This window comes from Equus asinus, chromosome 17 (assembly GCF_041296235.1).
Source record: "Equus asinus isolate D_3611 breed Donkey chromosome 17, EquAss-T2T_v2, whole genome shotgun sequence".
Classification (NCBI taxonomy): domain Eukaryota; kingdom Metazoa; phylum Chordata; class Mammalia; order Perissodactyla; family Equidae; genus Equus; species Equus asinus.
The window spans coordinates 21,048,395-21,120,483 of NC_091806.1; the positions used below are offsets into that span (position 1 = coordinate 21,048,395).

General features: G+C 37.6%; 2 protein-coding genes and 1 pseudogene across 6 annotated transcripts; 2 read left to right on the forward strand and 1 right to left on the reverse strand.

The window, feature by feature from the left end:
• The first annotated feature begins 15,165 nt into the window (after positions 1 to 15,165).
• Positions 15,166 to 52,757, forward strand: LOC123284627 (olfactory receptor 5L1-like). Of its 5 annotated transcripts, none has more exons than XM_070487749.1 (2): positions 15,166 to 15,252; positions 50,345 to 52,757. In XM_070487749.1, the coding sequence occupies exon 2, from the start codon at positions 50,426 to 50,428 to the stop codon at positions 51,359 to 51,361; it is 936 nt and encodes a 311-aa protein (XP_070343850.1). In that variant the 5' UTR covers positions 15,166 to 15,252; positions 50,345 to 50,425; the 3' UTR covers positions 51,362 to 52,757. The 5 variants fall into 5 exon arrangements, with proteins under 5 accessions (XP_070343850.1, XP_070343847.1, XP_070343849.1 ...); XM_070487746.1 differs by lacking the exon at positions 15,166 to 15,252 and adding an exon at positions 29,102 to 30,520; XM_070487748.1 differs by lacking the exon at positions 15,166 to 15,252 and adding an exon at positions 31,352 to 31,489.
• LOC123284100 (olfactory receptor 5D18-like) lies at positions 15,170 to 46,317 on the forward strand (annotated as a pseudogene).
• A 10,022-nt stretch (positions 52,758 to 62,779) lies between the features above and the next one.
• On the reverse strand, positions 62,780 to 64,291 carry LOC123277839 (ral guanine nucleotide dissociation stimulator-like). Its single transcript, XM_044749822.2, has 2 exons — positions 64,090 to 64,291; positions 62,780 to 63,561 (listed from the first exon to the last, which is right to left on the reverse strand). Exons 1-2 carry the CDS (start codon positions 64,259 to 64,261, stop codon positions 63,320 to 63,322), a joined length of 414 nt encoding a protein of 137 aa, XP_044605757.2. The 5' UTR covers positions 64,262 to 64,291; the 3' UTR covers positions 62,780 to 63,319.
• Positions 64,292 to 72,089: the final 7,798 nt, after the last annotated feature.

The following is a 72,089-nucleotide window of genomic DNA, read 5'->3' on the forward strand; positions in this document are numbered from 1 at the left end:
ACTGTAGGGGAACTAGGTGAGCAGTGTACTCAACCAAATAGTGGTTATCTTCGCATTCTAAGACCACTCAGTTCAACACAGAAATCCAGGTATCTGAACTGGAGTTAAGTCTGGGAGCCTCCTGGAGGGTTTACCAACCAGGACGGCCTAGAGTTGCCCTTTGGAGAAAGAAAAGAGCATCATATCCAGGAATGGTTAGGGTAGAATTCTGAATTTTTAAGTTGGTCTCCATAACTCCTCTCATTTTCATTCTGATCATTCCCTGGGAAGCAGCTGTGAGGGGGAGCTTCCCTAAGAATATGTGTGGAACAGGAGTAAGTGAGGGAGGCAATTACAGCCTTTTTAAAGTTGATTTATGAGGAGAATTCTAATGCTCAACAATACCAGTTGTCTGGATGATAGGGAGCATAGGAGGTCCATTGACTGCTTTGACTATCATTCCTTTTTGAGTGTTTTTTATGGTAAGAGGTACACCAGTGTCAGATTACAAGTGGTCTGGAATGGTTGAAAATATGAAGCATATTAGTTCTAAGGGCCAGAGTTGCCTGATCAGACTGGAACAGCACGAGTGTCACTTGAAAAAGTGTCAACAACACTGAAGTACCACTGATAGTCCTAAGAAGGATTGGGGCAGGAGGGGGCTGTTCAAAGGTTTGATATAGTCAGTCTGCCAGGAGTGGGCAGCCACACCCCATGCAATGTGGCCTCCTTCACCATGAGAGAAACAGGTCAACTTTTGGCAGGAGTCACATGGCTGACATGCAGTGGTAGCTTCTATGTTAGAAACAGAGAGTCCCTTAAATGGTACTTAGTATATGATTGTGGACATGTTGCTGTGGTGGATGTGATGATAGATTGAAGCAATGGTGGCGATCTGGGTAGTGCAAGCTCGAAAGTCATCTCATTAGAGAACAGGCACCGCTGTATATCCATCACAATGGCTAAAATTAAAAAGACTGGCAATACCAAGTGTTGAGCATGTAGAGCAACTGGAACTGTCATAGACTGTTGGTAGGAATGAATAATGGCATAACCACTTTGGGAAACTGGGAATTTCTAATGAATTTCAACACATACTGTGCTAGGACTTAGCATTTCCACTCCTAGGTGTGGACCCTTGAGAAAGGAGTGTAGAGTAGCTTTATTCATAATAACTAAAAACTGAGCGACCAAATATAAGAACAGAATAGTAAACAATGGGTGGTATATTCACACAATGGAATAGTAAGCAATATAATGGAAAACATTTTCCTGGTACTGGCAAAAATGTGGAGGAATCCTCAAAGCAAAATGCTGAGTGAAAGAAACTTGACATAAAAGAGTAACTGCTGTGTGATTCCGTTTACGTGATGTTTAAGGACAGGCAGAACTAATTTATGGTGATAGAAGTCAGGATGGTGATTATTGAGGGATGGAGAAGCCGGCACTGTTGGCTGAAAAAGGGCATGAGAGGCTTTGCTGGAATAATGGAAATTTTCTATATTTTCATCTGTGGTGGTCACATGGGTGTATACATATCTAGAAAAATTTCACTGAACTGTCCATTTAAGATTTCTATATCTTATTATATGTAAATTATCCCTAAAGTACTCCTACCAAGAAAAAAAGAATATTTAGCTATGTTGATTAATAATCAATATAAAAAGATTATATTTCTATGCATAAGAAAGAATGAGAAAGTGAAATTTTAAAAGCTACCATTTAAAACACATAAAACTATTAAAGACCAGGAATAAATCTAATAAGAAATGTGCAGATACTCCAAGAAAATTGTTAAATATCATTGAGACACATTAGTGAATATGTAATGATTGGAAATATAGTCTATTTCACAAATTGGAGGACCGAACGTTGTAAAACTGATCAGTTCTCCTTAAATTGACTTAGAGTTTAGTGTGATCTAATCAAAATACCAATAGGTTTTTTTTTTCTTTTAAGACTGGCACCTGTGCCAACATCTGTTGCCAATCTTTTTTTCCTTCCCCCAAAACCTCTAGTGCATGGTTGTATATTCTAGTTGTGGCATGTGGGACACCGTCTCAGCATGGCCTGATGAGTGGTGCCGTGTCCTTGCCCAGGATCCGAACTGGCGAAACCCTGGGCTGCTAAAGTGGAGCGCGGGAACTTAACCGCTCAGCCCCAGGCCAGGTCCCGCAATAGGTTTTTTTGAAGGCAGTCAACAAGATGATTCCCTCCACTCTCTTTCTCTCCTTCTCTCCCTCACTTCCTGCTTTTTTCTTTTCTTTTTGGATGATCTATACAGCTTAAATGATAATACTTGTTTTCCAGTGAGTATGCTGCTTCCCCAAAATGGACTTAGATAATCTAAAGTGGAATGTTTTCAAGATTACTGCTATAATTCGGTTTAAATAACAGTACAAAACAAAGTAAAACAAGCAAACCCTCCCCCCCCCCCCAATCACTGCAATAAAATTTCACTGGGAAGGTGAACATTTACCCTAAGTTCTCTGAACATTCAGTATGGGAGAAAAAGAGACACAAAACATTTTGTCGTCTTTTTCTATTGCTGAATGCCATGGTCATGACCAGTGTTGGGAAGATAAGAAAGCAGGTGATGTGTAGGGGGTTTGGTTTTTGATTGTGGCTTTTGGGGTTGCCTCTCTGGGCATTTTGTTATGAGCTGTTTCTGAGCTCTCTGAGATTTGCATTGTTTTTTGTTTTTCCTTTTTTTCTCTCTCTCTCCTGGCAGCTTTAATGCCTAGAATATAGTTATTGCATACTCTTTACTAGTTTAAAGCCTGGCTGGTATCACTGGCTTTAGTGTGGTGAGTCCAGGGTAGGGACCCTTATGTAGAAATTGGCGTTATAGAAAGTTTATGTTCATTAAACCAGTACTGGACTATAGAAGGGGTCAAGGGCTTGGGAATAGAGTAATATTTAGCTGGAGATGGGCTTTAGCTAAAAAATAAGAGAGGTATAGCATCATCTAACATCTTAATCATCCATTTACTTTAAACACTCGTTTAGCCCCTATATTTATCATGTAAGCTCTAGCGAAGAAACAGATGTGTGTTTCTACCCTCCACATGCTAATGGGAGAGACTGAGTAATTAATAAATATTTTTGGTGCAGTGTAATAGATGTGTTTGTAAAGTCCTTCATGATCCTGGAGGAGGCGGTAGGAGGAAACCCACTGAAGCATGTTGTAAGTCCCTGGTGATACAAAACTGAATGAGTTGTAAGCTCTAAATCAAGGAGATCACAAAGTCATGGCATTCTTTCATCCACTGTCTTTTAGTACCATAATTTCACCATATGGTGTGGCTAAGGAATTTATAATAAACCTATTTCTTGAACACCTATACTTTTGTGATAATGAATGATATTTACCATATGACAGAATTGAGTTATATGAATAATTATATGTACACATATACACACAAAATATAATTTAGGAAATGGATATTCTTTTATTTTTGTATCTTAGGTAACTTTGAGCAGCAATGAGCATGTATCTCTTGAGTCCTAATCAAACAGTTATTACAGTTTGTACCTAATTTTACCTCTGTAAAAAAGGGTACATAGGAATGCTGGGGAGATGGTATCTTCAATTTATATCCTTGACCTTCTTTCCCTTCCCACTTGCTTTGAGGAATAGTATAACAAACAGTACAGGCAAGCTACTTGGTCCTAGGAAGGACATTTGAGGCCATACATTCTCCCAGTCCTACGGGGAGAGATTAGGCAAGGGAACCAAAAAGTTGACGTAAGTTAGCTCATTCCATTAATGTAATGTTTAACGTACAAATTTGTGTGTAAACATACAAATCAAGAGGTGTATTTTCTGTGTAGGAGGGGGCAGAAAAGGAGGGTGAGGGAATTGATTGCATCAAAACATTAAAAAAAACCTTCCTGGATTTTAGTAATCTTAACCAGATCTAGAATAAGAAGAATATCATTATCTCAGGGCAGTCTGGATTGTAGATTTGGGTTGGGTCGTTGACATTTGTGGGCAATATGAGACCTAGTTTAAGTCAATCTGGTCTTGAGGCTGAATTTCCTTTTGTTATTACTTCGTGTGACTCATATATGCATTTTAATTTTTGCAGATTGGGTGTATTTTGTAGAAATTAGGTATTCTCATGTTTTTTATAACAAATGTCTATGTGACCCATTGCCTGGTCGTTATGATGGATGTGATCTGGTCTGTTGACATTATTAAGGGTTCATTTCTTAGTGGTATTTTATTATAATAGTAGGTTAAAAATATGTAATGGTAGAGGTTTATCCACCAGGAGATTCAGGATTGAGTGTAGTTTTCCTAGACTTTTGACCAGTTTATACTTTTAGAGTATGTTGTAGAATCCTCCTTTTAAATGGTGATTGTACATGCCCACAGGTGCTGGTCAATTGCCGGATGCCTCTTCTCTCTCTTGTGTATGACCTCTGGCACTAATTCTTCTTTCCTGTTTGTGGTATTGTTGCTTCTTCCCCCAGAACTCATTGCTTGTTTTTGTTCATTCATCTTGAATTGCCAAGATACAAATAAGATCCCTTTATTTAAACTTCTAAATGTACATGTGCATTCCAAAAGGAACAAAACTTTCAAATGAAAACACTCCCGTTTGTGAAAGTCAATAAGAAATTAAATATACCTTTCTATATACAGCAGTCTTTGTGTTACATATACGTTTTGCATACTGTTAACTTTTCTCTTTTGAGCATAACCTAGTTGCTTTGTACATAATCCACTGTATTATTGCTATTGTTTTGTATTATCCTGAACTGTGCAGTTGAACAGTAGGAAGCCTCTCAAGTTGGCTCTGACTTTTTATCTTCCCTTAGGTTCTTGAAAACTTGCTTTCTGGCCACAGTGGGATGTTCTAGATAAATTCTGATTTTCTTCTGACCCAATTTATCTACCTAAATACCTTCCAAGAAATTCTGGTATACTTTAGTAGTAAATAGTTTAAGAGAAAAAGCCCAGGGGTGGAGGGCGCATGTGAGAGTTAGTTTTGGGGCAGAGAATACTGCTGCTAATGATGGATCACACTTAAAAGTGACAGAGGTGTAACCTGTTTATTTTTAAGTATATAAGGTTACTTTGACCTTTACATTTTAACAACTGTTGTTGTTACTTACTTTCTTTTAGTATGTGGTTTCGTTGTGTCCCAAAGAAAGACTTTATTCTATTTTCACATAAGTTATTTTAAGTAATGATGATTTGGAGTCCTATTACATTGTGTCTAATGTCATGTTGCAAATACTGCAGTGAGAGCTAATACAACAATTCACTTTTTCCCCATCATTAAGAAACATAGCTATATTATTTTGACATTGATCTAGTCGGGCAAAATCTTGAGCATAAAGATGATGTAGCACGAATGAGATTATCTCAGGAAGCCAAAAAATTGGAAAAACTCATTCTTGCTGAGGTTTTTGTAATTAACATAAAATGGGTTAAGACACCTGAATATTACTTAAGGCTTATTTAGAACACTAAGTAACACATGTCTTGAGCAGGCAGTTTTCCAGCATGTAATTTCTTGCTTAAGAGCAAGAAAAACGTCATTGAGCAAAGTAGCATTACTCTTGCTGCGTTTAGATATATTTAAGATATTCTGTAGGCTGAGTTTATTTTCAGGAGGTTAGCCTTTTATTATTCTGACGTGTAGATATTTGTTTCACTAGATTTTTCGCTAGGCAAACTTTTGGGTGAAGAAGTGAACACTAAGTATTCTCTGCCTTTATTTAACTGTCATAGAGTCATAGATATCTAGAACTGAAAAGAATCCCAGAGTTTACGTTATTTAACATTTTTTATAGGCAAGGAAATTAATGGTCAGAGGAGTAAAAGTGTAGTTTGTCCAGTTTTTGATGTTTTCTTGATGACTCAAAGTAATTGTTATAAAAACGAGTCATTATGTTATATTTTAAATATATACTTTAATAAAGTGATTACTCAGAAAACTTGTCTAGGTGCTATATTCCTGGTACTAAACTTGTAATTGGTTGACATAATTTAACATACTTTCTATATTATGTAACATTGTCTTTTTGTGTTTGAAATTTCATTTTTCTGAGGAAAACTGCATGTCTCTTGATCTGTTGGCATTGCCGCTGCTATATTCTTAAAGAAAGCTAACCTCTACTTGAGTAAAGTTGGCATTAAATATTACTTCCTCAAATACGTTATCCAGAGCTTAAGTAATTAAAATAGTTAGTTTGTGATATGCTATTTCCTACGGTACGGCACTAGATTAATACTTTATTTTTTTTTTCATCATTTTCTCCCCATGGCTTAAGAGTTCTTGAAGCCAGCATAGCGGAAAATAAAGCCTGTTTGAAGAGGACACCTACGGAGGTTTGGAGGGATTCTCGAAACCCTTACGATAGAAAAAGGCAGGACAAAGCTCCTGTTGGACTAAAGAATGTGGGTAATACTTGCTGGTTTAGTGCTGTTATTCAGGTAAGGGTCTTTTTGCAGATCTGATTTGGTGGGCACGATAGCAATAGAAACTGGCTTGGGGTTGTGTTTCTTTTAAGTTGTATACTTGAAACATAACTGCAGGCTAAGTTTTAATATGCCTTTCTATCTAATAAACTAGTTTGGGGATTGCAGTATTCCCCACCCCACTCTGTTCCTTCTCCCGGTATGGAGTTTTAACACTAGAGTACTATCTGTGCTTTATTTGAAATTATTTTGAATTAATTTCTCCTCCTTCCCGGCTAAGAATTGTTGTCAGAATGTAAAGAAAATATTTTTGTATGTCTTGCAAATTAAGGGAAGGATGTAACCAAGATGTGAAATTAGAACTGCTTTTTTTGTGATTAGATTTATTTGTATATAATGGAAAGTGTTATTCATAGAATTATAGTCATTTAAATACTATTTTTAATACAAGGAAGCATTTCGTTTGAGGAGGGTATAGATTGGCAGATAATTCTCAATGTATAGGTGAAAATGATGTAAAGAATAAATATTGATGAATCAAGAATAACACATGTTCCTTCTAACTTGGGAAGCCCTTAATGGAATGTTTTTTGAGCCCCTTATTCTAAAATGAAAAATCTTTGTATGCATAGATATCTGTCCTCTTCTCAATTTTAACTAATTTTCTTTTCTTTTTTTTCTTACTCTTTTATGTGATGACTATTGTCATAATTCTTTACCATTCTCAGTTAGACATTAATAAGGTTATTAGATTGCAAAACCTTAACAATCTCCTTAATCTATGAATAATAACCCTTTAGGAAAATTAATATTTATGTTTATTTTGCTAATACAGTAGAATTGTAGCTTATTAATTAGTGTTCCTGATGAGTACTTTTTAAATCATTAGATGTAGGGGCCGGCCCAGTGGCACAATGGTTAAGTGCGCATGTTCTGCTTCTCGGCGGCCCAGGCTTCGCCGGTTTGGATCCCGAGTGCAGACATGGCACCACTTGGCAAAAGCCATGCTGTGGTAGGCGTCCCACATGTAAAGTAGAAGAAGATGGGCATGGATGTCAGCCTTCCTCAGCAAAAAGAGAAGGATTGGCAGTAGTTAGCTCAGGGCTAACCTTCCTCAAAATCAATCAATCAATCAATCAATCAATAATAAAATCATTGGATGTCTGTGCCACTTCTTTTTATATTAAAAGTATCTCTTCATTTGTAGCTTTCCAAACCTGTATGTATGACAGTGTAAATTTTCATGTGATATTAAAGCAGCTAACTTGGTTATGTAGTTCATTTTCTATAAGGTTAATTGTGTTCTGTAGGATATTAATTTGTAATTTTACCATTTTTTCCACTTCAGTGTAATAAATTTCAACCTTTTCCCCCACTTTTTTTGCTTCTGGCACATGATACCGTGCAATTTGAATTCCTTTAGCTTTCTGGATTTATGCCTCACTCTTCAATATACTATGGTAAACACTAGTTAGCATGTAGTATGTATGTATATTTCTTTTCCAAGCTATTGAAATATTAAGGAATACCTGGATTAACCTAAATCTGTAATAATAGCTTTGTTCCTAGGCTTGATTGCACATTAATTATTCACTTACATCCCAACAATATCTAACATTTTCTTTGCTATCTTAGAGTCTCTTCGATCTTCCTGATAGGCTATCTTGCTTTACTTTACTTGCACTATTAGTAAGGGGTTTTACATTTCACTGTCCAATCTAAATTTTATAATTTAGACATCATTTTAAAATATGAAGCTCACTATGAAGGCTGTGATCTGAGTGTTCATGAATATGCTTCGCTGCCTCTATTTGGACAAGTGGATGCTATCTCTGCACTATTATGGCCAATAAGTGAGGCTCATTGATTAGACGCTTCTCTTAGAAAACTTTAAGAAGAAAGAAAGTACTTGGAAATAATCAATATTTGTTTGTTAGAAGAGGAGTTCTTTATTTTTCCACAGCGTATTGTAAGAGGCCTGTTTGAAATGATAACTAAATTACTATTAATAGGTATGGGGATCATAACTTATCATTTTCATAGGTTAAACTCCTCTCATATCTTAATTCAAATTTGAATCAGTTGTTTATCTATTTCTATCTTAAGTGTTATTTGCTGACCTTAGATTTTGCTTTACATTTCAAATTTTTGGTGTTTTTTTGGTAGAGAGCAGAATGAACTAGAAAAATCGCTTGTTTTCAAAATTTGAAGTAATTTTACTAATTTTTAAGTTTTATCTTAGATGAGTGGCTACTTAACTGGTAGCATGGCTTTACCACACTCCTAACATAGGCAAGTATAAGGTTTTCGGAATTACTTATTTTTTCTTTTGGAGAGATTTAGACACCTAGGAGAAGTAACCTCTAACCTTAAAAAATTTGAGTTATAGTGAATTATTAAGATATTGACTTGGGGATTTGGAAAAAAATGTTAAGCGTCAAATTTTGGAAAATTGTGGACGGGAAAAAATTTGTCTGAAGATCACTTCGTGGTTTTTTTTTTTTCCTTACTATAATTATTCTATTTTAAGTAGTTTTTTATTTTCATCTCTAGTAATAAAAACTTTTTGTTTTTTCATTTTCTGACATTATTGCTTAATTCCATAGACATAATCTGAGCTATAACAGTTTATCATCATAATTGGAACTTCTCACTTATGAAAGAAAAGTTGGGCAGGAAGTCTGTATTAGTGTTGGAAGTGTTTTATTATATTTTCCAAAGTGAGTTGGAGCTTGTTCAAACTGTGACGTAAATGTACTATAAAGTTTCAATTACAAAATTTCTCAGGGATGGAATTTACTTAGTTGGCAGGACTTGCAGGAAGCAACTGGGATTCTTTTCCTTCTAAGTATATCTACCAATTATAGAAGGTTACTGAGATTATAAACTGCTAACTTTGGAGTAGGTAGTGGGAGTAGGCTACAAAAGGTAGAGCTTTATTGTACTTGTTCTTTTAGCTATTGGGACCGATAATTTGGGAGAAAAGTGGTAGAGTATCAGAAAGGGATTATAAGAGGCAAAGAGAAGATTTTACAGAGAATAGCTTAAATAGTCTTTTGGATGCTAGCAATATTAGCCTGACTGTCTTTAGATTGAGCATCGACCCCTTACCTAGTCAGGACTGTTTTAATCCTGTTCAAATGAATTTTTATGTAAAAAGTACTAAGTGGGGCTACTTTCTCCACTAGGGTATCCGTGAATGAGGTAGTTGTTTAGAGGTATGTATTCTCCTCTCTCTCTAGTTTGGAGTGTAATCCGTAGATTCTCAGGATGATCCTTAGCACCTTTCCTATTTGGATGCTTCTGAGATGCTCAGAAGTAAGGTGCTCATGCTTCTCAGTTTGCCTGGTACAGTCCAGTTTATTCCTCTTGTAGATCCACTAGTGCCTATTAATTAGTCATAAAGCCCTCTTTCATCCTTGGATAATGAAGGATATGGTCACCCTACTCATAAATCATGTAACTACAGGTTGACTAAAATACAAGCATCCTGAGGGCAGAGAACATATCTTCTAGGTTATTGTTCTATACCAGTATACAGCACAGTGTCTGACACATTGGAGGAGCCTTTTAAGTAATTATTGAATGAGTGAGTGAATGAACCAAAAAGGACCATATATTATTTATGGTGGAATTGAAGACTTTAATTGCTTCTATCACCCTAATGCTGTATGGGATTGAAAAGATGTGGCAAGTTTTCAGAAAATCTCAGGATATCATTTAACATGTTTATTCACATTACTTGCTCTTATCTCTTTAATCTTCATCAAAGAACGTAAGTACATAGTTCAAACAGAAAACCAAAACCCCATAGCAATAAAAGGCTTACAGGGAAAACAACAGTAATCAGCCTCAATCCTCCCTATCTCATACTCCTTAAAGGCAACTACAGCCACTTCCAGCTGTTTCTCCTATCTCATTTTTCTAAATGACATGCCTTCCTGCTGAGAAGAATGAGGATTTAGCTCTTTCATTTCAGCTACCTAGAATTGCCTTTCCTTTCATCTCCCAACATAACTTATATTACAAGTTAAAAATAGTCAGTAGTGTTGATGTTTTCTGTGACTTTACATATTACACTGATTTACTACGACTACCCCTTTGAAATCTTTTGTTTTCCTGGAATTGTCAATTGCCATTATTTTTCCTTTCTGTTTTCTATATACTTGTTCTTAAAACTTTCTATATGCTCCAACATCTCTGTTATGGTCTTATCAATAATATGTTTTATTTGCTCGAACATATTAGATCCATTTTTAGGGGGGTTGGGGGAGTACTTTCCCACAGAAGATTGCCCTGCCTCAAATCCAGACTGGATTGTGATTCTTTTTGTTTTAAGCACTGTTGCTGGCTTTCCAGAAGCAGGTCTAGAGAAAGGGGATCCGGGAAGGGTCGATTGGGGCTCAGTTGGCGAGTTTTTACTTAATCCTCCTGTGTGTAGCCCAGAATCTCATGCCCTCTCCTACCATGGCACACACTGCGACTGATTTTCCTGAACCTCAGTCACTTAAGTTCAGTTATATCCAAAGACTAAACTTTCTGTATCCCACGCACGGAGGGAGTAGTTGTCTGATCTTCTGGGTCTGGGAAGGACAGAGGGACTTAATTGCTCTGTATCCAGACTTTCATCTTGTAATCAGACCATCTACGTTTAGTCCCTACCTTACCTTGAAACTTACATGGTACCATTTCATTTTTTTTTAAATCTACCAAGGAGAATTTATCTTGCTTCTCCTTGGTATCCTCCATTACAGACAGTTGATACCTTCCTTTGCTCTCTTGTCATTATTCTTTTTGTTTTCCACAAATTGTTTGAATTCTCATCTCTCATAGCTCTCTGCTGTTAGCAGGAGTTTAGCCAAAGTCCATTTCGGCAAGTGCTCTTCAGAATTCACATTTTAGCTTTAGACTGAATGAAAGGATACTTGTTTTCAGTGTGCATCAATCATAAACACAATTTAGGCAGTAGTGATATTTACCCTTTCCCACCCCTTTTGGAGGAATATGTTGACCACTACTATTATGACTGTGATTTAGAGTACAGAGTGTTTTGGACTTAAAAAAGTTAATCTCTATGATTTGTGTGATGGTCACAAGTTCTACTTCGGGTGATAAGTTGTTAGGTTGTTCTAGACCAGCTTCTTGATCATATTTTCCTGGACTGCAAAACAAAACAAAACGAAAACAAAAACAGCTTTTTGAAGACATCACATAACCCTAAAGCAGTGAGTAATTTTGAGGCTAAGCTTTGAGAAAACAAGAGGTTCAGAGAGTAAGCTTCACATTTTGGGCTGATTTTATTCTCGAGGCAATTCCAGAAATAGTTCTGAATGGCTGGGAAACTAAGCAAAGTTTTGCACAGATTTAGAGCCCTAGTAAACACCTCAGACTTTCAGTTAGAATTATAAAGGGCTGGAACCTAGGATTAACTGAGACCCGAAAATAAAGCGTGCTTTATGGTTTCTGAATTCCACCTTCATCTCAGAATTGATTGGATGAAATTTGTCTTGGATTGCAAATGGCCTCACTCTTGCTTTCTGCCAGAAGCAAATGTAAATTCTTTTGGAAGATAATATCATCATTGAATTTTCTCCAGTTCGTCGTGTATAATGTCTAGCACTCACATCAGCTGTAATCAGTCATATCAGCAAATAAGATGTGTCTAAAAATTAATAGAAAATAATGGGCAATAGAAATATGCCTACAGGAAAACCTGAAAATTGAATTGATATAATAACTATTAATATGCTCAAGGAATTAAAAACCAGAATGAGGATTTTTTTCTTGATTTTTTTTTTTTATTTTATTGAGGTCTAACTGGCTTTTAACATTGTGTAAATTTCCGGTTTTCCATTATTATATTTCAGTTTTTGTATAGATTGCATTGTGCTCACCACCAATAGTCTAGTTTTTATCCATCACCATTCACATGTGCCCCTTTAACCCATTTTGCCTGCCCCCTATCCGCTTTTCCTCTGGTAACTGCTAATCTGTTCTCCTTATCTATGTGTGTGTTTGTTTCAGATTGAGAATTTTGATAGAAAACTAAAAACTATTAAAAAATAGGTATTTTAGAACTGAAAAATATAACAAAGTCACAAAATCAATGGATGAATTATAGCAGCATATTAGAAACAGCTGAAGAGAGAATTAGCTAGACAGTTGGTCTGAAGAACATTTTCAGATTAAAGCCATGAAATGCAGATAAGAGCATATAAGAGATTTTGAACATGGTGAATAGTACTAACATAGTGTATGTGTGGTTCAAGGGAGAGTAAAAAGAGAATAGGGCAAAAGTAATATTTGAAGAAATGACTGAGAGTGTTCAAAACCTAATGAAAGAGATTGAGCTACAGATTCAGGAAGGAATAGGAATCAAGTAGTATGGACATAAAGAATACTGTGACAAGGCATATCATAATAAAACGGAAAAAACTATAGACAAAGAGAAAATCCTAAAAGTAGCCAGTTGGAAAAGGTATATATCACCTCTATGAAGGAGCAAAAATAAATCTAACAGCTGACTTCTCAACAGAAATGCGATCTTTAAAGTGCTGGAAATACTAACTGGCCATATAGAATTCTAGAACTAGCAAAAATATTACAAAAATGAAGTAAAAACAATTTTCATTTTAGCAGATGGTGAAATAATTCACCACCAGCAGACCTACACCAGATGAAATTCTACTGGGTGTTCAGGAAGCAGGAAAATGTTCTCCAGCGGGAACTCAGAGCACAGAAATAGGACTGGGATTCTCCTAATTTGTCCATATTCTCTTTCCAATTTAAATTCCTCATAAGAACAGCCCATACTTTGCCCCCCTTACTTATATCTCATTTCTTCAGTACTTATTACTGCTGTTCTTCTCCCATTCTACTGAAAAGATGGTTTTCTAATTGACAACTCCAAGGGTTGTTTTTCCTGCCCTTACTTTACTGGAATGTGGCAACCTTTGAGAGTAATGCTCATCTTGTCCTTCTTAAAATTTGCCGGTATTCTTTGATGTGCTTCAGAATCTTCTGTGGTACTTTGTGTCTTTGTTGACACAGGTTCCTTTTAAAGCTCCACTGTTATTCTGATACACAGCTATATGTGAAAGCCCTTGGTTTCTCTACTCCTTTTTCTTCTGTGATCTCATACTCTCCATTTCCCTTACTATTCTTATTTTGTCTTTCTCATCGTTCCTCTGGCTTTTAAATGATTCTTTTTCCCTAGGATTCTGAGCTTGGTCTACTATTATTGTATTCACATTTTTTCTGATTTATAACGTCTATACTCATTGTTTTAACTTGTAATCACAAGATTGTGATCAGGGCAGAGACTTAATATATTTTATTCTCTTTTGCCTGTCTTCCTTGTGTCTGGCCATGTAGTGAGTGCTCCATAAATATTTGCTAAATGAATAAATAAATGAATTATCTCATGTTCATGTTGTTGCATTAAGAAATACTTCCAGATCGCAAGATAACCAAAATATTTTCCTACAGTTCCTGTTATCAGCTTTATGGTTTTACCTTTCATATTTAGGCCTTTAATCCACATCTATATCTATATATCTATATCTGACTCTTTTTCTTGTATATACTAGGCCAATTTTCCAAACACCCACCTACTAAACAAAACTTTGTTTTTATTTGTAGTGCCACCTTTATCTATGTGTTAGTCAAGTTGGCTAACCCATCTTTACTAAGATTTAATACATCATTGCCTCCTGTCCAGTGATTTTCAAACTTTATCAACTGTGATTCTCAGAAAGGAAGACAGTCTACGTTGTAAAACACTTTACATGTACACATGTATATAAAATCTATACAAGAAAAATTTTACAAACAGTATCCTGTGGTGAATTTACAGTGTATGATATGTTCTGATGTTTTCCATTGCATTTTACTTCATGTTTTAAACATGTTCATCGTGATAACATTAATGGATTATAAGTTATAGTTTAAAAAACAGCTCCAGGAAACCTTCCCACGGACGTCTTTCATATGCTCTCGTTATGCTCTGTATGATCTGAATTAGAGTATCTTGGAATCATATTTCTATTGCTATAATTATATGTGTGTCTCCTTCTAGGTTGTGTGTCTCCTTGAGCACAGAGATAATATGTAATTTCTTTGCTCTGCTATCACTGAGCATCTGATTTATTTATTTATAAATAAATTTGTTTATTTTAAATGAATTAGAATTATTTATAAAATAAATTATTTATCATTATATTATAACAGATAATATAATAAATAATATAATATATTATAATAAATAATATAATATATTATAATATAATATACAATAAATTTATTATTAAATAAATTTAAATTATTATAAGTTTATTTGTGCTATATCCTTGTAGAATTGATACGTCTAGATAACTCACAGTGAACATAACGTGTCTGAAAAGTTGTAGACTTTACATTTGTTTATCTTCTATTTTGAGGAAACTGTTAAGCACGTAGTAATATAAAGAAAGCTTTAGTAATAAAATATGGTGTGGGGTTTTATTTTTGCATTGTCCATGTATACTTTTCTGCTTTGTAACACAATAAATATTGTTAATGATCAAGAATAGTATGTTAAGGTATAAGAAATTTGACTTTTTCTTGGGGAGAAAATAGTCTTATGCTAATTGCATCTGTTCTGTGTATAAGCAGTATAATTGTCAAAAACAAATCTCTAAGACCCGTCATATTTTTATGGTTTTGTTAATAGAATTTTCCCTTAGTTATCTTAAATTGTTGTTCTTTTTCAGTCATTATTCAATCTTTTGGACTTTAGAAGATTAGTCCTGAATTATAAGCCTCCATCACATGCTCAAGATTTACCCCGAAACCAAAAGGTAAAATACAAAAAGATTTTTAAGCAGAGCATGTATGATATGGTCTTCCTGTATTATCTGTGCTTGTTTTAGGAGCACTTGCCCCGTCAAGTGTGAAACAGTGTCAAACTTGAAGGTCAACCCATTAATCTCACTTTAGTAATTGCTTTTTTCCTTCCTTTTGAGTTGTCAAATTTCGGTAAACTTTATAGCTTACAATTTACAGTTCAAGGTCTTTCCTCAATTGTCTGCTGAAAACTTGTGTAGAAATCAAAAAGTTTTTCTATTGTTTCTGTAGATAAGCCCTTGAGAAGATTAGTTTTGCACTGGCTGTCTTTGCAGTACAAATGTATAACTTATATTTTGTAAGTTAATGTTGTTAGGCAATATAATGTGAGAGCTCAGACACAGGGCCAGATTGTCTAGGTTCTGGCTGTGAACCTAGAGCCAGTTACGTGATCTGTCTTTGTTCAGTTTGCTTATCTGAAAAGTGTAAGTAACAACAGTAGTTATTTTATAGAGTTACTGTGAGAATCAGATGAGATAAAACACATAAAGGGCATAGAAGGGCCTGGTACATAGTAAGTACCAGATGTCAACTCTTGTCTGTTATTATATCATTTATATTAGCTTTTAAAAAGATAAGACTTGATTTGCATGCAGAAATTCATACTTAGTGGAAAAAAATTGCTTATGGAGACAGTATGCTTGAGTATAGGGCTTTTCTGGTCTTGTCATTAAAGAATTTGTAGCCCTGTAGGGAACTAGTCTCAAAGATATAGAAGTTAAAATTTTAGGTTTCAGTAAAGTCTTGAACTTTGTGTGACCTATTGTTAGTAGTAATGATACATTATTAAACTATAGTTTTCTTTTAGTGTATAATTTTGAAAACTTTTACTGTAAACATAGGAAACATTTATAATACAAGCCAGTGGGAATATAATTTGATTTATAACTAGCTTTTTAAGCTATAATCGTTGGGCTATAAAATGTCAGGCTGATAAACAAGCCGTTTTTAAAAGGGAACTCAGATCACCTGACAACCCCTCATACCTCCAGAGAAATTAAGAAAAACTCCTTCAATCATTACAGTTTGTACATGAAACTTTTTGAACCTATTGCTTCCTGTTATTGCAGTTTGTTATTATTGGTGGTTCTTTCTTCTGATGTCTCAGTTGAATTATATTTATAATTTATGTGACATTATTTAGAATTATTACTTCTGGTTAGGTATTCATATGTATATTGACCTTTTTTGTATGTTCCGGGATTTTAGGGCTTTACAGAGTTTTAATTTCTCAGTTGTAGCAGATTTTTGGCAAACTGAATCCTCAGTATATATAAAGGATAATATCTCACTTGCAAGTGGGATTTTTGTAGGACTGCAAGATTGGTTTAGTGTTTAGAGTTCAGTGTAATTCACCGTTTTAACACACTGAAGAAAAAAAACCATATGATTATCTCAGTAGATGAAGAAAAAAGGATTTGACAAAAGCTAGCATCTATTCATGACAAAATCTCTCAGAAGCTAGGAATAGCAAGAAACTTTCTTATCCTGATAAAAGCTCATTTATGAGAAATGTACAACTTATATAATATTTAATGTTGGAAAGGCTGAATGCTTTTCTCCAAAGGTCAGGAGCAAGCAAGGATGTCGGCCCTCACTACTTCTATTAAGCATTAGACTGGAGTTCTCAACCAGTTTTATACAGCAAGAAAAAGAAGTAACATGCATGTTGGAAAGGAAGACAGAAAGCTGTCTTCTTATGTATATGACTTGACTGTCTATCTACAACATCCTAAGTACTCTCCACCTACAAAAAGATGCTAGAACCAAGAAATGAATTCAGCAATGTTATATGATACAAGGCAAACACACAAAGATCAGTTGTATTTCTAAATACCAGCCGCACACAATTGGAAATTTAAATTAAAAAAATACTTATATACAATAGCATATAATATGGAATATTAGGGCTAAAGTGGACAAAAGATATATATGAAAACAGCAAGATATTGTTGAGAGAGGTTAAAGAAATAAAGTGATATATTATGTTCATGGATCAGGGGATTCAATATTGTTAAGATATGAATTGTCCTCAATTCAATCTATAGATTCAGTGCAATCCCAGTCATAATCACAGCAGGCTTTTTTATCGGAATTGACAAACTGATTCTAAAATTTATATCGAAAATCAAAGGATATAGAATAGCCATAGCAATTTAAAAAAGAAAGACAATGTTGGAAGAATTCATTCTCAGGCTACAGTGATCAAGACACTCTGTTATTGGTGAAAAGATAGTCATATAGCTCAATAGAACAGAATAGAGAGTCCTGAAATAGACCTACATGTACAGGGTGAATTGATTTGAGTCAAAGTTGCCAAAACAATTCAATGGGCAAAGGGAAAATCTTTTAAACTAATGGTGTCATAGGCAGAAAAATAATTCTCAACTCTTACAGGACACTATAGGAAAAGAAATTCATAATAGGGTATAAACCCAAAAGGAAGAAAACCATAGGAATTCTTGAAGAAAACACAGGAGAAAATTTTAGTGTCCTGGGTTAAGAAAAGATTTCTTAAGTAGGACAATAAGAAGGCACAAATCATAAAAGAAAAAAGTGATAAAATGGACTTCATCAAAATTAAAAACTTTAAATCTTTGAAAAATTCATACAAAATGAAAAGACAAGCCACAGACTGGGAGAAAATATTCTCAAAACATGTATTGGATAGAGAGTGGGCGGAGCAAAATGGCGGGGTGAGCTGACCTGGGATTCTCTCCCCTCCAAAATACAACAAAAGATTGGAAGAACTGAATTTCAGAGAATAAACATAATGCCAGCTCGTTAGAGACCTACAATACCAAGAAGGCGGAGATCATAAACCTAGCTTTAAACCTTCGGAGGAGCTGGAATGGTGGGAGAGAACATCGCTCCCTCCCCTAGAGTCTGCGATCACTGCGGCGCGGGTCGGGAAGGAGCGGGGGAGGGGCCGCGTGACCAGGGGATCATCCAGGACTCCTGCCGCTGATTCAGTGGAGACCCGCTGATGGGGGGGAAGCTTCCGTCCTTGGGGACCCTATAAATCAAGGGCCTTGGGAGACCAGAGAACAGAACTGATGTGAACCCAGACCAGCGCGTGTGAGTAACAGCCACTCCCCCCCAGCAAAGCCAGTGGGCGCAGCCATCTTGCCCCAAGGCAGAGAGCCAACGCCACTCTCGACCCCCATCTAGTGGCGACAGGCTGTAACTGCAACTGAATTCTACCACCATGAGAAAAAACCGCTCCTCTACCATCCAGCAATTTATAAAAGCCCCAGACCAGAAGGAAAACAATAAAAACACAGAATTAAGTCCTGAGGACTTGGAATTAGGTAAACTAAGTGATAATGAATTCAGAGCAGCTATAATCAAAAAACTCAATGAGGTAGCGAGAAAGATAGAGACACAAGCCGAGTTCTGGAGTTACTTCACAAAAGAGATTGAAATCATAAAGAAGAATCAAACAGAATTACTTGAAATGAAAAACACACTGGACCAGATAAAACAGAATACGGATTCCCTGAATGCCTGTGTAGGCAACCTAGAGGAGCAAATCAGCATAATCGAGGACAGACAGGCTGAATGGCGCCAGACAGAGGAAGAAAGAGAACTAAGAATTTAAAAAAATGAGGAAAATCTCTGAGAGATAATGGATTCAATGAGGAGTAAGAACATAAGGATCATAGGAATTCCCAAGAATATGGAAAAGGAAAATGGAGCAGAAAGTGTGCTTAACGAAATTATAGAAGAGAACTTCCCAAATCTAGGGATCAACGGAGAAATGTGTGTAGAGGAGGGTTTTAGATCTCCTAGATTTGTCCATGTAAAAAGACCCACCACAAGGCACATAATAGTAAAGTTGGCACATAGGAATGATACGGAAAGAATACTCAGGGAAGTAAGGAAAAAAAAGAGAATAACCTATAAAGGAGCCCCTATCAGACTGTCAGCCGATTTCTCTACAGAAACCCTACAAGCTAGGAGAGAATGGAGTGATATATTCAAAGCTTTAAAGGATAAAAACCTTCAGCCAAGAATACTCTATCCAGCAAGAATTTCCTTCAGATATGAGGGAGAAATTAAATCTTTTCCAGACAAACAAAAGTTAAGGGAATTTGTAACTAAAAGCCCTCCATTACAAGAAATCCTCAAGAAGGCTCTCATACTTGAAAAAAGGAAAAAGGGAGAAAGGGGACACAAGCCACAGACTAGGGAGACCGATGGATAGAACCAAAACAGGATAGCAAATATTCAACTATAGCATTAGGGTAAAAATAAGAAAACTACCAAAACAAGGACGATCTTAGCACTCTAACTACCAATTAATAAGACGAGTTGGAATAAAAAATGAAAATAATTATTTAGGAGGGGAAGAGCAAAGGGTCTAAATCAGTATTGGTCGAGTAAGTAAGAGACCAGCAGAGAATAGACTATATTATACACGAGATTCTAAGTACAAACTTCAAGGTAGACACTAAAATAAAGTACAGAACAGAGTCACAAATCATAGATGAGGAAAAATCTAAGAAACCCAGCATAAGAAATTGCAGTATTAAATGGATAGTCTAAAGCACACAGTAAAAGAAACACAGGAAAACAAGATAATGAGCGACAGATTGACAGCATTAAGTCCACATGCATCAGTAATCACTCTCAATGTGAATGGATTGAACTCTCCAATAAAAAGACACAGAGTGGCAAAATGGATTAAAGAACAAGATCCAACAATTTGTTGCCTCCAGGAAACACACCTCAGCCCCAAGGACAAACACAGACTCAGGGTGAAGGGGTGGAGGACAATACTTCAAGCAAATAGCAAGGAGAAAAAGGCAGGAGTTGCAATTCTCATATCAGACCAAGTGGATTTCAAAATAAGACAGGTAAAGAGAGACACAGAGGGACAATATATAATGATCAAAGGGACACTTCATCAAGAAGAAATAACGCTTATAAATATCTATGCACCCAACACAGGAGCACCAAGATTCATAAAGCAACTATTAACAGACCTAAAGGAAGATGTTAAAAACAACACAATAATAGTAGGGGACCTCAACACCCCACTCACATCAATGGACAGATCATCCAGACAGAAAATCAACAAGGAAATAGTGGAGCTGAATGAAAAACTAAAACAATTGGACTTAATAGACATATATAGATCACTCCACCCTCAAGGAGCTGAATACACATTCTTCTCAAGTGCACATGGAACATTCTCTAGGATAGACCATATGTTGGGAAACAAGACAAGCCTCTACAAATTTAAAAAAATTGAAATAATAACAAGCATCTTCTCAGATCATAGTGCTATAAGGCTAGAAATTAATTACAAGAAAAAAGCTGAGAAAGGCACAAAGATGTGGAGACTAAACACACTACTGAACAAGCAATGGATCATTGAAGAAATTAAAGAAGAAATAAAAAATTACCTGGAAACAAATGAAAATGATAGCATGTCATACCAACTCATATGGGATACAGCAAAAGCTGTATTAATAGGAAAATTCATGGCAATACAGGCACATCTTAACAAACAAGAAAAATCCCAAATAAGCAACCTTAAAGCACACCTAACTGAACTAGAGAAAAAAGAACAAATGAAGCCCAAAGTCAGCAGAAGGAGAGAAATAATAAAAATCAGAGCAGAAATCAATACTGTTGAATTGAAAAAGGCAGCAGAAAGGATCAATGAGACAAAGAGCTGGTTTTTTGAGAAGATAAATAAAATTGACAAACCACTAGCCAGACTTACAAAGAAAAAAAGGGAGAAAGCTCAAATAAACAAAATCAGAAATGAGCCAGGAGAAGTAACAACAGACTCTGCAGAAATACAACAGATTATAAGAGAATACTACAAAAAACTATATGCCAACAGAATGGATAACCTAGAGGAAATGGATAAATTCTTGGACTCCTACAGTCTCCCAAAGCTCACTCAAGAAGAGGCAGACAATTTGAACAGACCAATCACAAGGAAAGAGATTGAAACAGCAATCAAAAACATCCCAAAGAATAAAACCCCAGCACCAGATGGCTTTCCTGGGGAATTCTACCAAACTTTCAGAGAGGATTTAATACCCATCCTTTTCAAGCTATTCCAAAAAATTAGGGAAGATGGAACACTTCCTAACACATTCTATGAGGCCAACATCACGCTGATCCCAAAACCTGACAAGGACACCACGAAAAAAGAGAACTACAGGCCAATATCACTGATGAACATAGATGCAAAAATTCTAAACAAAATTTTGGCAACCAGAATTCAGCAATTCATCAAAAGAATCATACATCAGGATCAGGTGGGATTCATACCAGGGACACAGGGATGGTTCAACATCCACAAATCAATCAACATGATACACCACATCAACAAACTGAGGAATAAAAACCACATGATCATCTCAATAGATGCAGAGAAGGCATTTGACAAGATCCAACAGCCATTTATGATAAAAACTCTGAACAAAATGGGCATAGAAGGAAACTACCTCAACATCGTAAAGGCCATATACGACAAACCCATAGCCAACATCGTACTCAATGGGCAAAAACTGAACGCCATCCCCCTGAAAACAGGAACGAGACAAGGATGCCCTCTATCACCACTCTTATTTAACATAGTACTGGAGGTCCTGGCCAGAGCAATCAGGCAAGAAAAAGGAATAAAAGGAATCCAAATAGGGAGGGAAGAAGTGAAACTCTCGCTGTTTGCAGACGACATGATCTTATATATAGAAAACCCCAAAGAATCCATTGGAAAACTGTTAGAAGTAATCAACAACTACAGCAAAGTTGCAGGGTATAAAATCAATTTGCATAAATGAGTAACATTTGTACACTCCAGTAATGAACCAACAGAAAAAGAACTCAAGAATACAATACCATTCACAATCGCAACAAAAAGAATAAAATACCTTGGGGTAAATTTAACTAAGGAAGTGAAGGACCTATATAATGAAAATTACAAGGCCTTTCTGAGAGAATTGGATGACGATGTAAGGAGATGGAAAGACATTCCATGTACGTGGATTGGAAGAATAAACATAGTTAAAATGTCCATTCTACCTAAAGCAATCTACAGATTCAACGCCATCCCAATCAGAATCCCAATGACATTCTTTACAGAATTAGAACAAAGAATCCTAAAATTCATATGGGGCAACAAAAGACCCCAAATTTCTAAAGCAGTCCTGAGAAAAAAGAACAAAACGGGGGAGGCGTCACAATCCCTGACTTCAAAACATACTACAAAGCTACAGTAATCAAAACAGCATGGTACTGGTACAAAAACAGGTGCATAGATCAATGGAACAGAATTGAAAGCCCGGAAATAAAACCACACATCTATGGACAGCTTATCTTTTTTTTTTTTTTTTAAAGATTTTATTTTTTCCTTTTTCTCCCCAAAGCCCCCCGGTGCATAGTTGTGTATTCTTCGTTGTGGGTTCCTCTAGTTGTGGCATGTGGGACGCTGCCTCAGCCTAGTCTGACGAGCAGTGCCATGTCCACGCCCAGGATTGGAACCGACGAAACACTGGGCCGCCTGCAGCGGAGCGCGCGAACTTAACCACTCGGCCACGGGGCCAGCCCCTGGACAGCTTATCTTTAACAAAGGAGCTGAGGGCATACAATGGAGAAAAGAAAGTCTTTTCAACAAATGGTACTGGGAAAACTGGAAAGCCACATGTAAAAGAATGAAAATTGACCATTCTTTTTCACCATTCACCAAAATAAACTCAAAATGGATCAAAGACCTAAAGGTGAGACCTGAAACCATAAGGCTTCTGGAAGAAAACGTAGGCAGTACACTCTTTGACATCAGTATTAAAAGGATCTTTTTGGACACCATGCCTTCTCAGAGAAGGGAAACAATAGAAAGAATAAACAAATGGGACTTCATCAGATTAAAGAGCCTCTTCAAGGCAAATGAAAACAGGATTGAAACAAAAAAACAACCCACTAACTGGGAAGAAATATTTGCAAGTCATATATCTGACAGAAGCTTAATATCCTTAATATATAAAGAACTATCGCAACTCAACCACAAAACATCAAACAACCCAATCAAAAAATGGGCTGGAAACATAAACAGACATTTCTCCAAAGAAGATATACTGATGGCCAATAGGCACATGAAAAGATGCTCATCATCGCTGATCATCAGGGAAATGCAAATCAAAACTACACTAAGATATCACCTTACACCCGTTAGAATGACAAAAATATCTAAAACTAATAGCAACAGATGTTGGACAGGTTGCAGAGAAAAAGGAACCCTCATACACTGCTGGTGGGAATGCAAACTGGTGCAGCCACTATTCAAATCAGTATGGAGATTCCTGAAAAAATTAAAAATAGAACTACCATACGATCCAGCCATCCCACTACTGGGTGTTTATCCAAAGAGCCTGAAGTCAGCAATCCCAAAAGTCCTATGCACCCCAGTGTTTATTGCAGCATTATTTACAATAGCCAAGACGTGGAAGCAACCTAAGTGCCCATCAACAGACGAATGGATAAAGAAGATGTGGTACATATATACAATGGAATACTACTCAGCTGTAAAACAGAACAAAATCATTCCATTTGCAATAACATGGATGTACCTTGAGGGAATTATGTTAAGTGAAATAAGCCAGCGAGAGAAGGATAATCTGTGTATGACTCCACTCATATGAGGAATTTAAAATTATGGACTATGAACAGTTTAGTGGATATCAGGGGAAAGGTGGGGTGGGGGGTGGGCACAAAGGGTGAAGTGGTGCTCCTACAACATGACTGACAAACATTAATGTACAATTGAAATTTCACAAGATTGTAACCTATCATTAACTCAATTAAAAAAAAAGGAAAAAAAAGATGCTTTGTATGGTTTTAATCTTTTTAAGTATACTGAGGCTTGTTCTGTGGCCTAACATTTGGTCTATCCTGGATAATGTTCCTTGTGCACTAGTTAAGAATGTGCATTCTGCTTTGGTTGGGTGGAATGTTTTATATATGTCTATCAGGCCTAGTTATTTTAAGTGTTGTTTAAGGTCTCTATTACACTATTGATCTTCTGTCTAGATGTTTTATACGTTATTGAGAGCGGTATATTGAATTCTCTAGATATTATTGTAGAACTCTCTCTGTCTGTCTTCAATTCTCTCAATTTTTCCTTCATATACTTTGAGACTGTTAAAAACAAGACAGGTCCAAAATGGAGTCAGTTATGCTAATTCCAACATTACCAAACCAAAACTTGACTTAATTATAGTTTTGGCTCTTCCAAAAGTGGAATCTGAAGTCGGTCAATCAGGAATTGTCTGATCCTCACTAGTCAGGTAATCTGCATGATAGATTCCTGCCATCCCCTAAAGGAAAGTAACCTTGCAGCAACCAATCTGTTTTTATGCCTAGTATAACTTCCTTGTTCCTGCTCCCTTCTTCCAATAAAAGTCTTTCATTTTGTATAGTTCTTCAGAGCTCATTTCTATCTGCTAGACTGGATGTTGCCTGATACAGGAATCATGGAATAAAGTCAATAAGATCTTTAAAATTTAACAGGGCTCATATATATATATACATATATATTTATAATTGTTATAGCTTCTTGAGAAACTGAACCTTTTATCAATATATAATGTCCTTCTTTTTCTCTTGTAGCCATTTTTGACTTGAAGTCTATTTTGTCTCATATTAGTACTTCCAAACCTGCTCTCTTTTGCTTATCCTCTGCAAGGTATATCTTTCTCCATCATTTCACTTTCAATCTATTTGTTTCTGTGGGTCTAAAGTGAGTCTCTTGCAGACAGCATGAAGTTGTCCTCCAGGCTTTGCAGATTGGCTAAGGGCTGGGACACTCTTTCAACAATCAGCCAGGCTTATACTGAGCCTAGGGATCTGCCAAAGATGAAAGCCTAGGGTCTTCTCAAGTTCTTTCTGAGCATATATCTTTCCCTGAACATGAACATATCTTCCTAATTCCCCCATATTCAGACGTGCTTTTGAATGTCCTAATTTCCCGAATAAACTCTGCTCTGTATTTTCTGCTGGAATTTAGGCATCAGTAGATTCTTATTCATCTTGCAGTGTTTTCACGCAATACCCATTGTTATTCCCACCTGAGATTTGTGTTAGATGGAAGAAAAGATACTTTGTATCAGTCTTTCACGTAGCCTCCTAGCCTCCAGACAGATAAGAATAGACATACACAATAATTTGCAAATATGATTGTTTCTGCTCCCTCCAGAACGAGAGTTCTGAATCCCACACTGGGAATGCAGGCTACCATTTCAATACTGCAACCACACCAGGGAGAGGGTGGCCAAGGGCAAGTAAAAATGCCGCAAAAATTTGCTACCTCTTTTAAGTTACTTTTTATTTTTTGTTTTGTTTTATCATCACCTTGGTTGCTGTACATCTTTGGTGGTTTTCCAGTTTTCTGATAGTTTGTTCTGGCAGTATTTGCTTTTTTCTTTTTTTGTGATTCTGGAGGAGCAGGAAAGCTGGGAGTGCCTACTCAGCCATTTTAATACATCAAGGTATGCACAAGAAGAAATAGAAAACTTGATTTGAGATATTTGTTCATTTCATTTTCATGAATAAGAATGATAATTGGCTTCTCTCTCCTTTACTTTACAAGAGGAATGGAGAGTGGTATTTTGTTAAATGCTGGGGACTGACAGCTCTAAATGAATTCTATAAAAGTCTTTAGATTTCCCAGAATATAGGAAAAGAATGAAATCTGCATATCTCATTCTAAGTATCAAATTTTAAAGATAATATTTTAAAAATGTGATTAATTTCTCTTGCGAACAGATATGCAAAAATCTGAAATAAAATTTTTGCTATTGAATTCACTAAGCCTTTTATAATAGTATATTTAAAAATAAATGTATGAGACAGCATCAGAAAGCTTTCCATTTTATTTCACGTATGTGTTACATTGGTTTAGCATAATAAGAAAAGTCCTGGCAAATCTAAAGAGAAAGATAAATATGAGGTATATGATAAAAAATGACAAAATTATTTATAGTATTTGCTTATTATCTTTCTAATATCTATAGGATATCTTTTTTATTTTTTAAAAAAATTTCTTTTTTTCTTTTCTTTTTGCTTTTTCTCCCTAACTGCCCCCAGTACGTAGTTGTATATTTTAGTTGTGGGTCCTTCTAGTTGTGGCATGTGGGATGCCGCCTCAAAATGGCCTGATGAGCATTGCCACATCCATGTCCAGGATCTGAACCAGTGAAACCCCAGGGCAAGGAAGCAGAGCACGCGAACTTAACCACTTGGCCACGGGGCCAGCCCCAGGATATCCTTTTTAAATATTGATATTGGTAATGTTTTCTTTTTCTTTTGATACAAAAGCTGTGCATTTACTAATTGTATTGATCTATCCAAAGACCCAAATATGATTTCATTGATTTTTTTCCTATTATTTTTTTCTTCAATTTCTTTATTGAGATCAGTCAACTCTCTTTAGGTATAATCTCTTTTTTCTATTTAGGTTGTATTTTTTTGAAGTTTTTATTCAAGGCATATTTTTAATATTTCTAAGGTACTATTTAAGGATATTTAGTTCAATTAAAAATGTTATGTTATAGTTTCCTTCTGCTTATTTTGTGTATACTATTTTGGGGATTTTTAAAAATCATTTTGACTCTTATTTTGTGTCCCTCACCCCCCTTATAGAAACAGTGTGTGGATATAGACATTTTTATTAACTTTGTGCACTAAGTTGAGGGGTCTTTTCGGTTTACAAGATTTCTGGTTTAAGAGGCTTTATTGCTTTCTTCTGACAGTATAGTGAAGTGAAGTGTGTGTGTAGTTTAAAAACAACACTTACGTACTTCCTTTTCTCTTAACCATTACAACTCTAAAGGATGCTGTCCTTGTTTTCCTTCCCTACTTTCCTTTAGAAATATTTTTCATTGAGTTTTTCACCTCAAATCCTATATAATTGCTATACTTTTTCCTGTATCCAATGCTGTCCTCTATCAGACTTTGGAGGTGTTTTTAATTATTGGTTATGTAAGAGGAATTTTCTTATTGATTTTATCTGTTTTATATTACTAACAGTATCTCCACTTCCCTTTTCTCTTTTCTAAACCATTTCTTCAGACTTCTTCACTGGTCACTCATAGAATTATGGTAATTGGAGGGCCAGAGATAGTTTTTTTTTACTTTTGATAAATATTTCTCTACTTATAGGCATCTTCAACTTCATAAGATTATCTTCCTTACAGTGATGCAGAAAGTGTGGGAAGTTCATTTGCTTTATCTGGTCTGAATGGGTTTTGGGCGGATGAGTGGGAAGATGGAATTTTAGGTGTTATTATCTTAAGACCTTCTTTTCGACCTTCGGAATGGAGTGTTTATTTATTTTCATTTAATGAGTTTAATAGTATCAATATGCATTTCCATAAAATTTCTTCTGAAACTTGCCTAGTATATATCTCATATAGTAATTTTGCAGTCGTGGTCTATATTTTTCCTTTGTTATTTTCTAATGGCGTGCTTTTACATTTTCAAATGGAATGACTTATTGTTTGATAAACATTGTTATTAGTTTATGTTTGGATTTATTAGTATTCAGGGAATGCTATTTACATTTTTATCTATTTACGTTGTATCTATTAGTATTCAGGGAATGTTATTTACATTTTATTTTTTGTTGGATTTATTGTGGTTACTCTTGGTTTAAAATATAGTCAGTTTTCATGAATGTTCATGTGCAGTTGAAAAAAATTGTATGTCTTATTACTGGAGTTCCATGATATATATGCGATTGTGTTATTTGGGATTATAACCTTAGTTACTAAATGTCATTTCTTTTTCTTTTCTTTATTTCTCTCTTTTTTTGTGCGTGTGAAGAAGATTGGTCCTAAGCTAATATCTGTTGCCAGTCTTCCTCTATTTATTTTCTCCTCAAAGCCCCAGTACACAGTGGTATATTAGAGTTGTAGGTCCTTCTAGTTCTTCTGTGTGGGATGCCACCACTGGCATGGCTTGGATGAGTGGTGTGTAGGTCTACACCCACATTTCAAACAGGTGAGCAGTGGGCCAAGGAATTGGAGCATGCAAACTGAACCAGTAGGCCACTGTTTGTTATTTTCCTTTTGTCTTGAATTGAGAGTCTCTGTTACTTCTCCTCTCATCTCTTATAGTTTTTGGTTTATGGAAATCATTGCTTTGTCATTAGATATATGAATATTAATAACTGCTATATCTTCATTGTGGATTCTAGCTTTTGTGATATAGTGTTTGTTTCTTTTACTACATTTAAAACTTTGTGGTCTGCATTTTCCTTTGTCACATGTCATGATTTTGACATCATTTTATTTCCTTTTTTCTAATACCTTTATCAAATTGTAATTATTTTTTTAGTTTTAACATGCATACAAAAAAGTGCATGAAAGCCAGCATGTGTTTTTACAAAATCAGCACAGCTCTGTAACTAGCATAGAGACCAAGAAGAAGGACTTTAACAAAACTCAAGGCACGCTTGATCATTTTCATTTACCAACCTTCTCTAATTCAAATAAAATTACTATATAAATTATAACATCAATATTTTATGTTTTTAACTATAAAACTATACAGAATATTTTTGTATCTAGTTTCTTATGCTCAGCATTATATTTATAACATCTATTCATCTTGTTTGCAAATTTCTTTGAATATATCGGAAATTATAAAGGTAAAAATGTTGATGGCTTTTTAAGTTTTTTTGTTTTTGTTTTTTACTTTGCAGGTATTACAGATAGTGGCAGTACGAAGAATCTTGCTATATTGTTTGATGAACATAAATATTTCCATGGGGTATAGACCTGGGTAAATTTCTGAGTAGTATCTTATGCATGTGTTTATCTACTTTAAACATTATGAAACGAGACACAGAGCTAAGTCTCTCTAGAGAAACTCATGCAGCTATAATAATATAAGACATACTATATTTTAAGTAAAATAAAATTGCTAAATATAAAGAGGATTATTTCTAAATGTTATAGAGCTCTACCAACTAAGAAGAAATTACAATTCAAATATCCATACACTTGATAATAGATCTTCAAAACAGGTAAAGAAAAGATCCAGAGCTATAAGAAGAAATAGATAAGTCCTTCATTGCCATGGCAGAATTTAACGTACTTCTCCCATTGATGAATAAACAAGCAATACAATATCTAAGAATATAGAAGTTGTGAATTACATAATTGAAATATTTGACTAGTTAACTTTCAAAGAATATGACTACCAACAAAAACAGCATACGTATGTTTTTCAGTGCACATAGAAAATTTACTACAATTGACTATTTGCTGGATCATAAAGCAAACCACAACAAAGATTGAAGGACTGAAATCATTCAGAATATTTTCTGTGACAATGAAATTAATTTAGGGATCACTAACTTATTCTTCAATTTTAACTTTACTGAATCTCCTTGTTTATGAATTTCTCATGTATATAGCACAGTGTTGAATTTAAGCATGTCCTTAAATTTATTAATCAGTATGTTCTGTTTCAGTTCTGTAATATTTTGTCATGTATAAGATATTTTACATCATACACATGCATGTATATTTATACGGATATGTAATACTCATAGGTGTGTATATATCTAGAGAAATGACTTTTCACCATTTTGGGTTTTTTGCTCATCTTTTAAGGAAGGTTTGTATTTTTGTCTTTATACTAATATCTGTATATATTGTTGATCCCTTTTATTTGTGTATTTACTTATTATAAATGAATTGAAATGAACTGTTAATGCTCTTTATTACTCAAACTGTGTGATGTGTAAGCAACCAAGAGACAACACATTACTCCTAGTTTAAAATTAATAAACAGAAAAACAGGATAAAAATAAAAGGTGAGTTGATGCTTGAATTGTTACGTAATTTATCATCTTTGCACATATAGTCCCTTATCCCTGAAAGAAAGAGGATGGAATAAACGATCTTCAAGGTATATTCATACTGTGAACATCTTGTTTTCTATTCCTTTTCTCTGTTACTCTTTAGAGAAATTAATACACTGTGATTTTAGTGTCTTGATTTAAATTATGGTATCACTTTGCCATCTAGTCGTTATTGTATTTGTACCACTTGTAAAGGAAAGAAATTCATACTTTGCTACTATTTGCAGAGGGATTTTTGTAGTACTGGACCTTATGAAAGAATTCTGCCAATTCCTATATAATTTGGTTGATAATGAGATTACAAATAGATGAAAGCTGAACTGGCAATGTTGGAAGTAAGTGAAACCAATATTTCTTTCTCTTTATGTCAAATTAGAATAACCTTAAGAAAAAAAATTACCTCTTTTCTAATAACAAATAATACTAAACTGAGATTTAAGAGATTCAATATCAAGTGTACCTTAACTCTTTAATCTTTTCTGAAATATGTGCCAGATTGTAGACTCAACTTAGATCAGAGAAAGATGAAGAAAATTGCCTGTAATCACATTAATTGAGAGTTATACTACACACAGAGCGCTAGTCATGGGCATACAGTTTATACTTTCCATTATCAAAGCTATCTATATCTCTACCTATCTACATCTATACTAATATCTATATATCTCTATCTCTAGCTATATATGTATATATCATACTGGATTTGGGAGGCTATTTTGAATTGAATTTCTTCTTATTGTATGCTATACTTACATACTTATATATGCTTGCATGAATGGTATCCTCATTTGAAGGAAAGAATTAATAAGTCTTACATTGAACCAAATCCCTTTTGGTTAGGAAGGTTAGAGCATGCTACTTAATTAGTGTAAGAGTCACTTTTTTTGAAAGGGTGGTTAAACCAATCCATGAGATACGTATTCTAATTTCTGAGATCTGAGAAACATAAAAATAATTTAAAAACAATAGAGTATTTGGGAACGCCTAAAATGAAGTGATCTTAGCTAGAGCTCCTATGAATATGAGGATTAGTCACAGAATATGGGAAATGCAGAGAAACATCGTAGAGTTTTGTTGTTTTATTGAGGAAGACTAGCCCTGAGCTAACTGCTGCCAATCCTCCTCTTTTTGCTAAGGAAGACTGGCCCTGAGCTAACATCCTTGCCCATCTTCCTCTGTTTTATATGTGGGATCCCTACCACAGCATGGCTTGCCAAGCAGTGCCATATCCACACCTGGGATCCGAAGCGGCGAACCCCTGGCCACCAAAGCAGAACATGCGCACTTAACCGCTGCGCTACGAGGTCAGCCTAAGGAGTTTTATTGTTTGTCTACATTCTTCCTCAAGAACCTCCCCGTTCCTTTTACTTACATTAAAGTTTTTATCTTTATAACCTCTTCTTATATCCTATTAATAAAATTGAGCAACAAAGGGATGCTAAGAATCATTCATACTATTCTATTTTTGGACACTCTGGAGAGAAAGTTCTTTTTCTTAATTCTGAAATTGGTTTTCCTGTGGTTTTTAATTTAATGGAATTAATTCTCTTTCTTGAATACACAGTAAACAAGACCAGCCAGTCTTTCACATTTTAGCCTTGAAATATTTGAAGACATTGGTCAGAGTCTCCTTTTACTTTTCTTCTGTGTTCCAGAAATCTCGAGGACATTAATTGGTTTATTAGATGCTTTATTGCAATATATATTTCTCACTGCTATTTACTTGACACTGCAGGGTACCTACACAGTTATTCATAGTTATTGGGAACCACTGGCTCACACAATGAGATGCTATCCAGGACACAATGCTTCCTTCCAAATTAAAATGGAAATGGGAGTTGCCTCTTTCTGTCTACATAATCTATTTATGGAGTCAATATATCATAATATTAGAATGGGATCAATTTCATTCACAATATCTGTACCTTTTGACAACCACAACTTCTTCATCATTCCTTACTTGTTCTGTTGGCATGGGATCCTATTAAAGAGTTCAACCACACTGACCCCAACTGCATTCTCTTCACAATTTGGCTCTTCTGATCCTCCAACCTTATCTTTTACTGCTACCTGCATAAACTCTACTTCTAGTTGATAGGAACATGAGCATCCCTATTACTACATTGGCTCAGACTATCTTCTGCTTAAAAATTATTTTGTTTTGCTTTCTTGTCCCTGCAATCCTATCTTAACATTATAGTTCAGCTGGAAGTTCAAAATCCTATTGTGATTTTGCCAATAAGAAAAAAATCTTGGATGTTATTCAATTATCAGAACTTATGAAGAGTATTCCTAATGTGCTTGACAACAGTTTAAAGTAAAAAAAAAGAATGATAAAACAATGAAAACTTTGTGCATAGTGATCATGTAAAAAGTGTAGTATCTTTTTTTTTTAAAGATTTTATTTTTTCCTTTTTCTCCCCAAAGCACCCCAGTACATAGTTGTATATTCTTTGTTGTGGGTCCTTCTAGTTGTGGCATGTGGGGCGCTGCCTCAATGTGGTTTAATGAGCAGTGCGATGTCCGTGCCCAGGATTCAAACCAACGAAACACTGGGCCGCCTGCAGCGGAGCGTGCGAACTTAACCACTTGGCCACGGGGCCAGCCCCAAAAGTGTAGTATCTTTTAAAACAGCTGTTGTGTTTGATAGGTGGGGCTTCCCCACTGAGTCTGTGCCTGTGCCACTCCCTGTGACCATGGTGGGATCCTGGACTCTCCCACTGGTCAAGAGAATAACCACACAGGGGCTCAGCATTGTCTCCACCTGCTCCCACAGTCTTGCCAGTTGTACTGCCCCTTTGGGGATGCTGTAATACTGTGGACATTTGTGGCAGCTGAGGGCACTTTCCTATGTGCTGCAGATATGCCACATCTGTTCCTAGGGCACACCAGCCTTTGTGCTTGGTGGGCAGGGCTTCTCCACTAACACTGAGCTGAGTCTCTCCCTGGAGCTGTGGTGGGACTGTGGATTTTCCCACTGGACAAAGGAGTGATCAAGCTAGGGCTCAGGGTTGTTACCACCTGCTCCCGTGGTCCCACTGGGACTCACTTCCCCTTATGGGAGTACAGTAGAGCTGCGGGAGTTTAAGGAAGCTGGGGGTTTGTTCACCCAGAATTGCACTTGGAAGTAAGAATAATCACTAGGCTATTTATTTCATTGAGTGCAGCAGTCACTAAAATAATCTTCTGGCCAATGTAGGGGTCAGAGCAAAACACAGAAACAAAGAGCTCGATCTTCAAGATCATAAACAAAATTACAATGAGTACCACAGGAATATAAAATATTATAAGAGAATACTATGAAAAATTATATGCCAACAAATTGGACAACGTAGAAGAAATGGATAAATTTTTAGATTCTTATCAGCACCCCAAAGTGAATCAAGAAGAAATAGAGAATCTGAATAGATCCATCACAACTAAAGAGATCGAAACAGTAATCAAATACCTCCCAAAATAAAACTCCAAGACCCAGATGTCTTCTCTGGATAATTCTATCAAACATTCAAAGGAGATTTCCTACTTATCTTTCTCAAACTATTACAGAAAATTGAAAAAGATGGAACACTTCCTAAGACATTCTATGAGGCCAACATTACCCTGATATCAAAGACAGACAAGGACAACACAAAGAAGGAAAATTACAGGCCAATATCACTGATGAACATAGATGCAAAAATCCTCAACAAAACACTGGCAAATGGAAGACAGCAATATATTAAAACAGATCATACACCGTGATCAAGTTCTATTTATACCAGGGACACAGGGATTGTTCTGATTTGCAGGAACATCTGCTAATGAATCAATGTGATACACCATATTAACAAAATGAAGAACAAAAACCACACGATCATCTCAATAGATGCAGAGAAAGCATTTGACAAGATCCGACATCCATTTCTGATAAAAATTCTCAACAAATTGTTTATAGAAGGAAAGTACATCAACATAATAAAGACCATGTACGAGAAACCCACAGCCAAATCATACTCAATGGGGGAAAACTGAAAGTCGTCCCTCTGAGCAAAGGAACAAGACAAGGGTGCCCACTCTTACCACTCTTATTCAACATAGTACTTGAGGTTTTGGCCAGAGGAATTAGGAAAGAAAAAGAAATAAAAGGAATCCAATTAGGCAATGAAGAATTGAAACTCTTGCTGTTTGCAGATGACATAATTTTATATATAGAAAACCCTAAAATATCTATCAGAAAGCTATTCGATGTAATCAACAATTACAGCAAAGTTTCAGGGTACAAAATCAACTTACAAAAATCAGCTGTATTTCTATATTCTAATAATGAGCTAACAGAAAAAGTCAAGAACACAATCCCATTTACAATCACAACAAAAATAATAAAATATCCTGGAATAAATTTAACCAAGGAAGTGAGAGACCTATACAATGAAAACTACAAGACTTTGCTGAAAGAAATTAATGATGACACAAAGAAATGGAAAGACATTCCATGCATATGGATCAGAAGAATAAAGATAGCTAAAATGTCCATGCTACCTGAAGCAATCTAGATTCAATGCATTTATCTTCTTTCAATGCATTCACAGTTCTAAGAATCTATTCCAAAGATAGAGTAACAAAACTATGTATAAATCACATATTCCCAAGCATTATTTATAATATCCATAGACTGGATAAAATCCAATATGAGGGTTGTTGATTAAACTATGGGTCAGAATAAAGAAGTATACAGCTATGAAAATGGAAAAAGGAATCTTTCTATATATTGCAATGGAGTGCCCTACAGGAGATTTTCTTATGTGAATAAAGACAAGACAGAAAATTTTTGTAGTGTGATAAATTGTGTGAGAGAAGAGGGAAAGATAAAACAAAAACTAATAAAGATAGGAAGAGATGAAAGAAAACTTTTAGGAATGTAAGTTATAATTTAGCTTTGATTTGGGGGAATGTAATATTTTACATACTTTAAAAGACATATTTATCTCAAAAAGTAAACAAAAAATCTCTAAAATTTAAAACAACAACAAACGAATCTATAATGTTGGACACATGGTCACACAGTGTTTCTATAAAAGACTTTAAACACAGCGTTTTGAGAGTATATCCTCATTGTGTAATGTTTATTTACTATAAATTAAATAAGTAACTATTGAAATATCGTTGAAACTAAAGTTGCAAACATAAAAGAGTTACAGCTCTAAAGGAAGAGAAGATATGCAAAAAACTTTTCATCTTAATTTGAAATAGAAATTTAGTTTGAAACACTTTTTCTCTTAAAAATAGTGTCACTCATAGTGACAACCTGGTAGCAATGAACATCCCTATTCCCAAAATTTTCTCTAAAGGGAAATCTTTGATCTCTAAACAGAACCAGAACTTTTTGGAAAAACAAATGATTTGAAGGCTGAGGTAGAAAATGTTATGACCCTTAAGCAACTTAATTTTCCAGAAAGCAAGAATGTTTTTAACAGCTAGTTGAATCATTTCAAAGAGATATAGAAGGCAGTTTGAAATGGTTCCCACTGGCTTACAATTAACATAAAAATGAATGTTGATTGCAGTTAATTTAAAGGCATGAAATATGTTTAAATGTAAACATTTAAATCCAGATGCCAACAACACAAAAAATAATGTCACTGGTTACTATTAAATGAACTTTGCTGGGGGATCAAATCATTACTTTGAAAACTGGTAAATAAAGAAGATAAATATTTATACTGGCTTTCCTTTATGAACTTTATATCAGGATTTTAGTTTATGAGGGGAAATTCAGAAGAAATAAGAGCAGATAAAAGGATTGAGTTGATAAATCACAACTTTGGAGCTCCCAATAAAAAAAGGATCAAGGAAATGCTTTCAATAGATAGTAAAATCATTAAGTGAAAAGTTGATAAGAACTGTTAAAAGGAAGTAATCAAGCTGACGCTACCTGAATCCACAGATCAGACTAAGTGGCACTAAAATTTGGAGAACTAATTAACATGTACCTTACAATTTGGTGCAACCAGAAGTAGTCAGAACCACCTATGAAGAATTCTTGCCTAAAAGAAGCAGAGTGAAACTGAAGTAATAAATCTTGATGTGAGTATCAATTTACAAACATTGGTGCAGGAACAAGACAAATGACAAAGCAATAAGCTAAATACAGAACTTGCAGCATTCTACAAACGGTCCATGTTTTCCAAAAAGTTACCCGAACACACATATGTGTACAAACTCATACACGCGTGCAAACACACGAGGAACGGTACATAATAGAACATAATGTTACATAATAGAGAAAGCTTAGTTATAGCAAGGATATTTTTTTGATTTTTGAATCAAACTAACTGTAAAAATATATCTTTGAAGCAATTGGGGAAATTTAAACATGAGTTTGGTATTAAATTATTTAAGAATACATTATTATTTTTATTAGGTGTAATTTTGACATGAGTGTTTATTTGAATGTTTATTTTATCAGTTTACATTTTTTATAAATTCCTTTTAATGACTTAGTTCTGTTAGCAAGTGGATTGATAGAGAAATATAATACCCTAAACATATAATTATATTTTAACTGACTCAAATTTGTAAGACTGGAAGTCATGGACTCGCTGTCCCTAAAATGTCTCAACCCTTCAGGACAAAGAACACCACACGTAGTCCTGTTTTCTGGGCTTCACACAGCACTTTTGGCCAAAAATACATTTGGGACAGGAAAAATATCGGTGTAGAAAGCAGTTCTTGTAGTTCCTTGTTTTGAGACTTGCAGCATTGGCTGAAGTACTTTTTGTTTTCATGAATGCCTTCAAAAGACTTAAAGTTTGAAAATTACATTGATAAACCTCTTTTACATTTACAATCTCAGTTCATATTGCAGACCTGAATTTCTTTCATGGTAGTTTATTAATGAAAATGTACTTCAAAAGTGCTCAACTAATGTCATCTCATATTTTGTTATCGTTCTAATAAATAACAACACTGTGGCATAAATACAGCTTTAAAGGACATCCATAAATGTCCCAGATAGATGTCCTTGTTTTTCTTTCTGCCATAAATAATGTCATTCTGAAAAACCCATTGTATTTTTACAAAAGGGATTTAGAAGGCATGAAATATCACCACAAACTGCAAATTATTGAGATGCATTAAAAAAAAACAAACCTGATTGTCGATTTGAAAATCAGTAGTATTTGCTGCTGCCTTTGGCAAAAACTCAACACTCTTCCCCCAGGTATTTGCATAATTTACTCTCTCACTTCATAATGGTCGATACTCAAATAACACCTCACTATGGTCTTTGCTGAGCTCCCTGTTTAAAATGACACCTTCAATTTTATGTTTCTTCCATTTATAATTACAGGAAATTATGTATTTTTTTGTTTTTTTGTACCCCCAATTACATATAAATTTGTTGACAAAGGGGAGTTCTTTGTCTTTTTCCCCAATACCTAAGAGAGTACCCAGCTCAGGGTAAACCTGTAATAAATATTTATTGAATCAATGAATGAAGGAAAGAAAAATTAGCAATTATGTATCCCTATTACGTACTCAACCTTCTTTCCCTGGTTTCTGACTAGAGAGAAAATTCAGCAGAGTGCACATTTGTTTTGGCATGTTTTTCTTTTATTTTGACTGCCCAGTTTCAATAATCACATCTAAAGCATCCTTATTGTTCTTTGTGAAGTATCTCTTTTCTCAAACTTAAACCCTTCATGGTTCAGGTAGGTTTGGCTCTATTCCCAGTTCCTTGAAAGGTCATGTTTATCATTCCATAAAGATTCATGGTATACTTACTTTATGCTAGTCACTGTTCTAGACACTTAGACTATATCAGTGAATATATTCTCTGCTTTCCTGGACATTTTATTCTAGGAGGGGGAAACAAACAATATGAAAGAATGTAATAAATAATGATTAAACATATATTTGAACCATGTTACATACTTGAAACACTAAATTGGGTAATGCAGTAACCCCTGGAGTATAATAGTATGTTCATGGAAGTTTTCACTGAAAAGGTGCATTTGAACAAAAACTTAAGGGAAAGCATTCCACGGTAGACAAAAAAAGTGGTAGAAAGGACCATAAGGAAGGAGTGTGTGATATTTTTTGAGAAACAAAAAGTGAGGAACAAAAGCCAGGCAGCCAGATTAGCTGGAGAAAGTAGAGGGGAGAAAGAGTAATAAAATAGGACAGAGATTTTAAAGTAACAGGACAGACGGTTTTCCCAAATTAATATTTAACTTTGTAAATATCATTGCTTTAGCTCTCTATGGATCACGATGACCTAAAAGATGAATCTTCACACTTGTCCGATATGGTAAGAATGGATGGTATAGAGGAAGAGGGTTGTGCCCAGCATATAGTAGTCAATCAGTTAATACCAGATAATGATGACTTCTATAATTACATAGTTTTGATAATTGTAGGAAGGTGTGGAAGTGATTGGGGGCTGGAGGAAGAGACTAAATGAAACTTCATTTCATATAAATAAAATGCCCCTCATGTTGCTCCAGGTTTTCTAGTACACAAGAATTACATCAGAGAAAAGTCATTGATTTTAACTGTTTACTTAATGACCTCAAGACAATGGGGCAATAGGTGGTCTCTAGGGTTCCTGTCCCAAAGGTAGTGACTATAGCTATAGGAATGCATACATCACTCTCAACCTGCAGTGGTCCTTCCTTTGCCATCAGCAGATTTGTTTTAAGATTCTGCGGAAAGATTGATGTTAATTTCAATGTGTGGTATGTAGAAAACAACATGAGGGCTGGAACTTGCCTTTTATATCTAGACAGTTCTTGAAAATATTTAGTCAAAAGTAACATATCTGAACATGCAAGGAAGAGGTTGACCATTTACTTTACAGAGCTTTGCGTTAGAGGGCCTGGCTCAGCTGAGCTCCTCACTAACAGCCCATGAACAACAGCTACTGGTGTGGATGGGGAGAGAAGAGCTCTGAGAATTTGAGGGACTGTGCATTGTCTTGATTCTGTAAAATTTTTGAAGGGGAGTCAAGTTAGAATACAAAAATGTTTAAATAAAATGAAACAAGTAGAGATTGAATAGACTGTCTAGTGAAAATTAAAAGGGACCAGCTTTAATTAAGATTATAAAGCAGGAAACAGTTGTCCTGTGAGAGCAAACATTACAACAAAATGGGGAAAGAATTATAAGAAAGAAGATTTTAACTGTTATATTTTCTATATAGCATTTGGGACACAAGAGGCATTATATTAAATATATAATATTAGTTTAAAGTGAATTCCTTTTTTTTCAAAAAAGATTGGCACCAGCGCTAACATCTGTTGCCAATCTTTTTTTTTTTTCCCTCCCCAAAGCCCCCAGTACATACTTGTATATTGTAGTTGTAGGTCCTTCTGGTTGTACTCTGTGGGATGCTGCCTCAGCATGACCTGATGAGTGGTGTCATGTCAGCACCCAAGATCAGAACAGGTGAAACCTTGGGCCACCAAAGCAGAGCACATGAACTTAACCACTTGGCTACATGGCTGGCTGGCCGAAAATGAATTCTTAAATGCCCTAGCTAAATTAAATATTGTATTAAGAAAAAAAGCTTGATAATTAGAATGTCTGGCTTTGCAATGGATTGTCTTTTGAGGTTGTCTTTAATATTCAAATTTATGGGTATAGAAACAGGACCATTGAGGGTCTCAGTTTTGCATATGATCTGACATTTTATTGATGAGCCATCTGAAATCTATTTCTTGGGTCCTGAGACCAGAGATAATCTTACCACAAATGATAAAGAAAGAGTTTTCCAGAATGGTAAGATCTTAGAAGTATTGGCAACAGTTTAGAGAAATATAATTCTCTTGTATCACTATTTCCTCATGAAATGTCTTCAGAGTGCAATACTACCTCAATTTATAATCTCTCCCCTTCATACATAATATAGGACAGAATGAATATCCTATATGTCTTGAAGGGAGAACAGAAAGAGAGTAAGACAGAGACTTAGGAAGGGGCAGTTTCTAAGTCAGAGTCTTTACTATAGTTCCTTATTCCTGAGAGAGAAAATTTCCCTAAATGTCATTCCTATTTCATCTTGATGTTGCTTTCTAGTATAACTCTGTGGCATGTATGCTGTCTTTGGACTATTTCCCATAGGTTTAGAGTCTCTAGTTTGTCAATTAAAAGTATGATGATTTAATAAAGGAAATATGTTAGCATCTAGACTAGAATATGGATCAGAGTCTGGTGTAATAAAATGGATACAGGGCTGGGAGTCTGGGGATCTGGGATCTAGTCATAGTATGTAGATTGGTCCTTATTTGCATTTCATTGGGAAAGCCAAGACTCTCCAGCCTTGTGTTTTGTCACCTCCACAATAAAGAAGTAGACTACATTATCTTTATCATCAGCTCCATTTTTATTATTGCATAAGTATTCAGGAAGGATTGACTCCCTGAACTGAAGGGCATACTCTGAAAATAATTAATTAAGGTTAATTTTGATAACAGATTTACTGAGTCAGATCCAAAAGCAAAGATTAAAGTGCTATATGGAATTAACAATAAAGGCACAGATGTAAAGTATTAGGGGTGTTCATTCTTAATGTCACAGTGTGAGTGTACAATGCAAAAATTAATATTTTCAGAAATTTCTCATTTTACTGACTATAGGACTGACTTAATCAGTCATTGCATTATGCTAGGCTTATCTTTTATGAACTTACAATGTTCAAGGAGAGCTGAAAAAGTCATGAAAATATTTGACAACATAACTATAAATCTCTCGATTTCGTATTATTTTTAAATATTAAAAAATTACAATTGAGAACTTAAAAAAGTAATTCAATAATTGTATTGTTTTTACCTAAAGAAAAATTTAAAATTTTAAATGGTTATCATGTTTGAAAAGTTTAGACATTGGGCATGTCATAAATAAAAATTACACAGAGAAATCCTGAAAGATATTTTGCTTTGTTTTCCAGTCTTGGTAAGGTTAGTTAACCAAGCTTCTTATATCCTCACTCTCCTTAATCTTTTTGTTTTCAGGACTGATTCAGACTCTAACAAACAGAAACCATGTTGCTGTCAGAGAGAAATAAAACTGGGGCCACGTTCACTCTCTTGGGCTTCTCAGATTTCCCAGAACTGCAAATCCCTCTCTTCTTGATTTTTCTGGCCATCTACAGTGTCACTGTTGTAGGGAATATTGGGATGATTGTAATAATCAAAATTAACCCCAAACTACACACCCCTATGTGCTTTTTCCTCAGCCACCTTTCATTTGTGGATTTCTGCTATTCCTCCATCATTACTCCCAAGACCCTGGTGAACCTAGTTGTAGAAGACAGAACAATTTCATTTATAGGATGTGTAGTACAATTGTTTTTCTGTACTACCTTTGCAGTAACTGAATTCTTTTTATTAGCTGTGATAGCCTATGATTGCTTTGTGGCCATTTGTAACCCTCTGCTCTACACATTTGCCATGTCCCAGAAACTCTGTGCCGTGCTAGTGGTCAGATCATATGCATGGGGAGTAGCTTGTTCCTTGATATTCACATGTTCCGCAATCAAGTTATCATTTCAAGGTTTCAACACAATTAATCATTTCTTCTGTGAATTCTCCTCATTGCTGTCCGTCTCTTGCTCTGATACTTGTGTCAACCAATTGCTGCTTTTCATTTTTGCCACCTTGAATGGGGTCAGCACACTACTCATCATTCTCATGTCTTATGTGTTTATCATTGTCAACATCCTCAAAATGCATTCAGCCGGTGGGCGCTGCAAAGCCTTCTCCACCTGTGCCTCACACCTGACCACCATTACTATCTTCTACTGCACCATCCTCTTCCTCTACTGTGTGCCCAACTCCAAAAACTCCAGGCGCACAAAGTGGCATCTGTGTTTTACACCGTGGTGATCCCCATGTTGAATCCTCTGACCTACAGTCTGAGAAATAAGGATGTCAAGGCTACAGTAAGCAAAATAGTGGACAGTAAACTATTTCCTTATTAAGAATATTATTTTAGGGTCGGCCTGGTGGCACAGCGGGTGAGTGCGCATGTTCCACTTCTTGGTGGCATGGGGTTCGAAGGTTCAGATCCCGGCTGCGGATATGGCACTGCTTGGCAGGCCATGCTGTGTTGGCATCCCACATATAAAGCAGAGGAAGATCGGCACGGATGTTAGCTCTGGGCCAGTCTTCCTCAGCCAAAAGAGGAGGACTGGAAGTAGTTAGCTCAGGGCTAATCTTCCTCAAAAAAACAAGAAAGAAAGAGAAAAGGAATATTATTTTAGTAGAGTTTGTCCCTGACATGTAAATAAATACTGCACATAAAAGTTGATTTTAAAGAAACCTTTACAATTATGAAGAGTTAATCTTGTAAATGGAAAGATCATGGATTTTGGTTCAAACAGAGTAAACTTGGCTCTGTCTCTTACTGGAAAGTAAGACAGCCATCTCTCTCATCTTGAATTTTTCATCTACAAAATTGAGATAACATAAAATAGCTCTTAACCTGACTGTGAAGATTAAAAGACTATATGAATATCATGTGTAAAACCTTGTATAATCTCAATAAACAATTTTGTCCTCTTTATTATGCATGTAATACACTACGCTTTCAATAAATATGTGAATATCTCTCACAAAAGTACCAATAGCAGTTAAAATACAACTAGTTTTCATCCTTCAACGAATGTAAAATCCAGTGTGGACAGCAGGGCAGTGAAGAAAGTGACCTTTGTCTAAGGTAGAAAATAATAAATATCATAGAGAATTTGAGAGAAAGAAAAGTTTCAAATCCATTTAAAGACTTTAGAGAAATTCCTTCATAAAATAGATATTGTTTGAATTTGTCCTTGGATAACAGAACAGACAGAATTTTAGGAGACACATTTCAACAAGCTTTGTTGAGAAGACAGAAGCATGGTAAGATCAAGGAAACCAAAATGTAGTACTGAGTCAATGATGCAGCAATTTTTTTATTGAGCAAATACTTTATAGCATGCATGTATGTGTATTCGTGTGTGTGTGTATTTTTGTGTATACAGGTTACTTGGAATGAATGGAAAGTTGGTAATATGTGATCTGTATTCTGAATGGGTTTCAAAGGAGCTCCTGTATGGCAGGATGATAAGCTGTGATAGGCTCCACCAGAGCCTGAGAAATAGTAGAGTGGATCTCAAAAAATATTATAGGCAAAAAGTAAGCAGGATGAGTGTCTACCCAATCTGTATTTTATGCTATCATTTTGCCTATAACCCGTCAAAAACATGATCAGTTCTTTATGATTCTTTTTTCTGAACATCAGTGTAATCTCTGAATCCTCAACTGAACATCCACCTTAAAAAAAAGTGTGGGGTATGCCTAGAGGCATAGCAGTTAAGTTAGCGCTCTCCACTTCAGCAGCCTGGGTCCACCGGTTCGGATCCCTGGTACAGACCTATGCACTGCTTATCAAGCCATGCTGTAGCAGGTGTCCCACATATAACATAGAGGAAGATGGGCACGGATGTTAGCTCAGGGCCAATCTTCCTCAAAAAAAAAAATCCTGTTTGGAGTTGCCTCAAGTGTTGAAAATTAATCAGCTATGTAACTTCATTCAAAATAAAGTGAAAACCAGGCAGTCATTAGCGTTAAGACCTATTTCACCTGGTAAATAAAAAATACTAGATTTCTCTAACATCAATAACTCACTTTTGCTTGAATGTCTTGTAAACCCTTTTGCTTCTCTTTACTCAATGTGTCTACATAAAATTCCAAGCTAGTCATCAGTATAATGGAAGAAATAAATTTCCAAGTGTGTTTTGGTAAGGCAGAACAACTAAGGTGGGGGATAATTTTATATGGATTCAAAACACTGATTTGGAATGTTCATATTATTTTAAACTTATGATCATTATCAAAATGTTGCATTCATGTATATTATATGATAAGAAATCAATGAAACAACCCCATTGTACGGAAAGATAAAATATGTAAGAAACAGTGTTTTGGATATTGGATGTCGGATGAAGGAATGCTTTTCTCTTCTATTGACTTCTGTTTCTCTAGGTATTCACAAATTTCTTGTTTCATACATATTTAGCAATTACACAATTTCTAATTTTCTTTGAAATTAAAAAATTATTTATATTAATCTTAAATTGAATTCATGATGATTAATGCCTCTTTATAGAGAATTTTATTTTACTTCTGTCCTGCTTGGAACAAGGATGACCACATTTTGTGGTAGAACTAACGCAACCCATTTTGCTTTTACTTTGAGGAAATCACGGCATATGATATTTAAATGACCTGGCCCATTGTTGATGGAATTAATGCAATCATTCAAGACTCCAGACACATCAGATGTACAATTTCCACTAAATACCAGCATACAGTCATATTGTTTTCATTTTCAATTTGTGACATTTCAGATTCTTTATGGTAGATTCTGTAGCTTCTATGTAGAACATGAGTTACGTTAGTAGCCTTCACATTTTTTGGTCATGTACTTCTCAAGAATTTAATTTTACATATAAAATATTTCATCATGAATTTAGCAGCAAAATGTGTAATTTGCAGTGCATAGCATAATCTGTTTAAAAGACATAAATAATATCTGAAAAAGCTTTGTGCCTTTCCTTCTCTTGAACTTATATTCAATCCTACTCTCCCCACTGAACATTACAATTTTATTAATCAGATTCATACTTTTTATTTCATGATGCTTTTGGGAAAATCAGAAGTTTTTCTTTCTGTATTGAGTTAACCTTGTAATGATTCAATAATAATTGCACCACTAATTAAAAATACAATTGCATTGAAAATTTGGATAAATATAATTAATCAAAATTAAAAAATATTTTAGGACATATTTCTTCATATGATTAATATTATGAGTATATGTCTGCATTATTTATTTTGATTAATTAATGTATCCTTGGAAAGACATCACTTAATTTTAGAAAGCAAGAGGGTTCAGAATCATTTATATTTCCATTTTGTAAAAATGAAAATACTGAGACTATTTGGTCATATTAAATGTAAATGAGACTAGAAATTCTGCCAGAAATAGTGCTTTAATAGGAATATCACTCAACTCTTTCAACTCCATCCAAGTTATGTGACAATTTGTCACAATGATCTTTCATGAAAATATTTTTCAATAATGCATTAAACAAAATTAGATTGTCTTCCAATTTTGCTAAGGGTCAAAATTTTGGAAATTATATCTTTCAAAAGGAGTTGTTACCCAGGGACATAGAAAACTTGGTTCAAATTCTTTAGTCCTTTCCATATCCAAGCCTCCTTTCAACTCTTCTGATCAAATGGCAGAATCATTTTCTCCATTCCTGGGATGTAAGCTGTTTTTGTGCCTAGCTTTGTCTAGCTGAAGTGACACCGCATTAGTTTCAAGCCTCTGAGAGGGCTTGTGAATCTTTCACAATCTGGAATTTTCATAGTCCCTTAAAAAGCTGTTCTGTGAACAAGCACAGGCTAGCATATTGGATAATGAGAAACATAGACACCAGACTTGAGTCTGAAGCCTCCAATCATCTAACCCACCAAGCTAATATCATACACATAGCTAACCACGCCAAGATCAGCCATGTCAGGATCAGATCAACAGAAACTAACTTCCTGACTCATGCAATACTGACCAGTGCAATAAATAGCTATTGGTTTTAACTAATATGTTTTGGAGTGGTTTGTTATGCGATCATTAGAACCACCCATGTTCACGGCCACCAGCTGGCTCAACGGTTAAGTTCTCATGTTCTGCTTCAGTGGCCTGGGGTTTGCTGGTTTGGATCCTGGGTGCTAACCTATGTACCACTTGCCAAGCCATGCTGTGACAGGCGTCCCACATATAAAGTAGAGGAAGATGGGCATGGATGTTAGCTCAGGGCCAGTCTTCCTCAGCAGAAAGAGAAGGATTGGCAGCAGATGTTAGCTCAGGGCTAGCCTTCCTCAAAAATAAAAAAGAAAGAAAAAAAAAATAAAGAACCACGCATTTTCTTAATTTCTGAAAATGTTACCACAAAGACTTTCCAAGTCTTATATAACAGTTAAGCATATCTGCTATTCTTCCAGTTACAGTTACCTTTATTAAAACAACGGAATTGAGAAGTTTAGAAAATTTAACATACTGTTGATTTCATTGAGCCTTACAATACAATATTTTACTACAATGGTATTATTATATGTGTTTTAAATACAATTCATCAAAAACTGAGAGCTTCATATTGATATTATTCAATTTAGGGATAATGACCATGAAATCAATTTCAATAAAATTTGTATATTTAAATCAGTTTTTAAAAACTCCTGCCATGTCTTTAAGTCTAAGACAAGTAGATAAACAAAGTAATTTTCCTGTATGTGGGTTGCTGAGATGATATAAAACATCACTGCCAATGATACTCTTTATAGATAGTCTTTTAGTTTTTCTGTCATGGGACTCTCTCCTTCAGGAGGATGCATTTTGTGACAATACTTTCATGGTGCACTAAGAACAAAAAGAATAGATGTTAAAAATTCGTGTCATCAATCTACTATATATCTGATTTCAAAACATCACTGTATTGGCTAAAATCCATGTCTAATGCCATCATTTTCCATGAAAAGAAATATGTACTATATCTCAGAGTATGACAAGAAGTCAAGCCATGGGTTTGAAGTGTCTTCATTAAAGAAAACTACAGGATTCATGAAAAACAGTATTTCAAATTGTCCTTATGTTTTGGAAGTTTGCTTTCATTTTTCTAATTGGGGCAATTCACATAGTAATATGCAAATAGTAAGAGGAATCCTTAGTTTTGAAAAATGTGAGAAATGGGATTGTGAGAGTGCTAGGTGGAACACAGACCTGGAAACACTCTTCAAACTCAGAAAATGATCAGATGGATCAATTTTAGGAAAATATGTATAGGTCGTTGAGAATTTCAAAAGTGATTACCTGTAACTAATTACATCGATGGAGTTCTTGAAATGTTGGGTATATCCAAGAGCACAAACACCAGACAGTAGTTTGAACACTGTTGGTTTAGGAAGACATTATACGGTCAGAAAAGGAGCAGACCTGGGAGAGGTCCTCGAGGCAATCCCATTTAATGGTGTCTGTCATTGAATAAGGAGTATGATATCTCAGCACCCTTCAGTAGCTTTGCTTTTCCTCACAGGGTCATATGTGTGGCACAATATAAAATGCAGCATTTAGTCTCATTCTGTCAGTGATTCTGTGTGTGACTTTGGGCAAGTTGGATCTGACTATGCCTCAGTCACCTCACTCATAAAGTTACACAACTATACCAGGCTCACTTATTTTTATAAAGATGAAATTTGTTAATAGTTGTATTCAGGATAGTACCAGAATATAGGAAGTGGTCAAGAAATGTGAGAAATTATTATTATTTTCAGTAAAAGAGTTCATTATCCCCACCCCTTTCTGGTATTTGTCAGAACTCTGGTGTGGCTTCAGCCCTTATGCCCTCCAGGAAGGAGTTTTTGAGTATAAGACAGGCAAAGTTTATAAGACCTATCCATATATTTCACTAAGGCAATGTGATCCCTGGCTCACAGAGCAATGCTTGGATGTATCATATAAGGCTCTGAAATTCATCATGAACTCTGGAAGTAATCACGTTAAATTATAATAATATGTACCAAGTTGTGATAGTATTTTCCCCTGTTTATCTCTCCTAGGAGTTATTAATTGTTTGAGTCTCAAGTTGTAGTTTTCTCGATATCATGTTGATGTCCCACAGAGATCAATGATGATTTGGAGAAGCTTAAGAAATATGGGCCCCAGAGATACCCACACAAAAACATAAAGCCTAAAACATTTTCCATCATAGCATCTTCAGAAATAGGGGAAGCAATATCTATCCCACAGTTTGGTTAGTTGGACTACACTCTGGTTTTTGGGAATGGACATGAATGACATTTTCTGGGATCTGGATGCTTGCTATTTTTTTCTTATGGGATAATTTGTTATAGCCTTGTGTAAGAGAAGGAGAAATTGTAAGTGAAGGCAGTGGTATTAGACACATTTTTAAAAATCTGTATTTAGCTTTCTCTTAACTAGAGAGTGTTTTAAGAAGTGCCATGTTTTGAGCACTCATTTATGAAAATATTTTCCATTTCTATATTGAAAAATAAGCTTAATGGAAAATGAGAACAGTTTAATCTGCAGAATCAAGTATCTTGTAATAGTATTAGTGTAAGAGGGAAAAGAATGTCAAGAAATTGGAAAGAATGCTTGATTTCTCTCTCCTTCCCTCTTTTTCCTTTCTCACATTAACTCCTTCTATGGAATGTGGTAAAGAGAGCATGGAGATTTTCCTGATAGTCACTCTGATGCTGAGAGTGGTAGTAAGTTGTCCTCAGGACTGCTCATGTGGGAACACAGACATGGAACCACCTCGGAAGCAGAAAAGAGAGGAACTATTTTGGCCTTGTGCAAAGCACTTTGAAATGTCTCTTCATAGTAGGTTTCTCAACCTTGGTCCTATTGATGTGTGGGCCAGATAATATTTTGGTGTTTGCATGTGCTATTGGTGTGTGTGGGGGCTGGGGCAAGGACTGTCACATACATCATAGTGTTTAGCAGCCTCCTTAGTCTCTACCCACTAGATGTCAGCAGGGCCCCTCCTTATCTTGACAAGCAAAAATGTGTCTAGGCGATGACAAATTTCCCACGGGAATCAAAACAACTCCTGGTTAAGAACCACTGCTTCATAAGTAATCAACAACCTGAGTTTTCATCTTTAGGCTTGACAAAAGGAAGAAGTTTATACTCAGAAAAAGATAAATAACTTACTTTTATTGACTGTTGAAGAGAGAAACTATATCATCAGAATAATTATTTGTTTTCAAAATGGGATTTCTTAATATATACATCCTTCAACTCTTTGAAATCATTTGAAGAATCAGGAAAATACTTGGCTGGAGTGAGTTTTCATACAGATTCTCTTTCCTCCGGGGATTACCAACTAGTGCCTCACAGTCAGGTACGTGTCTACCAACGGTCAGGAAGGAGAGAACAAATGAGAGTGTTCTCATCATCTATTGTCATTTTCTGTTTGTCAAAGGCCTTGAATGTATCCTTCCTTTATTAAAAAAACAATCACACCCTCCTTCCCCATTCTACTCCATAAATCTTAAATTTTGTGAGAACTCGGGCAAGTTTCTACATTGCTTTTTTAAAAAAAATTGATTGGAACAAAATACTTCTGTGTCATGGATGTTGTGAGGATTAAGTAAACAACACAATTTATATAAACAGATACAATATTCTGCCTGTACAATCTGGCTTACTGTTTTTTAACTTGCCATTTTATCATAGCCATTTTTCAGCTCATTAAAAGTTCCTCAAAATATCATTTTAATAGTTGCATACTTTTCCATAATGTATAAGTACCATAACGTGAGTTATTTTCCTCTTGTTTGACACTTTATTTCTAAGTTTTATTTTCATAAACAATGCTGCAATGCAGCAGCAAGCATTTGTGTTAATAATTTTATATTCACATCTTCGAGTAGTTCTACAAATAGATTTAAAGCAGGGGATTCATTTGTCAAGTAGGTCTTTATAAGGCTTCGGAGTCATAGTTACTGGAGGTTTGAACCAGGGTACCAATTCCAGGAACAATGGTTGACATTGACTTGTATAATTAACAAAATCACTATGCTAATTTTATAGAAAAAATGCTAATTTAGAGTATAAAAGCTGCTGTTTTCATCTAAAACATATTGAAAAAATAATCAGCACTGGTGGCTTAACACTTAAATAAGCATATCTTAAATAAGCATATTTCTCATCATTTCAGTGGAAAAAAGAGAAGGGTACTATGTATTACAAAAATTCTTTCCTGGGATCCCATTATTTCCAGTACTGATTAAAGGGAAATAGAGATTTTAGTTTCAAAAAATAATATGGCTAATTAGATAATTAATGACTCAGTTTCAAGCTCTTAATTGTATAGGACTAGATATTTCTCATCATTTCAGTGGAAAAAAGAGAAGGGTACTTAATTGTATAGGACTAGTTTAAGGAATTGTATAGGCTTTTATGGATGTGAATGCTTTTGTGTGATCTGTGATTTTAACTGTGAGCTCTATGCATTTGTATGCTACAATGCCTGAACTTTTCCTAAACTTCACAAAAGCAACTTACTATTTCTTTGCTGAAAAAATTAACTATCCTACTTATTCTAATGTCTTTTTTAGGAGACAGTCAAAATGGAATTTGGGATCATACAATGGAGAATAACTGCTAATATTGTTCTCCCATCTCAATAAAGTGGGGACATGGCCAAGGAGAACTGCACCACTGTGGCAGAGTTCATTCTCCTTGGATTAGCAGAGGTCCCTGAATTGAGAGTCTTCTTCTTCCTGCTGTTTCTTCTCATCTATGGAGTCACAGTTTTGGGCAACTTGGGCATGATTGCACTGATTCAGGTCAGCTCTCGACTTCACACCCCCATGTACTTTTTCCTCAGTCACTTGTCCTTTGTGGATTTCTGTTACTCCACAATCATTCTGCCAAAGATGCTAGCTAATATCTTAAATGAAGACAAAGCCATTTCCTTCCTGGCGTGTGCTGTGCAATTCTACTTGTTTTGCACATGTGTGGTAACTGAGGTCATCCTGCTGTCTGTGATGGCCTATGACCGTTTTGTGGCCATCTGTAACCCACTGCTGTACATCGTCACCATGTCCAACAATCTTTGTGTGGAGCTGGTGTCCTGCTGCTACCTCTGGGGGACTGTGTGTTCACTGATTCACTTGTGTTTAGCTCTTGAGATCCCATCCTATAGGTCAAATGTGATTAACCACTTCTTTTGCGATCTGCCCCCTCTCTTATTTCTTGCTTGTTCTGATGTCACTATGAGTGAACTGTTGCTATACATTGTGGCCAATTTCAATGAAATCATCACCATCATGATCATTCTCACCTCTTATTTCTTTATTCTTATCACAATCCTGAGGATGCGCTCTGCAGAGGGAAGATGCAAAGCCTTTTCCACCTGTGCCTCCCACCTCACAGCCATCCTTCTCTTCCATGGAACAATCCTTTTCATTTATTGCCGACCCAGTTCTGGCAACAGTATGGATACTGACAAAGTAGCCACGGTGTTCTACACTGTAGTGATCCCTATGCTGAATCCTCTGATCTATAGCTTGAGAAACAAGGATGTGCAAGAAGCTCTCAGAAAAGTGGTGGGCTCCAAAATATTTTCCTAGAGAATATTTTATTAACAGGACTCAGTGTCCCAAAGTGGAGACTGGTGAAAGGGTACAGCGATGGACTTCAGTGTTGAAGTGTTGAAGTGGAGGTAACAGTCAAGCAGCAGGTAGTTATGAGTGAGTCTTTTTGATTCACTTATCTGTGTGCCTCTTCCATGTACAAGGCATATCTTGGAATTTACAGATTACTTCTTTGCTGTTATTTATTCAAAATGAATTAATTGAGTATGGTTAATGGACTCAAGATACACATATCGTTTGCTGTAAAAGCTTCATAAGCTTAATGAAGAAATCACAAGAGTCACATTTTATTTCAGTATTCATTAAGGAAAATATGATTCAATTCCAAGTTGAATTCCTATTATTTTACAATGAAGAACACACCCTTGTCAGATTATGCACAGAATGTGTACATATCCTGTTTGCTATTTCTTGCTTTCTTTATTATTTTTTGTTGTTGTCATTGCAATGTCCAGTGTTTTTGGAATTTCAGAGACTATGATGAAAAATGATGACATTAGTAATAATTATTTCACAGAAATCTTAGAAAAATTATATTACTTGTCATGTGCAATGAGCTTAGAGTAATTCCTGGCATATAACTAGCTCTCTGTCTCTGTCTCTCTGTCTCTCTCTGCATCACTCTGTCTCTCTCATATGTTTTACTATATGTAGTATATTTATATATACTTGCAATCATTTAATAACCATTGTTATGACTGGCAACATTTCTGACTTCGGCCTATTGTTTCACTTTATCTTTCAATTTTTATCTTCATGCTTATTTTACAATATTGTGGATCAAATGACTACTGTGACAGATAAGTGCACTTCTAACCCCTGTTTATGTTTTTGGTTGTGTCTTTACTGTTGATGAAATGATCTTTTTCTCCTTTTCTCTATGTGTCTAAACCACATTTCTTCTTTCAATCCTTATTCACACACACTCTTCAGTATTTGTGAAGGGGGTGAGGAATGGTCGTAAATAACTGAAGTCCATTATATGAATTACTGAATCATAGAAATGTAGATCCAGCATTAAACTTTACTTCTATGTTTTGTCTTGGGTCAAATAAAATGATTTAGTCAAAGCACAGAAAACAGCAAGAAAAAGTGTAAAAAGAAACATCTTCTCTATAATAATATGTTTATATTAGACAGGAAACATTATAATGATGATTTATTCAAAGGATAATTTATTTCTGTGTCAAACTAAAATTTAGGGACAGACTAGAAAAAAAGAAGAATTCGAAAAATAGATGTATTTAATGTTCAATGATTTTTAAACTCTTCTCCGTGAGGTTTCTGTTCACTTTGCTCCTACTCCCATTGGGTGTTAATATTCTTCATAATAATTTACAAGACATTTTACATTTAAAAACATTAACCTCAGAGGATAATATCTGCACAATTTGTTAATGTCTTTTAATTTTATGTATTTGGCATTCTTTTTGATATTTAGCTTACATTTTTTATGTAGTTATACTCAATTATTAGCAAATTAAAAAAGAATGTAGTGAAAATGAATCCTGCTCCATTCTATATTTTATCTCATCGTTGTATGATTTTTATCTTAAATTTTAATAAGTACTAAATTTATTGATTTTTATTTATTTTGCATATGTTTGCTGAATGAATGAAAGCTTACAAAGGAATTGTCCAACTCCCTTCCCCAAACTATATAGTAATGTCACAGCACCATTTATTGAGTATCCTTTTCTTCTCTCTTGTATGTAATATATCTAATTTGTAATGAATGTAATATGTCTATTAAATATTAAAAATTAAATATTTTAATAAATTGTGTTCTTAGCATTGATACTTCTACCAGACCCTGGAAAATATCCTACAGTCCTTACTCCATCTTCTTTAGTAAAGAATAAGGATACATTATTTTATAATGCTTTTTAACATTCAAAATACAAAATTTGTCTATGAGACTGCTGGTATTATGCAAGACTAAAATATACTATCTCTCATCGATTAGCCACTGCCATATTAATACATTGACAGAACTACATTGTGCCCTTAGCTGTATACAAGAATCCTTGGTGACGGGAGGATGTCCATAAAAAGCAACAAAAATTAAACATCACATTTAATGGGAACAAGATACAGAGTTCCTTGCAAATGTTTTGCTGTAACAGTTGATTTATTTAGTAGTCACACTCCAAGAAGTAAATTAACTCAATTATATGACTATTTACTCATACCAGATGAAAAATGGCTTTTGAAAAGAATACTCAATAAACAGAAAAATGTATTGTTCAGAAATTTTAAAAAATTGAATTTAACATTTCAACAAATAACCATTTTAAGATCTGAGAAAATAATTTAAAGGCTAAAATGAACCATATTTTGAAATTTAATTCTCCTCTACCAACTTGTTTAATTCTTTGCTGGTATATGGATTCTAAGCAGAACCATTTTTGAAAATAGAGGAATTAGAGCCTGTTCAGGATATTGTTGCTCTACAGCAGAACATGCTTTACACATTTAAAGCTAATAACGTCTATGTCAGGATTTATTTGTCTGTTTGTTTTGATTTTCTTAGGTCACCAAGGGATGAGATTTAGCTGAGGCATATGCAAAACAAACAAGCAAACAGACAAATAACAACAAAAACACTACAAGTTATTCTACTGCTGGTTTTACTTATGTCACTATCTGTCATTTTAGGCAAATCCACTAGACTCTGTCTCCTCAGTCTCATCCCCAGACTTTATTTTGAAAGATAAGACTTCGACAGGAATAAGTCTCATTTTGTTTTCAAATTTGGCAGGATTATCCCAAGTGGATAGATGAGGACACTGTTTTCTTACCATTAATTGTAAGATACATCCAAACTCAGAGATGTTATAGTGGGTGAAAATATGTCTTAAGAAGCAGATGAAATGTAGTAGGGATTCAAATGCTAGAGCTCTTCTCTAGAATTCTGTCAGGGAAAACAAAACAAAATGAACAATTGAGTACATATGGCATCACACATTTTAAATTTAATTTTCATAACTAAAGCAAGGCTTTCCCGTGCATGACCATTTGATCCTTACACTACAAGGCCAAAGGTCAGTTGGTATAGAAGAAGGATCGGAAGACTAGAAGATAAAATTGAGATCTAGGTTTGGCTGCAGCAATTAATACATAGACTTGAACAGTGAGCACATTCTTACTCCTGATGTGAAGAGCATCAGAGTTAATCCAAATATTTCAGGTAAAGAAAACAAAGCTAAGTGATCTGCTTCAATAATACTTATATATGTATGCCTTTATTCATGAGTAGACATAGAAATATGTGAGGAGGATACACAAATGAAAGAGAGAGTGTTCATGACATCCAGGAACCCACACTGTAGCTGGAGAGAAACCCGTGTAAATATATAAACCCATAACTACATCCAGTTGGTAGTACAACGAATAATTAAAGGATTATTCACAGAAATTATGACTTTCAAAGAATAATGACTTTTGTCTAGAGAAATTAGAAACAGTTTTTGGAAAGTTTTATGACTCAGCAGTGTTTTGTTGATGAATGAGATAAGTGGTAAGTTAAGGATATCTAGATGAATGAGACATTGTACAAATGTGCAGATATGTAAAACAGTATACAGATAGATAGATAGATGATAGACAAAGATAGAGGTAGATAGGTATAATTACATATGCAGACAAATTTGTACAGAAAGTGGACAAGGATAAGTCTAGTAGAGAAAATCTGGGAAGAAATTTTAGGAACTTGGATATGCACCTATAAGTGACTATGAGTCACTCAAATTTACAATCCAGGGAACGATTTGCCATTATAACTTTCAGTTACTTATTTTAATTTCGTTTACGCTTATTTAATGTATCTATTTTTAGAATAAGTGATATATTTCCATGGTCCACTTCTTTTCTCTCTACCATGTGAAAAATGCCTAATACATACTCCACAGATATTTTATGCATATTCAAACAAATATCTAAATGTAAGTTGACTTCCTTTGAAAAGAGTTGTTTTAGTGGCAGTGTGGCAGACAGATATAAGAAAGTGAATCTATAGGCTTAAAGACCAACTTGGAGACTATTGAGCAGTACAAGTGTGAAATGATAAAACTAGGATCTAGAGAAATGCCAATGATAGAGAAGGCAGATAAAGAATTTTGCAGCAATGTGGTATTTTAAAGGACTGCAGATTTCTGGATAAAAGCTTTATGACAAATTAGAAGAAAAGATGTTATCATACTGTGAACAGTACACAATACATTTGTTTATCCAGTATCCAGGATGTTTGCAATAACTTTAGAAACCCTAATCTGCTGGTTCTAGCCAGATGTAGCTACGTCTTGGGACAGTGAGAAACCAAATTTCCATTTCTAGTCCTATCAGCAATATATATGAGGTGATCCTCTGCTCCTAATACCATTAGCAGGATCATAACAATTATTCTTATTATAATTGAGGGACCTGAGCAGGTCCCACTCCTTCAGTGTACTTAGTGTAACTGGGAGCAGTTAAGCCTTACATAGACCAGGGACACGGTAGACACTTAAGAAATATTTCTCGAAAGACAAATACTGCAAGATCTCACTTGTATGTGCAATCTAAAACAAACTTGTAGAAGCAGAAAGTAGAATGGTGGTTGTCAGCAACTAAGGAGGGAGAAATGGAGACATATTGGTCAAGGGGTACAAAGTTTCAGTTATGCAAGCTGAAAAAATTCTGAAGATCTAATGGATAGCACGGTGATTAAAGTTAACAATATTTTACTGTATACTTGAAACTTGCTAAGAGGATAGAATCCAGGTATTCTCACCAAAAAAGGAAGAAAATAGTAATTTGAAGTAAAGGATATGTTAATTAGCTTGAATGTGGTGATTATTTCACAATGTATATGTATATCAGAACATCAGGTTGTACTCCTTAAATACATATAATTTTTATTTGTCAATTATACCTCAAAAAGCTAGAAAAATTGAAGAGAATAAACAATGTACTAAAAAAGAGAAAAATATTTGTCAAGTAAATAAAAAAGATAACTTCTACTATGATTTGTTATACAAAAATTTGGGGAGACTATGCGAATTATCATGCAACAGGAAGAGAAGACATTTAAACTTTCAATGAACTTTTATATAAAATGATTCTTAAGCTTAAGTTGTTTTTCTTCAGGTTTTCCAGGAAACCAGAAATACATCAGAAAATAATCGTTAATTTTAATTGCTTAAGTCCTCTGGAGAATAAGGCAAGTAATTTTCTCTACAGTCCTGGTGGGACAGGGAGTGGAAGGAGATATAAGAGTCGGCAACTCCCATAGACTAGCTCTCCAGAGGCAGGAGAGGGCCTGCCTTTTCCACCAGCAGGTGGTTTGTAGCTCAGAGAAAATACGGACATTCTTTTTTCATGTGAGGTATGTAGAAGATGCCTTAGATTCAGTCAGTTCCTCATAGGAAAAATCATTTGGAGAAACTTTTCAGCCAACTGTAAACATTAAGTATCTGGAACAGGAAGTACCTCTGTTTACAGAGCTTTGTCTGGAGAACCTGGCTTAGCTGAGCTCCTCCATAGCAGTGTCTGGAATAACTGTTTCCTGAAAGTGGGGGAATAGAAGGGCCCTGAAGGTTTTCAGTTATATGTCCATGAGCTTTTGTGATTTTTTTGGAAATGCTGTGCATGGGAGAATAAGAGGTATTTAAATAAAATAGAATTGAAAGAAATAAAATGAACCTTCTGGAGAACTATAATAAACAGGACTTACTCTAAATAAGATTGTAGACGGTGAAAAAAGAATACTGGCTCACAAGGGAAAAAAGAGAAAAAAAGGGAAGAAAGGATAAGGAAGAAGGTTTTAAATACCACACTTCACAGATTCAAAAATAAAGCAAATTGTTTAATCCATAAAATAACATCATTTGGCCGATAAGGAACCATGATATTTAATTTGCATATTAGTTTTAAGTTGAATTCAAACAGAAGAAATGTGAAAATTTACCAGAGTCAAGAAAATAAAGCAGTAGTTCTCAACTACAGGCAATTATGTATCCTCCTCGGTTCCCGAGGGGACATTTGAGAATGTCTGGAAACATTTTGGATTGTCACAACGGAGGGACTGGGGATTAGGGTGATACTGTCATCTAGTGGATAGAAGCCAGAAATGCTGCTATACATGGTGCAATGCAGAGGGTAGCTCCCCATCACAAAAAAATAGTCCAGGGAAAAATGTCAATAGTGCTTAGCTGAGAAACCTTGAAAAAGGGAATTAAGAAATAATTTTATAATATTGATCATTGACATGAAAACGTTGCCTTCTGATTGATTTTTAAATCCTTGGATATCTGAACAAACAGGGCCATTGAGAATTCTGTGTTATCTGGGGCCTCTCACCTTTAGTGATGGAATATCTGGAACCGTCTGGTTCTAGAGTTGCAGAAACAGAGATGACCTTACCAGAAATGATAGTCTGAGAAAAATCTTCATTATAAAGAATTATAGTTGAAGGGATTCCTTGCATGCTTGATTTACAGTATCAAAAAGAGGAAAGTTCCAGAAGAACTGGGATGTGTTCCTGACCATAACATTCTGAGTTGTTCTGGATATAGGATTGCCAGATCTAGCAAACAAACATACAGAATGCTAAATTTAGCTTGAACTTCAGATAAACAATGAATGAATTTTTAGTATGAGTCTGTCCATACTTATAGCAAAAATTCGTTATCTATATGAGATTAAAATTTAACTGGCGGTTTTACCTCGTAACCAATTTGATAAACCCCACCATTCTCTCTGTCTTAAGAATTCCTTTATCATAAATGTCTTTAGAGTGTGGAGATATCTTAACACTCATCTACATTCTTGGCAGGTAATGGGAGACAGAACGAGTATTCTTAGAATCTTACAGAGAGAGGAAAGAAGGGTCTGGAAAAGGGAAGAGTCTTTCTCAATGTTTAAGGGTACTTATCATACTTATTCCTGAACAAGGATGTTTCTCTAACTCCCATTCTCTACATTTCATCTTGACGTTGATCTTCAGAACAGCTCTGTGGCCCTCAACACATTCATTGGACTGGTTTTCACAGTTTTATAGTATGAAGATTGTCTTTAAAATGGTCAAAAGAATTAGCAAAAAATTGTGAAAATGTGGTCTTTACAAAATAAAAATGTGAATATCTCAATTTATCATGTACGTCAGAGCCTGGAATAGAGTGATGGGTACATGGCTGTGAATTTAAGAATCTGAGTTCTACCTGTAGGTTGATCATCTGATATCTATCTGTCACTGAAGAAGTCATGACTTATTCAGGCTTCTGTGTGCTTACCTGTAGAAAAAGGCAGTTCAATAGAAATTCTTCGTTGAAAAACATAAGTAATTATTTACTTTGATGTTTGACTTATGTAGTCAAAATAGGAATGGCCATTAAAGTGCTAAACTGATATTTAAAATATGGATATGATTAAGTATACAGACAATTCTTTCTTTATATCACAATATATGCACATCTTTTTATAAAAATTCATTCCAACTATAGAAGTTATTTTAGATGCTTTGCCTGTCATTAGTAATTGTAGGACATAAAAAACATTTTCTTTTCATTTTTCTAGGCCTTTCTTTGTGCAATGCACAAAATCAGTGAGATAAGAATGTCTTACATGAGGATTTGATTACATGTTACCACCTAATTTTCCTGAGTTCATATTATTCCATTTGTAAGTCTTTAAAGTCATATTTCAGAACATGAACAGAATTAAGTTTTATAAGTTTTGAGGAAGTAAAATTAACTAGTAATTCTTTTCTGAAACATTAGATATTCCTATCTTGGATACATAACACCTAACAGGATTATAACACAGATCTATTTTGTTTCACCTTATGCTATACACAGGGGAGAGTGAAGTATGCTTCATGTGTCAATTGCTTTCCATAATGTATTATTTCCAAGACTGACTTTCGGATCTTACCATCAGGAAACATGTTTCTGGCAGAGATAAATATAACTGATGGGGTCATACTTACTCTCTTTGGCTTCTCAGACTACCCGGCACTGCAAATTCTCCTCTTCTTGGTATTTCTGGCCATTTACAGCTTCAGTGTGATAGGGAATCTTGGAATGATTGTGATCATCAAAATTAACACTAACTACACAGCCCCGTGTACTTTTTTCTCAGCCACCTCTATGTGGATTTCTACTATTCTTCTATCATTGTTCCCACAATGCTCTGAAGCTACTTGCAGAAGACAAAAGTATTCCATTTTCAAGATGTATGGTGCAATCCTTTTTCTTTTGCACATTTGTAGTGACTAAATCAATTCTATTTGCTGTGATGCCCAATGACCGCTTTGTGGCCCATTGCAACCCTCTGCTCTACACAGTTGCTGTGTCACAGGAACTCTGTGCCATGCTACTAGTTGTAGCATGTGCATGGGGAGCAGCACGTTCTTTGCTACTCACATGTTCTGCTATTAAACTTTCTTTTCAGGGTTTCAATATAATCAATCACTTCTTCTGTGAGCTGTCCTCCCTGATTTCCCTCTCTATCTCTGATTGTTAGCTCAATCAGTTGTTTCTGTTCATTGTTGCCACATTTTTTGTTTTTTTTTTCATTAAGGTTATGAAAGTTAACATCCTTGTGAAATTACAGTTGTACATCATTATTAGTCATGTTGTAGGTACACCACTTCACCCCTATTGCCCTCCCCCCACCCCCCTTTCCCCTGGCAACCACCGATCAATTCTCTTTGTCTATATGTTAGCTACCACCTATGAGGGGAGTCATACAGAGTTCATCTTTCTCTGTCTGGCTTCTTTCACTCAACATAATACCCTCAAGGTCTATCCATTTTGTTGTGAATGGGACGATTTTGTCCTTTTTTTGGCTGAGTAGTATTCCATTGTATATATCTTCCACATCTTCTTTATCCAATCATCAGTTGCTGGGCACTTAGGATGGTTCCATGACTTGCCTATTGTGAATAATGCTGTGATGAACATAGGGGTGCATGGAACTTTTGGAATTGCTGATTTCAGGTTCTTAGGGTAGATACCCAGTAGTGGGATGGCTGGGTCATAAGGTATTTCTATTCTTAACTTTTTGAGGAATCTCCATACTGTTTTCCATAGTGGCTGTACCAGTTTGCATTCCCACGAACAGTGTATGAGGGTTCCCTTTTCTCCACAGCCTCTCCACCATTTGTCACTCTTGGTTTTGGATATTTTTGCCATTCTAACAGGTGTAAGGTGATATCTTAGTGGAGTTTTGATTTGCATTTCCCTGATGATTAGTGATGATGAGCATCTTTTCATGTGTCTATTGCCCATCCGTATATCTTCTTTGGAGAAATATCTGTCCATGCCCCCTGCCCATTTTGTAATTGAGTTGTTAGATTTTTTATTATTGAGTTGTGTGAGTTCTTTGTATATTATGGAGATTAACCCTTTGTCGGATAAATAACTTGTGAATATTTTTTCCCAATTAGTGGGCTGTTTTTTTGTTTCAATCCTGTTTTCCCTTGCCTTGAAGAAGTTCTTTAGTCTGATGAAGTCCCATTTGTTTATTCTTTCTATTGTTTCCCTCATGTGAGGAGTTATGGTGTCCGAAAAGATTCTTTTGAAGCTGATGTCAAAGAGTGTACTGCCGATATTCTCTTCTAGAAGACTTATTGTTTCAGGCCTAATCTTTAGGTCTTTGCTCCATTTTGAGTTTATTTTAGTAAATGGTGAAAAAGAATGGTTGATTTTCATTCTTTTACATGTGGCTGTCCAGTTTACCCAGCACCATTTGCTGAAGAGACTTTCTTTCCTCCATTGTAGGCCCTCAGCTCCTTTGTCAAAGATTAGCTGTCCATAGATGTGTGGTTTTATCTCTTGGTTTTCAATTCTGTTCCATTGATCTGTGCATCTGTTTTTGTACCAGTACCATGCTGTTTTGATTACTGTAGCTTTGTAGTATGTTTTGAAGTCAGGGATTGTGATGCCTCCGCTTTGTTCTTCTTTCTCAGGATTGCTTTAGCAATTCTGGGTCTTTTGTTGCCCCATATGAATTTTAGCATTCTTTGTTCAATTTCTGTAAAGAATGACATTGGAATTCTGATTGGGATAGCGTTGAATCTGTAGATTGCTTTAGGTAGTACGGACATTTTAACTATGTTTATTCTTCCAATCCATGTGCATGGAATGTCTTTCTATCTCTTTATGTTGTCGTCGATTTCTTTCAAGAAGGTCTTGTAGTTTTCATTGTATAGATCTTTCACTTCTTTGGTTAAATTTCTCCCAAGGTATTTTATTCTGTTTGTTGCGATCATGAATGGGATTGAGTTCTTGAGATCTTTTTCTGTTAGTTCATTGTTAGCATACAGAAATGATACTGATTTATGTATGTTGATTTTATACCCTGCAACTTTGCTGTAGTTGTTGATTGTTTCTAATAGTTTTTCTATGGATTCTTTGGGGTGTTCTATATATAAGATCATGTCATCTGCAAACAGTGAGAGTTTTACTTTTTTGTTGCCTATTTGGATTCCTTTTATTTCTTTTTCCTGCCGAATTGCTCTGGTCAAAACCTCCACTACTATGTTGAATAAGAGTGGTGAAAGTGGGCACCGTTGTCTTGTTTCTGTTCTGAGAGGGATGGGTTTCAGTTTTTGTCCATTGAGTATGATGTTGGCTGTTGGTTTGTCATATATGGCCTTTATTATGTTGAGGTACTTTCCTTCTATATCTATTTTATTGAGTGTTTTTATCATAAATGGATGTTGGATCTTGTTGAATACTTTCTCTGCATCTATTGAGATGATCATGTGGTTTTTGTTTCTCATTTTGTTAAGCAAGCCTAGACATCGGAAATGGCAGCCAACCCACCAAATGGGTGTATCAGTTGTTGGCAGAACGTCTGCTTCTAGGGCTCTGTTCTACAAAAACAGATGTACATTCCAGTACAATTATGGAGTGAACAATTGGAGATGGTGCAGTCCTTCAAAGCCAGGGCTGCTTGGTAGAAGGTGATGTGTGGTCACTGAGAACGCACAAGGGGACAGGACTGAGTGTCCCTGTTCCTCTGTGGGACATCAGGTCCAAGGATAGGAAAGCCCTGGGCTCCTGCCCACCAAACCCACTCACACTGCTTAACACACACACCTATATACGTGCAGGCACATGGGTCCTCAAAGATCATTGCCCTGTAGAGCAAAGAGTGAAAAGATGGATGGCACTTGTTGTGGGCACTTATGTCCCAGTCGGAGGAGTGGACCCTCTTTCCTTACTCACATTAAAACATTATTTTAGTAAATGAAAAACAATTGTCAATCCAAATTCTGAAAAACGTAGATAAGGTATTTTATTCCTTAAGATATTTGTAACCAATCAAAGCGTGTAATATGCGATAATCATATTTTGTAATTTGCTCATTGCATAACCTGATCTGTGGCCCATCCAGGAACGGAAACGATGCGAAAGGTGTCTCCCGGCCTCACACATTCCCCTCTTGGTTTCCAGCTCTCGTGTCACCCTTTAAATGTGGTGCCTATCCCCAGATAAAGACAATAGTCAACATGGGGGCTTCATTTTTCATACATAAGCTTTGATGGAGCAGGGATTTTTCTCCCTAATAAAAACTGTTTTCTTGAATTTAAAAAGTGATTAATCATACTCCTCTGATATTACGTAGCCGGACACAAAAGGCCACGTCTTGGATGCGTCTGCTCAGCTGAACAGCCCAGCAGAGGTAAGTCCATAGAGTCAGAAAGCTCAGCGGGCCCCAGGGACGGGGTGGGAGGGAGGAGGACTGAGAGAAGAACAGGGAGAGGCCATCCCTTCCACGACAGTGTTCTTGAATGAGGTCAGGATGACGGTCGGGCAACACTGTGAGCGTCCTCCTGGCCAGGGAAATGGACATTTGGAAAGGATCCAGGAATGACATCCTGTTGAAGTGAACATCACAAGAAAAATTAAAGGCAAGCATTAAGCATGTGCAAGACAAAACAGAACTTTAATGAACTGGTGGTAAAGGGGAAGGGGCGGAAATCAGTGGTGGGACCACGGTGCAGGGGCTGAGGCTCGTTGCTGGGAGGACGTGAATGGTCTTTCCATTGCTTGAAGTGCAATCCAGGCTGAGACTCGAGGCGGCTGCGGCGCTGGACGTCGATCTGTGGCTCTGAGGTGTGGTGGGCACTAGAGTTGGAGAAGGGGGGCGATGTTCATCTGGGTTGGGATCTTTCTCAGGAGCTGGTGCTGCAGATCCAAGAAGAGAAAACCACATCCACATGACAAGGCACATGTGTGTGGTGACGGATTGTAATTAGTCTTTGGGTGGGTGACCTGCTGTAATCTACGCAGAAATCGAAATATATAAGGCTGTACACTTGATATTTATGTAAGGTTATAAAGTACTGTCACTGCAATCAAGAATTAACATGGGTGAATGGTGAAAAAAATAGATACCCCAAAGTAACCATGCCACACACACACATACACACACAGACACAGACACACACACACACGGACAAACACACACAGGGAAACCAAACGTGACTGTCTTTCCATGTTCCTCCCACAGAAGGGAAACGGCTCACCAATCAGGGAGACTCAGTACACGAACCACCCTCCAGAAGGTCTCCCGTATCTGGAGTCCGTGGGAATTGTGATGGGAGCCAGCTCATTGCTCCCAGCCTAACCCCAGCCTCTGAAGGCTCTGTGCTGAACGGCCCGGCCACATTGCCTCCACACACGCCCGTGTCACACAGCCCGTGTCCTGCTCACCCTGACTCTCTGCCTCGCTGGGCTCAGGGTGCAGCAACTGTGAAAGCAGAAGGCGAGCTTGATGCTCCACCTGCGAGCCTGGCATGCTGAACGCAAGGAAGGCCAATACCCTTCTCAAGCTCGGAAAGTCTGGGGGCTGGAAAAAGTACTGGGGATAGGATTCCATCCACATGCTGAGAATGAAGGCCAAGGCCCTGAGGAGAGACAGGTGGGCAGCGGAGTCAGAGAACCGGCCTCTCCTTCCACACTGCCCTCCCAGGGTACCTCCGTGGGGGCCTGGGCTCCAGTGTCTCCTGCTCCTGCCCAGCCAGGGGCCAGTCCCACTTTCCGTGCGCGTGCGACCTGGCCAGTTTGGCAGAACAGGTCGCGTCTCCAAGGAGAGGCTGGGATAACACCTTGGGAAGTGAGAGCACTCGGTCCCTGGTGTGATCGCCCATCCTTTTCCTCAGGGAAGCCTGACGCAGTCCTCGAGTGTCTCCTGGCACATCCCACTGGGATGCCAGTCCAGGAGGGAAGGGCATGGGGCCATCTGCTCTGTTCTTGCACACATTGGTTCACAGTAGGGTGCAGTGAATATCTGGCCGATGAGGGAACAATGGCCTTTGTCTCCCGCCCATGCTTCCTACTGCCCTCCAAACACCTCAGCCTTTAGCTCCTGTGCCTCTGTGCTGCCTGATTCACTAGGTGACCCATGTGGGTGACATTCCCCTCCTGCTAGGGGCTGACACGGAGGGTATCATTTGGCCCCTGAGCAGGGAGTGGGCTCGCTGGGACGCAGCGGAGCCCCCACCGTGGAGGTTCTATGATATGAGTGAGCAGGATGCTCAGACACCTCCTGTTCTGTGTCCCAGGATGGGGAGTGGAGGCGGGACTGGGATGGGGATTGGATGCATCTGGGTGCTGTAGGAGCATCCTCCACTCCCCCCTGGGCTCCCACAGCGCCCACAGCCCCCTCCAGAGCTCTCCTGGACTGCTGTCTTCTCTTCTTTGAGAAGCCGTCAGAACTCTGCCGGCCCGAAGGAATCACAAGATGTTGGGATGGCGGGTGCTGCCAGCAACCCGATCACAGGCCCCACACTCCCCTCACAGTGTGGAGAGGGGAGGCCCTCCCACTTGATCCAGTGCCCACTCACTTTTTCCATAGGCGGGTGGGCGCGTCTTCCACTCTACAAAAGAGGATGAATCTGTAACTAGAGGAGACAGGAGGGCATCACATTGACTGTACTGGATGGCAGCTGCCTGAGGAGTCTTTTGTGACTGTCTAACTCCTGTCTAGAATGGAGCCCTGGAGGGCCGATCCAGCTGACCTTTCATAGGGCTCAGCTTCTCCAAAGGGCCGTCCAGGCAGGAGCTCATTGAGTCCCTACAATAGCCCTTGGTGGTTGTTCCTCTGTTCTCCCCATTATTCAGAGGAGCAAACTGAGGCTCAGAGAGGTACGCGGACCTCCCCAAGACTCCCAGCATGCAGGAAGCTGGAGCCGCAGAGTCCTGGGGAGGGCAGGGCACTCACCTATTAAAGAACTCATCTAGCACCTCTTGTGTGGTGGCCACATCTGTGTATGTCAACAGGAAGCTGTGGATAAAAGTGGTGTCGCACAGCAGGAAGGCGGGCACAAGGTGAGCCACCAGACGCTCGAGTGGAGTGTTGTGAACCGTCCACAGCCGGGGAAACGATCTCTTCTCCATTGTGGATGTGTCGAGAGCCTGGGGTGGCACAGAGGAGAGGCTCAGCGTCAGAGACAGCATCCTAGGTACCAGGAGGTTTGGGGCTGGCCGTCAGAGCAATGCCTCAAGCTCCCAGTGACTTCTAGCAAGAGGTGGGACAGGAGTGTCCAGAGTAGGAAACACTTCTGGTCTTGTGGGTAGAATCAGACAGGGGAATGAACGAACGTGTTAGTATCAGTACCAGTAGCAGATCAAGGTGTTAGCGGAGAATTGACAGCACCTGTGTGTGTTAAGAGCATCAGCCCTGGGGTTTCTGACAGAAGAGCCCATTGCAGAGAGGAGAAGACGGGGGCTTTCCCTGCGGTGGGATGGATTGGGACAGGAGGACAGGCAGGACGTTCAGTGCAGCACTGATGAAAAGACAACAGGAGGTCCCACAGCAGTGAAGGGCTGAATCAGTCTCGTCCACGGTCTGCCATCCAAAATGTCGTGCAGCTCAGTGAGGCCCCGGCCCCTGACCTGGAGGGGCCATGGGCACGTGTTCCTCAGGAGGGCAAAAGACAGAGCAACGCATATGTCCCAAGAGCCACACATCCTTTTGGGGAAAGGCATCCTTGTCCATCATGAGGCAGTGTGAGACATGGAGAAAGTGTGGAAGGATTGTGAGGTCATCATGGACACTTGGGGATGGGGTGAAAGAGGAAAATGTGTAGAAAAATGCAACGATCCCCTTGAGCAAACATGAGGTGAAATGGGAGAAAAGTCTCTTTTCTGGGATTCGTAGAGTTATGGTGACAGTGACTTTGAACGTGGCCAAGACAGGAGCTGGGCAGTGCGGGCAGGTTGGGGTCAGAGATGGGGAGACAGATTCCTTCTGGAGCAGGACTGGTACCAGGGCCTTGTAGGACCTAGGGTTGTCTTTGGTGTCCTGGGGCCCTGGGTTCTTGGTGTGCTGAGCACCTGCACTCACCCAGGACCAGCGCTGGCTTGTGTCGGCCGGGTGCCGCATCATCCCTTCCTGTATAGTCAGGGAGAGGAAGGACTGATGTGTCTTGTCCTTTCCGACCTCCTGAGGAACAACCTGTAAAGACAGTGCCCGGCAGCCAGGCAGGAAGCCTCAGAGCACTGGCTGACTGACTTCGGGGGCACTCACACCTCGGTGACTCTCTCCACTCCAGACCCACATAGACAGATGGCCAACAGGCGCATGAAAAGATGTTCAATCTCACCACTTCTTAGGGAAGTTGAAGTCAAAACTACCACAAGATCTCATGTCACAGTCATCAGAATGGCTCTAATGAACAAGACAGGACAAAACATGTGTTGCAGAGGATGTGGAGACCAGGGACCCTGCCTACGCTGCTGGTTGGAGTGCATACCCATGCAGCCAGTACGAAAAACAGGATGGAGATTCCTCTGAAAATTAAGAATGGAACTACAGTATGACCCAGCTATTCCACCACAGGGTATGTGTTCAAGAATGTGAAAACACGAATGCGTAAAGATGTCAGCATGCCTGTGTAACTTGCAGCATATTTGACAATAGCCAAGACTTGGAAGCAACCTAGTTACCCATGAGGAAAATGTGGCATATATACACCGTGCAATACTACTCAGTCATCCGAAAGGAGGAGATCTGGCCTTCTGTGACAGCATGGATGGGCGTGGAGGGTATTATGCTAAGTGAAATAATTCAGGGGGAGATAGTCCAATAGCCTTGTGACTACTCTCATAAATCAGGGATGACGGCAGCAAACAATCACAGGAGATAGGCTTTGGATTGGGGGTTCCAGAGAGGAAGTGGGGAGGGAGGAGGGTGACAGGGGTGATTAGGCACATGTGTGTGGTGATGGATTGTCATTAGTCGTTATGTGGTGAACACGATGTCATCTACACAGAAATCGCAATATAATGATGAACCCCTGAAACTACGTAATGCTATAAACGAAGGTGACTCCCATCAGAAAAAGAATTGAAGGAAACTTGGCCCAGTTAAGAGGTAACTTGGGAATCCCCTTTCCATGGTGCCAGCCCTGTCCTGGGATGTGAAGATGGCAGCAGCACCAGGTGATCAGCTGTACACCCAGCAGTTCCCGCCAAGTGAGGATCCCCCCCACGGAAGGGAGAGGGTGGGGGCCGTTCAGTGGGGGCTCACAGAGGTGGCCTGAGCTGGATAGCCCGATGTAGGCCCCCTCGTGTTACCTTTGATGACCTCCTGGCAAGCGGCCATAGGTGTGGCGTATGAGAGGTGAGCCACCCTTTAAAACGAGTAAAAAGGTTATGGCTCCAGGTCTTCTGGGGACCATAGACGTGGTAAGGCAGGATACAGCAGGAAAACATCTTTCTGTAGCAGCTGTCTCCAGCCAAGTGAGCTGAGTGTGGGGATCTGGGTGCCTGTTTACAGGAGGCCCCTGCACTGTGGGCATTGTTGTGAAAGAGGTTACATCATTGCCTGGAGACCACGGTGATCTGAGCCACTTCCCCTCATACCACCCATTCAAGCAGTCCTCTGGGCAGGGCACTGCTCGCCCACTTTTCCATGCAGTATCATATGTGTCCCCAGGATCCCCAAACCACCTGTCTCCACAGGCCTCCGAGAAGGTCTGGGTGCAGCCAGGGTCCCAGCTTTGAGACAGACGCAGACACAAGTGCTCCTTCTTCCCTGTTCCTCATCCTGGAGAAGCCATCGTGCCTCGTGGGGCCATTCTGCCTCCAGTCTGCATGGGGGGGATTATCCTAGCCCATACTCCTTGGAGATGCCCTCAGGCCCGAGTGGGAAAATACCTGTGAAATTGGAGGAGCGGTGTCCCATGTAGGGAATACCTCTAACCGCTTTTTTCTTCCTCTCCTCTCCTCCCCTGTGTCTGCCTCTCTTCTGAGCCCACCCCATAGTCCGTCCTTCCATCTAAAGTCTCTGTGTGTACGTGTGTGTCACGGCTCAAGTCCTGGATGCCCAGGAGGAAACAGCTTCCACAGAGGAAGGGATGGGCAAGAGCTTCCCAAGAACTGACGGTTTCTGTTGTCCACCGCAAAGCCTATTGGAAGGGTTCCAGTCTTGCCCTAGAATATCAGAATACTTCCTTCTGCTTGGACTCTTGTCTGTCATGTGCCGTGGGCCAGTGTTTACCTGTTTATGGGCCTCAGTTTCCCAATTCTCCAGTGTGGGATTGAGTTCAGAAGTGCATAAGCATGAGCTCAGCAAAGGTGGCCCCTGCTCCCTCCACCCTAGGCATGACATGGATGGGGAACACTCAAGTGTTCGCCTGCCCTGGGCTCATCCTCAGGCAGAAACTTGCCAAATGCACGACCAGGCTGCCGACTTCTCAGTCTCAGCCCCCTGCCCTCTCCATGTCTGACTGCAGTTAGAGCAGCACCGCATTTTCACAGCGCCCTGAAGAAGCCTGGGAGCAGCCAGGGCCCCATCCTTGAGGATGCCGAGCTGGGTTCACACCTGGCTCCACCTTGAACTAGACTGTGATTCTGCCCAGGGCATTGAGCCTGTGAGGTCTTCTCCTTCTCCCTCAATGGCCTCCTGTGATCCCCTCTGTTCGGTCTACACATGCTGCTGGAATCCACTCCCCTTGAGTGTGGCCTGAAGTTCGTGATTCCCTTCTACTCCGTGGAACAGGGCAGAGTGATGCAAAGCCAGTTCTGAGACTGGGTCCCAAACAGTCCAGGGCTCTCCTCCTGCTCACTCTCAGCTGTTTCTCTATCTCTCTCTGATCCCTCACTCTGGGGAACAGGCCTGTGTGTTCTGGGTTGTGCTCTAGAGAGGCTGCTGAGGCCTGGCCCTGAAGGAGACCCACCGACAGAGGGGCACGCAGGCCTCCAGTTGCAAGGGGTCCCTCTAGGACCCAGAGTGCGCTCAGAGGGGGAGGGAAGCAGATCCTGCCTCAGTTCAGAGCACAGCCTGACTCCCTGAGAGCATCTGGCAGAGGCTCCCAGCTGAGTGCTGCTGGAGTCCTGGTCCAGTGCCACTGTGACATAATCAACGTTCGTTGGTTGAGCCCATAAAGATGGGGAAAGGTTGTCACACAGCAATAACAATAGCTGCCTAACGCTGTTGCCCTGCCCCTGGCCCTGGCCTTGCCCTCCGCTCTCCTCCCTCCCTGACTCTCCAGCCAAGCTCCTTCTAGCCACGCTGCCCTGCTCTCTAACCTCCTCTCTGACCAACCTCACTTGTGCCTCCAAGAGTCTGCACTGCTGGGCGTTCCTACAGGCTACGGAGCCCTGGATTGAGGCAGGGCTGGCTCCTTGTCATGCTGCTGCAAATATGAATGTCACCTCGTGGCAGCCCTTCCAGGCCCCTCTCCTTCTGGACCTGGCGCTCCATAGCAGCATGGGCTTGTTTTCCTGGTGGCGTCTGCTCCTTTCATTCCTGTGGTTTTCATTTCGTGGTTTTGGCCAGCTTCCCTTCCAGATCTTTATCTGGGGGCACGAGCTTGTCGGGTCTTTTCAGCAGCAGCACTCTTGCATGCTCGTGGCACAGGTGTGGAATGAAGATCCATCCCACCACTGACTGGCTCTGTCCTTAGAGCCAAATAGACTTCCATCATTTGGATTGTGCTAGGTGGATCACGACTAAAGTTAGTCCTGTGACTGAGACTTTTGCTGGCATGTGATGAGTTATCGAAACTCAGCCCAAATTACAGGAGCATAGCACTATCTATTTTCCCAGATACCAGTGCATGGTGGGTGTTCAGAATGGAGGGACCACAATCTTTCACATGGCCTTCAGGAACACATCGTTCTTCCATCGTGTGCCTTCTCCCTCCCTAGGACATGATCCTCATCTGCATCCATCAGCATGATTGGAAAGAACAGAAGGAAATTCACGCAGGAGGATGTTATCAGCCGGGTCCAGAGCGGCACCAGTCAGTTCCTTTTCTCTTCCCTCGGCAAAGAAGTAGTCATCGGCCACCACGGAGGCTGGACCACGGCATGCAGCCCCGTGCCCCAAGAAGTGGAGGATGGATTTTGATGAACAGTTGAAGTTCTCTGCAACAATGAGTCTCTTGTCTAGATTTGTTGTGTGTTTTGAATCTTTGTTGAGGTTTTCCCATATGTCAGGCACTGTGCAAAGAGTTGGTGGCAGAAGTGACGGAGAGGCATCTTGCCCTGGAAGGAGCTCCCAATGTAGAGGGGGAGATGAGTTTTGGTGTCAACGCCTGCCACCCGAAGTGCAAAGGAGAAAGTGAAAGTGCTCCGGAAGCTCCGTGAAGCATTCTAGATTTGGAAGCTGTCTAGAGCTGCGATCAATTGAACTCCACTTCCAGACACCATCCAGAGATGTTTGATAGAGGAAGATGATGACAGGGACAATGGAAACAGCTAGTTATGTACGAGACATGATAAGGAACACTAGGCAGCCATTGAAATCATCCCCTCAAACATTGGAAAGGGCAGGGAGAATTATTCATGTTCAGTCCAAAGTAACTGCCCAGTTAGGGTGATCCTGTCTTTAGAATAACTCGTAAATTTGGATTCAAGTATAAATATGTTGAGTATACAAATATGAGGAGAGTGGAGGGCAGGACCAGGGCCAGGGCAGGGCAACAGTGTTAGGCAGCTTTCTACTTTATAAAATGTTCTGTTGTTCGTGTCATGAAAGGATTCCCTCAATACACTTTGTGCACTGTATGAGCCGTGGAAACGCGGCTCACCGTTTTCTCCTCCGCCACTCCCAGACAAGCACCGTCGTAGTCTCTGCCTCTGTGAGTTTGATTGTTTTAGATAGCCCTCAGGAGTGGAACCATGCATTCTTTATCCCTCTGTCACTGTCTTCTTCCATTAACATAATGTCATCTGGATTCATCCACGTCGTGTCCTATGGCAGAATTTCCTTCTTTACAAAGGCAAAATAATATTGCCTTGTGCCGGTGTTGCAATCCAATGTACACATCAGGATAGATGCAGAGAGGGCTGATGGCCACTCTGAGTTTATTATAACCAGTGTTTCAACGTATACATAGCTTACATCTGTTAAACATACACAGGTGTTCTGAACAATGTAATTTGTGAATGCCAAGAATTCTTAGTGATTTCTCAAGGAGCCCTCCCTCGGCCTCTGTTTTGATATTATCATGTTATTGCTGTGCTCCTATATTTTATCTCGGAGCATGCAAGGCCTCCTAGGCAACGGCCCCTCTTGCGCCTGATATTGTGTCTCTGTCTGTGCCCCCGGGCGACCGGTGCCTGGCTTGGGTTGCCTCCCCCTGGAGGTCTTACCCATCATTGTCTAACTGGCCTTCTCACCTCCGGGTCACAGTTTGTTGGCAAGCCTTTTCCAGTGATTATTAACGCTTCCTACGTCAGGGGCGGCTACACCTTCTAAG

Excerpts from the sequence above, each read along its gene's own strand:
- LOC123284627 (XM_070487749.1), top strand. The coding sequence starts at position 50,426 with ATGGCCAAGGAGAACTGCACCACTGTGGCAGAGTTCATTCTCCTTGGA.
- LOC123277839 (XM_044749822.2), bottom strand. The coding sequence starts at position 64,261 with ATGTGGATGGAATCCTATCCCCAGTACTTTTTCCAGCCCCCAGACTTT. Across the intron at positions 63,562-64,089 it reads CAGCGAGGCAGAGAGTCAGG|CACCAGCTCCTGAGAAAGAT; the intron begins GTGAGCAGGACA and ends TTGGATCTGCAG.